This window comes from Strigops habroptila, chromosome 9 (genome assembly GCF_004027225.2).
Source record: "Strigops habroptila isolate Jane chromosome 9, bStrHab1.2.pri, whole genome shotgun sequence".
NCBI classification, from domain to species: Eukaryota; Metazoa; Chordata; class Aves; order Psittaciformes; family Psittacidae; genus Strigops; species Strigops habroptila.
Window position 1 is genome coordinate 23,786,144 of NC_044285.2, and position 70,005 is coordinate 23,856,148.

General features: G+C 50.1%; 2 protein-coding genes, 3 long non-coding RNA genes and 1 other non-coding gene across 9 annotated transcripts; 1 reads left to right on the plus strand and 5 right to left on the minus strand.

The window, feature by feature from the left end:
• Window positions 1–4,055: 4,055 nt before the first annotated feature.
• Window positions 4,056–10,607, minus strand: KLF8 (Kruppel like factor 8). 4 transcript variants are annotated; one of them, XM_030496796.1, is made up of 5 exons: window positions 10,518–10,607; window positions 7,181–7,733; window positions 6,302–6,428; window positions 6,061–6,194; window positions 4,056–5,071 (listed from the first exon to the last, which is right to left on the minus strand). In XM_030496796.1, exons 1-5 carry the CDS (start codon window positions 10,542–10,544, stop codon window positions 4,890–4,892), a joined length of 1,023 nt encoding a protein of 340 aa, XP_030352656.1. In that variant the 5' UTR covers window positions 10,545–10,607; the 3' UTR covers window positions 4,056–4,889. The 4 variants fall into 4 exon arrangements, with proteins under 4 accessions (XP_030352656.1, XP_030352657.1, XP_030352659.1 ...); XM_030496797.1 differs by having other exon boundaries at window positions 6,302–6,404; window positions 10,518–10,580; XM_030496799.1 differs by lacking the exon at window positions 10,518–10,607 and adding an exon at window positions 8,615–8,709 and having other exon boundaries at window positions 6,302–6,404.
• Window positions 10,608–13,067: 2,460 nt separating this feature from the next.
• LOC115612505 (ras-related GTP-binding protein A) lies at window positions 13,068–25,211 on the minus strand. Its single transcript, XM_030496800.2, has 10 exons — window positions 24,979–25,211; window positions 24,503–24,536; window positions 22,706–22,805; window positions 21,705–21,771; window positions 20,783–21,005; window positions 18,570–18,665; window positions 17,613–17,735; window positions 15,383–15,474; window positions 14,436–14,551; window positions 13,068–13,695 (listed from the first exon to the last, which is right to left on the minus strand). The coding sequence occupies exons 2-10, from the start codon at window positions 24,527–24,529 to the stop codon at window positions 13,598–13,600; spliced, it is 942 nt and encodes a 313-aa protein (XP_030352660.1). The 5' UTR covers window positions 24,530–24,536; window positions 24,979–25,211; the 3' UTR covers window positions 13,068–13,597.
• Window positions 25,212–25,466: 255 nt separating this feature from the next.
• TRNAE-UUC lies at window positions 25,467–25,538 on the plus strand. The gene has a single exon. It is a non-coding gene; the product is annotated as a tRNA-Glu (tRNA).
• A 2,029-nt stretch (window positions 25,539–27,567) lies between these two features.
• Window positions 27,568–35,012, minus strand: LOC115612507. Its single transcript, XR_003993044.1, has 4 exons — window positions 34,934–35,012; window positions 31,996–32,137; window positions 30,440–30,597; window positions 27,568–29,815 (listed from the first exon to the last, which is right to left on the minus strand). It is a non-coding gene; the product is annotated as an uncharacterized LOC115612507 (long non-coding RNA).
• Window positions 35,013–35,896: 884 nt separating this feature from the next.
• Window positions 35,897–41,767, minus strand: LOC115612506. Its single transcript, XR_003993043.1, has 4 exons — window positions 41,677–41,767; window positions 39,075–39,208; window positions 37,556–37,685; window positions 35,897–35,947 (listed from the first exon to the last, which is right to left on the minus strand). It is a non-coding gene; the product is annotated as an uncharacterized LOC115612506 (long non-coding RNA).
• Window positions 41,768–45,662: 3,895 nt separating this feature from the next.
• Window positions 45,663–48,511, minus strand: LOC115612508. Its single transcript, XR_003993045.1, has 3 exons — window positions 48,416–48,511; window positions 46,646–46,867; window positions 45,663–45,745 (listed from the first exon to the last, which is right to left on the minus strand). It is a non-coding gene; the product is annotated as an uncharacterized LOC115612508 (long non-coding RNA).
• Window positions 48,512–70,005: the final 21,494 nt, after the last annotated feature.

Consider the following 70,005-nt stretch of genomic DNA (forward strand, 5'->3'; position numbering starts at 1 on the left):
AAACCATCCCAGCAGCACCAGTGGAGCCCACAGGGCTCACACCCACCCTCAAACCTCACCAGCCACCACTGGGCTGGGCCTCAGGAGACCCTCAGGAGCCCCCCAGCACCACATCCCTGCTCCCATCCCTGCCCAGGGCCCACCAAGGAGGTGGCAGCAGGCACGTGAGGCAGGGGAAGGGTCGCTGAGCCTTTGCTGTCCCCCTGCAGCAGCTTCTCCTCCCCCTGCTGAGCCCCCAGACTCATCCATCCACCCCGATGCGGTGGTTGGAGCACCCACCTCTCGCTGTGCCACGATGGACATCCCCAAGTCTCCTCTGAATCTGCCTCTCCGGGGCCAGGCCACGCCAGATGTGTGCCAGGAGCTCCTGGCTCAGCCCTGGTGCTGGGCAGGGAAGGGGGACACCCGCTCCGCTTCCCTTTCACCACCACCTCCAGGAGACAAAGGTCTGCAAAGCTGCCGGAGCAGGCCTGCTCCCCCCTCCCGAAACCCAAAACCACCTATTTGTGTCTTTCCCTTTCTGCTCCTCGGGAGGTTTCCAGCCATCAAACCCTTCCTGGGAGCCCTTCAAAGGCAGAGCAGCCGCCCCATCCACTTGCTAAACCAGTCTGAGCAGTGCCGGGAGCAGGCGGGAGGCCCCAGGCACCCCCTGCCCGGCACAAGGGGAGCAGGGCAGGGACAAGAGACCATCCAGAGGGACCTCGGGTGACCCCGGAGCAAGGAGAGGGATGAGGCCGAGCTGAAATGGGCTGAGGGGTGTGGGGTGAGGGCCTGAACCTCCCGAGTGATGGTATCAGCCCCTGGGAGGGGTTAGCACCCCACTGCCCCTCTAGCAGTACCTCAGCTTCTTCTTCAGCCACAGAGCGATGCCCGTGCTGGAGAGAGGACTCATATCGCTCTGCCACATGTGTGACACAGGGCCCTGCGTGACCCCAACACACACGACCCCACAGCTCCTAAAACCTGGGGGCTTCATCCCTGCCTGCCACCTGTATGGCTGTGCCCTGCCAAGGGACCGGCGGATACTGGGGTCCAGCAGCCCTAAAGGTCTCCTAGAAGCAGGAGAAAGGATGAAGGGGATGAAATCGGAACCGGACAGAGCATGAGGGCCATGAAGGGGTGCAGCATGGGGCTGGTGGTCCAGGGGCTTCCCAAGCTCACCCATCAGCGGTGGCAAGGCCAAGTGCCGGCAGGAGGGATGGTTGCAGGGGGTTGGAACTGGATGAGCTTTAAGGTCCCTTCCACCCAGGCTGTGGTTCTATGCCAGTTGCTGATGCAGGTTTCCTGTCTGGGGTAAGACAAAGTGGTGGCTGGGAGAGGTGACACGGGGACACGCGGGTGCTGTGTGCCACCAGGAGGTGTTCCACCATCAGTGCAGCGAGTTCTCCCCTGCCAGGTCTCAGCACTGGTCACTGCCAGCATTCCCACAGGGGAAAACCCAACTTCCCTTGTTCCCTTTGTTAACTTGGGACAGAAAACCAGCACAGGACACTGTGGAGCCAAAGCTGAGCGCTGCCAGGACACCTTTGCCAGAAGGTTTTCACTCACAGGAAGGTGCTTTCCCTGTGGAAACAGCACCCCGGCACTCCAGCACCTGCGAGAGAGGATTCCTGGATCTCTGCTCCAGCCTCATCCCAGGGCTCTCATTCAGCTCAGGCACAAACAGCTCCGGGATGGATCTGCAAAGGCCAAAACCTCACCCAACAAACACCATCACCTTGGGTTGTTTGGGGGGGTTTTCTTTTTGCCTCTTCTTGTTGCTCCTCCAATGGCAAACCGAAGCAGCCGGCAGCAAAGCAGCTCATCCGCTCTAGCCACTTCCACAGCAGCTTTGGAGCAACGTGTCTCCCTGGAAAACCATCATCTCCTCCCAGATACTTGGGAAATACTCAGCCGAGCCACTTTAAAAGTAATTTTTGCCTTTAAGAAGCCATTTCTTGCCTTCAGAAATGCCATTTTTGCCTTCTAAAACACCATTTTAACAAGCCATTCAGCCAGTGGATCACAGCAGAAACCACAGCAGGATTTCAGGAGGTTTAGCATCTCTCCCTGCCTCTGTGTTGTGTGGGGCCATCAACCCCCTCACCACCACCTCAGAGGGGATTGTCATCCCCTTCCTCACCTCAGGGGGCTGGGAGGTGGTTTGGAATCTCACCTCAGGGGAGCCCCCTCCATCACACAGGTCACTGCTGAAGCCAAACACAGGCCATGGTGCTGGAGATGTTCAAAAGGAAGGAAAATCCATGTTTTTTGCCACAGCGCTGAAATCTCTTCAGTTTCTGGGAAAACCAGCCCAAGAAACCATCATTTTGGCCAGCTCAGCCCCTCTTCCTGGCACAGAGGAGGCAGGAGAGGACCCTGCTGTCCTCACCAAGCCCCGGTCCCTCTCCCTACCCCACGGCTGCGGCAAAGCAAGACACACACGGAGGAACTCGGCTACTTTCAGTGTTATTCCTGTGTAGAAAAAAACCTCAGTTTTGTATAAATATCACAGCTCAAGAGTTTAAAATCCCGGGTTTGGGGTTTAACAACCAAATAGAAAACAGAAACACACACACACACCTGCCCCAGGGCTCGGACAGTGGGGTGAGGGTGGAGCCCCCAGCTGCGGGGTCCTATGGGGCCACCAGCAGTGCTGACCCCAAATTCTAAGGGTTTTCCCTTGGGATTTCTCCAATCCCACGGTTTCTTGCTTTCCCAGGAGGATTTGGGGCTGCAGAAGGTGAAGGAAGAACACAGAGTGTAGCCTCAGGCAAAGCTGTGGTGAGCATGGCTTTGAGAGAGGGGACATGTGGTGGGACGGGATCACAGAGACCACAGAATCATTTAGATTGGAAAAGACCTTCAAGATCATCACGTCCAACATGGACCCAGCCCTGTCAAGGCCACCACTAAACCACATCACCAAGCGCCACGTCTACGCATCTGTTAAACACCTCCAGGGATGGCGACCCCGCCACGTCCCTGGGCAGCCTGTTCCAGCGCCAGACAACCCTTTCCATGAAGAAATGTTTCCCAATATCCAGCCTAAACCTCCAACCAGAGGCCGTTTCCTCTTGTCCTGTTGCTTGTTACTTCGAAGAAGATGCTGACTCCCCTCCTGGCTCCATCCTCCTGTTAGGCAGTTGTAGAGAGCAATAAGGTCCCCCCTGAGCCTTCTCTTCTCCAGACTAAACCCCCCCAGGTCCCTCAGCCGTTCCTCATCACACTTGTGCTCCAGGCCCTGCACCAGCTCCAGTGCCCTCCTCTGGCCCCGCTCCAGCACCTCAATGTCTCTCTTGCAGTGAGGGGCTCAGAACTGAACACAGGATTCAAGGTGCAGCCTCACCAGTGCCCAGCACAGGGTGACAGTCACTGCCCTGGCCCTGCTGCCGCACTGGTGTTGAGCCAGGCCAGGATGCTGGTGGCTTCTTGGCTGCCTGGGCACAGGCTCATGTTCAGCTCCATCAATCAGCACCCCCAGGTCCTTTTCCATGAGCAGCTTTCCAGCCACTCTTCCCTAAGTCTGGAGCGTTGTGTGGGATTGTTGTGACTCAAGTGAAGGACCTAACACTTGACTTTGTTTAACCTCAACTGGCCTTGGCCCATCGATCCAGCCTTGATAAACGTATTCCAGAACCAGCCCTGGGGACACTGCTTGTGACCAGCCACAGCTGGACTCACCCTCCAGCTGTGCTGAGCCCCAAAAGGCTTGGGGACACAAGACCAGGGACAAACTCTGCCCCATGGAACGTTCCTGGAAGGCGGAAAGCAGACACGTTTCCCAAGCATCCATCAGAGTCCTTTGCAGGGGCCACGGGTCTCTGCCCCTCCCTCCCAAGCAGCCCAGCACCCCCCAAGCCAAAGGCACAGGCTCAAAGAGAAGCTCCCCCCGCCCCAAGCAGCCCCAGACGTGCTTGGTTGACAGAGGGGGTTCATGGCCCCCCAGCACCCTTCCCACCACCCAGATGTCCCAAGGCGCCAACCCTGAATGCTGACACCCTCCCAGACTGGGCGGGGATGAAACTGGGGAAGGGGCACCCCACAGAAATAAGAATTACAATTAAAAAGCAAAGTGTGTGGCCACAGTCTGCCTTTTTAACTTAGAAATGGTTCAAGTGTCCCATAGTCTTCCAAAAAAACCCAAGTGCTGCAGCTGCAGCTCCCCCCATCCCACCCCCTTTAAAACTCCACAAAATCACAGTTCCACGTTCCGCAAAGTTTCCCTTTGTGTTTGGTGGTGGTGGTCTCATTTGGGGGGTGATGTTGGGTTGTTGTGGTGGATTTTCCTCCCCACTTCGTGCTCTTTCTGTTCCTATGCGTCCCTGGGCACTCCAGTGAAGCCCAGCACATGCCAAGGGATGCAGAGAGGTGACGTGCCAGGTCCCTTCTCCCGCTGAGACAGGGACACACAGCGGCTGGGAATGGAAACGCAGCAACTTCCAGGAAAGAGGCTACTGCATAAGGGCGATGGCAGAGCCCTCATCTCTGTCCTTGCCATGGCTTCCAGGTTTTCCCCAAAGGGATAGGGGGAAGGGCAGGGAACAGTGAGAACATGAGGTGGAAGTGGGCAAGAAGCTTGAAGAGGCCAATGTGCAGGTCTGGAGGCAGCTGCTGGGTGAATCCTGGGTGAGGAGCTGAAGAGGAGCCTCTGGACATCGTGTGGGGGGAGGAGAAGCCCAGGAAAAAGAAACGGGAGCACGGGAGGAAGAGGAGGATCAGTGTGGAAGCCACCATCGTGCATCTCGTGCCAGTGGGGCTCCTGGAGCGGCCACGGTTCGCTCTCCACCAGGCAGAGCTTGGCCTCTCTGCTCCCGCAGTCATTCCACCGCACACAGAGGAGCAGGGGGGGATGTACCCCCATTTTCCACCACTGTTCCCCCAGTCCCAGCCCCAGGGACGAGGGCTCCTCACATCATGATGTGCCGCCGGCGATGCAGGGCGAGGTGGTCGGAGCGGGAGAAGCTGCGGTCGCAGTCCGAGCAGCGGAAGGGTTTGATGCCCGTGTGCTTGCGGAAGTGCCGGGTCAGCTCGTCGGAGCGGGCGAACTTCCAGGTGCATCCTTCCCAGGTACATTTGTAGGGCTTCTCGCCTGCGCCGGGGAAGCAGAGACAAGCTCAGCGCGGCAGGAATGACCCCCGGGGCCAGGCAAACCCCTCGGCATCCCCGCCGCGGCCTCGCTGCTGGCCCAGCGCGGTTCACTGGCGCCACCGGCTGTGCGAGTGCTGCTTTCGGTGTAACCGCGCCGCGCCCGCGCCGCCAGCGACAGCAGGGGCGGTGCTATGGGGTGCACACCCCATACACCCCCCTGCGGCATCACCTCATCGCACCACGGGGCTGATGGTGGCACCCCCACGCGACTGTAGCAGCAGCACCCTGCCGTCCTCGCAGGCACCAGCCACAGTGGCACCCCATGGCAGAGCCTGGGGTCCTAGGGGGTGCTGAACACACGTTGGGGGCACTGGGAGCAACCCCCAGGCAGAGAGACCCCAGGGTGCTGGGGAATGGTGGCAAGGAGGGGGGAGTCCCAGCAGTGTCACCCAAGGGAGAGCCCCATAACCAGACCAGGGGGTGGGGGGGCAAGACAGTCCCCGAGGCATGGCCTTGGGTCCCAGCACCCCGAAAGGGTCAGCACAGAGCCCAAGTGCCCCCCAAGACCTGCTGTGGTCCCAGAGTGCCCCCAAAGGGCTTCCACAAACCCCCTGGCAGGGGGTGCCAGCAGCCCCAAAGTGCCCTCCTCAGTCACTGTGAGAGGGTGCCAGTACCCAAAAAGGGCCCCCTTGAGCCCCCAAAGGGCCTTGCGAGTCCCTGGCAAAATGTGCCCGCATCCACAAAGGGCCTCCTCAAGCCCACAGAGGACCCCCCCCAGCCACTGGCAGAAGGTACCAGCATCCCTAAAAACTCCTGAGCCTGCAAGCTGCCCCCCAAGCCCTTGGCAGCACCCCTAAAGATCCCCCCTAACCCCAGAGATGGACCACAATTGCCCTCCCAACCCCTCCCTGGATACCCCCAGCTCACAGGGAGCCAGGGGCACTGATCCTGACCCTGCCAGGCAGGCGTGTGTATGGTGCTGTCCCCTACCTGTGTGTATCCGCCGGTGAGCTTTGAGGTGGGAGCTTTTGGTGTAGACCTTATTGCAGCCCTCGAAGTCACACTGGTGGATGCGTCGCTTCTTCAGGTCAGGGGACTCTGCTCGCTGCGCCCGCGCTGCTGGCCTGCGGGAGGAGGGAGGGATGGAGGCACAGCCCCAGCACCCATGGACCCCTTGGGGTGCCTGGGAAGGGGGGGAACAGTGTGGGGAGCACACAGACAGGGGACTCACTCTCTCTGGAGGTCCTGGAAAGGGGCTGGGCCGCTCTCGGAGGCGCTGTCCTCACTGTCGCTATTCACGTCCATGGGATACATGGAGCCCGGGTCAATTTTCACTGGTGGGGGGTGGGAAAGAAAAGCTATTGAGAAACAAGGAGGGAGGGGGTGAGGCTGTGAGCAGACAATAAAAACACCCCCCTGCACCACAATAACCTCCCCTCCCCTCCCGCAGCACCCCACATGCTGTTCCCCCACAAAAAACAAGCTAGGGAGATGGAGAAGCCACCCGTGCCATGGGGCACAGAGATACTGGGGGGCACCTCTTTTGGCTGCCTGCTCCTGCGCTTGGGAGGGGAAAGCCAGGTGTGTCCCCCCCCAACCCCAGATAAGGTGGGAAGCTGGGAATGTGCTGTGGAAGGGAATAGGGGGTGCATGGGGAAGCAGCTGAACTGAAACCAGAGCCGCTGGCAGCGGGCAGGCAGTGGGAAGGGCAGGCAGGCTGCCAGCAGCGGGACGGGTGGCAGGCAGTGCCATGCCCTGTGTGTCCCCTGCCCTCCCCTTGATCCTTTCGGGGTACAGGGTGGGGGCTGAGGGCCCTGGGGGGGCTCTGGGTGGAGGTGACAGATACGGGTGAGGGAAAAATCAGACCCCCTTCAGGGGTGCTGCTCCAGGAGGTGGGACACCCCCTCCCTCACCCCAGAGAAGCTGTGGCTGCCCCATCCCTGGCAGTGTTCAAGGCCAGGTTGGACACAGGGGCTTGGAGCAACCTGCTCTAGTGGAAGGTGTCCCTGCCCAGGGCAGGGGGTTGGAGCTGGATGGGCTTTAAGCTCCCTTCCAACACAAACCAATCCATGATTCCCAAAGGTTTAGGCTTCCCCCCACACGTGCTTACCAGACCCAGCGTTCTTGCCATCCCCCCCGATGAGGGGCACGGTAATGGCAGTGACCCCATCGGTGGGCATGGTGGTGTAGACAACGGGGAGGGACTGCACCACCACAGGGATGGTCTGCAGGTTGCCCATCTTGCTGGGCAGGTTGACAGAGGGGATAGTGTGGATGACGTGCAGGATCTGCTGCCCACCGCTGCCCTGCGTGGAGGCCAGGATGGAGCCAGGCGATAGGACCGCCGGGATGGCCGAGGTGGAGCTGAGGCCGGAGGGGGAGATGGAGACGGTGGCAGGAGTGGGGAGCGGAGGAGCCACCAGCAACGGGGACGACTGCACCGAGACGGGAGGTGGCGGCGGGGGGGCCGCGGTGGCCGCTGCCGCCACCTTGGACTTGTTGAGGGAGAGATCCACAGGCTCCGCCTGGGGCTGGCCGCAGTCGCTGGCCAGCAGCTCCTCAGGGGGCTCCGTCTTGATGTCGGCCAGCAGCACCGGCGGGTCGAGGGGGCCCTCGGCCAGCAGCGCCGACGAACTCATGGCGGACGTCGTCCTCCCTCGGCCCTGTGGGAAGAGAACCACGCAGCGGGTGAGTTGCCAGGAAAACCGAGGCACGGCGGGCGAGGGAACAGCGGCCGCCTCGGAGGGCTCCCACCCGGCTCAGAGGAGCCGCGGGCGGCGGCGGGGCCGGCCATGGCGGTGGCGGTAACGGCGGCGGGGGACAGCAATGGCGGCGCCCGCTCCCCTCACGACGGCCGCGGCGCGAGCCGAAGGCGGGAAAACGCAAGCTCCGCCTCCCCCACCCCCCCGCGCGAGCCTTTGTGGTGCCGCCACCGCGCGCGGCCCCGCCCCTCCCGCCCCGCGCGCGCGCGCCCCCGCCCCTCCCCTCCCCTCCCCTCCCCTCCGGGCCGGGCGGGGCGGGGCAGGGAGGGAGGGGGCGTGTCCCCCGCGGGGCGGCGGCGGCCCCACCACGCTCCCCTCCCTCCCCCGCGCCTTAAAGGGGCCGCGACACCCATTACACACCACCCCCCCCCCGCTTCACCCGGTGTATAGACGGGGAGAGCACCCACCGCGCGGGGGGGGGCCCGGTGCTCACCCTTCCCCCCCCCCCCCATCCCGGGGCAGGACCATGCTCCCGGTCCGAGAGGTGTGAAGGGCCCCGCGGCCCCACCCTGGCTCGGCCCGGGGTGGAGCTCCTTAAAGGGGCCCTGCCGCGCAGCGTGGCGGGGGGCCCCCCCTGCGGGACGCACCGGGGGCACCCCGCACCCCAACCCCTGCACGGCCCCGCACACACCCCCCCCCCCGCGGTGCCGCCGCTCCATGGGGTGCCCCCGGGTCAGACACCCCCCCCCCGCACCGCCTCGTTCCCGCACCCCCGAAATAACGCTGCCCCCCCCTCCACCCCCCGAAGGTCCCGTCCCCCCCTCTCCCCTCCCGGCCCGTACCTGCGCCCGCACCGAGCGAACCCCGACCGGCCCCGCGGAGCCCCCCGCGCTCAGTGTCGGCGGCACCGCGCGGCCCGCCCGGCCCCTCCCCGGGCACACCCAGCGCACACGCCCTGCACACACGGACACCCGCCCTGCGCGGGGGGAGCCCCACCCCGCACCGCACCGGGACAGGGAGCACCGCGCACACACACCACCCCCCTCCCAGACAGCGGCACCCCCAAAACCCGCGTGTTCAAATGGGGACCCCCCAAATACACGGAGTAAAGGGCACCCCCCGACAGCGCCGGTCTCAGACAAGAGACCCCCCCAGTGCCCATGCACAAAGGCAGGTACCCCCCCAAGAGGCAGATAGCGCCCAACCCAGTACACGCATATTCAAATGGGGACCCCCCAAATACATGGAGCAATGGGGAGCCCCCAAACAGCCCTGCTCTCAAAGAGAACTCCCAATACCTCCTCATAAAGCTAACAGCTCCAAAAACGCGCCCCCCCACACTCATAAATCACCAGGACCCCCAAAATGCCCCCTTTACAAATAGGGACCCCCCAAACACCCCCACTGTTAGACAGGGGTCCCCAAGACCCCCACACGCAACCAGAGACCCTCCAAACACACCCCACACATACGTATCACGAGGGACACCCCCCGGTACCCACATATTCAAATGGGGACCCCCCAAAACGCACTGAGCAAAGGACACACCCCCCAAACAGCCCCGATCCCAGCCAAGAGCCCCCCCAGTGCCCCCGCACAAAGCCAAGGACCCCCAAAACGCACCCCCCCACACTCAAAAATCACCAGGACCCCCCAAAACATCCCTCTTACAAATAGAGACCCCCCCCAACACCCCACTCTCAGCCAGGGCCCCCCAAACACACCCCACACTGAGGTACCCCCGCGGGGACACCCCCTGATGGGCACACAACAGCCCCCCCCAGGACCCCGCACTCCAACCAGGCCCATTTTGGGGCGGGGGGGGGAGCCCCCCAAAAGGGCGATTTACCCCCCCTCAACCACCACTTTGGGGGGATCCCGGCACCCCAAAGCCCTATAGGGCTGAGGGTGTGTGAGATGTGTCAGTGGTGGGGGGGGGCCAGTGGCCTCGCAGCCCCCCCAAATCCAGCCTCGCCCCCCTCCGCACCCTGTGGGGCTTTCGTCAGTGACATGAATTCCCCCGTGCTCAGCCCGGACGCACCCAAACCCCACCCAGGCGGGGGGGGGGGCTGAGAGGCCGCTACACCCCCTTTATACTACACACCCCCCCGGGGATATAAATAACGACGCCCCCTTTCGCACCCTATAACACCTCATGGGGGCACCCCCAAACCATGGCGTGACCTTGACGATGGGGGGGTCAAGCCGTGGGAAAACCTCCTGCATGGTCCTTGTGCCCCCCCCCGGGGGGCTCATTGCCCCCACCCCTGGGTGTGTGTGGTGGGTTGGGGGGGGGGGGTTTACACCCCACCGGTATCCCGCGCTCCCGGAGGGATTTCCTCCCCGCGTGTGAATGAACCGGGAATAGGGGGGGGTGGATTTAGGGATGGGGGGGGTCTGGCCCTTTAAGAGCAAAGGGCGTGGGAAGTGGAGCGGGGGGGAGGGAAGGGCGGGGCGGGGCGCGCCGCGACGTCGCCCCCCCCCCCCCGCCCTCCCCCCTTGTGACCTCCCAAGAGCGCGGTGGGGCCCACCCCGGAAGCGACCATTGCGCGGGGGGGGGAACACACATAGTCCCGGTGCGGGGGGGGGGGGGGTGAGGAGGCGGTTCCCACCCCCTCCTCGCCTCCCCCGCCCCGGGCTTTACGCTTCCCCACCCCCCCCGCGGGCATTGCCCTTTTAAGAACCCACGCACCGTGGGAGCGCCCCCCCCCCCCCCCGCGGTGTGTGCCCCCCCCCGGCACTCACCGTCCCCCGCGCCTCCTCCGGGTGCATCCCGCAGCCGCCGCTGCCCCGCGCCAGGGCGGTGCCGGGCGGGGCCCCCCCACTGAACGGGCGGGGACCAGGAAGGGGCGGGGCCACGCAGGGCGGAGCTCCCCTCCCCCACCCCAAAAATGGGTGGGGTCACCCCACCCCCACCCCAAAAATAGGGTGACATCATCAGCAGCCAATGGGCGGCTCCTCACACCCAGCCCCCCCCTCACCCCCCCACCCGCAGACGGGTGTTGCCATGGAAACAGATACAGGGGTTGAAGGGGGTTGGTACCCAGATTGATACCGTCGCGCACACCCCCCCCCCCCAAATTGGGGATGGGGGGGATGTGGGGCACACTGCTGAGACCTGGAGAACTCATGACAGTAATAAAGGGGGGGAGAAGGGGCTGAACCCCCCCACTGTGGTCATGCACCCCCCTCCACGGGTGATGGGAAGGGGGGGACACATCTCAGCCCCCCCTCTTCATCCCCAGAGGCACACAGCACCCCCAACCCCTCCCCCACAGAGCACCCATAGGTGCAGGAGGTGGACGTGGTCCATGGTAGTGGGGGATGTTTTCATGGGGTGGGCCTGAGCCCCCTCCTACCCATGTAACCCCCCCCCAAAAACACCTGGGCTCTCCAGAGCCCCCTCTCCCAGAACACCCATTGGGGGTCCCTCCTGTGGGGGGAACAGGGCCCCGGCAAGCCTCAAGAGCTCCCCAATACCCCCACACAAAGCCAGGGATCCCCCAAACAGCCCCACACACACTCATAAATCACCAGGATCCCCCAAAATACACCCCCCCGCAAACAGAGACCCCCCCAAATATGAGGAGGGGGGGTCCTTGGGGTGCTGCTGTGCAGGGTGCAGGTCATGGGGCTCCCCCATTACCTCCATGGGCAGAACACTGCCAGGGATGGGGCAGCCACAGCTCCTCTGGGCACCCTGTGCCAGCGCCTCAGCACCCTCACAGGGAAGAGCTTCCCCCCTGGCCCTGCTCCCCTCAGAGCTCCCCGGGGCCAGGGGGTTGCAGGTCCTGCTCGCCGTGGCCATGTCAGCCCCACACCTCTCTCTGCTCATGGATTCTCCAGCCATTTCCTTCCTGCTCCCTGCACCGGGCCAAGTGTGGACGCAGGAAGGGTCACTGTGAGGGTGAATGAACAGCAGTGCTCAAGGCCAGGTTGGACACAGGGGCTTGGAGCAACCTGCTCTAGTGGAAGGTGTCCCTGCCCGTGGCAGGGGTTGGAGCTGGATGAGCTTTAAGGTCCCTTCAACCCAAACCAGGCTGTGGTTCTATAAATTGGTTCAGTATCTTAATGACAGGTGACATGGAGTTTCTGCTAGTTCCAAGGTCAAGTCCTGATGGGAAAGGATGGACTCCTGCCCTCTCCTCAAGATTGTGCAGTTCAGTTAAGGCCAGATGTGTGCAAGTCTGTTTGTAAGAGCAACACCTGGAGCAGGCATCAACTTTAGTCCCCCCCCCCTTTTGTCATTATCCCACTTTCACACGGTAAAGTTCATGCACTGAGGAAACCCAGCATCAGCTCTTGGTATCCATGGGAATGGGGCAGCATTTCCCACTGTTCTCTGTTAGGAACAGCTGCCTCCTGTGGGAACATTCTCTCAGCAGAAGGTGCTTCAACCTGTGCTGGAACTGTGGCCATAAACCATGTTCTGCTGTTCTTAAGCCACAAAAACTGTCCCTCTCCTGCAGGTAGAGCCCTTCCTGGTAATCCTTTGGGGGTGATGATCCCGAGGCTCCAACAACATGGATCAGAAGCAACACATCCTCTTGGTCCACTCAGCAACACCAGGGCAGGGTTTGGGTGCAGAAAGCAACGAAGTTTCTCCATCAAGTCACTGACCTTGTCCAAGTGCTGGGGCAGCAGCCACAAGAGGAAACCATGGCCACATTTGGGCTTGTTCCACCCCAGCATCAGACAGAAGTGACTGTGGATGAGATTTGCTGCTCCCACAACAGGACCAGCACTGTATTCCATGTGCAAACGCTGAAGACAAAGGGAAACCCTCTGCTGTAGCTCCAACCCATTCACCAGCCCTCCAGCAGCTCAAACAGCTGATTCATTGATAGAGATCCCAGACTGGTTTGTGTTGAAAGGACCTTAAAGCTCATCCAGTCCCAATCCCCTGCCCCGGGCAGGGACACCTTCCACTAGAGCAGGTTGCTCCAAGCTCCTGTGTCCAACCTGGCCTTGAACACTGCCAGGGATGGGGCATCACTCCCCAGGTCCAACAGAGCGCCAGCACATCTACTGATTCCCCCTCCCAGCACGTCTGTGTGCAGGGATCGAGGGGGAAAGCACCATTTGGAGAACACAGAGAGGAGCCAGGCTCAGAGCCACCCCTCCCTTTTACATAGTTGTTTGATGCAGGAACAGAGGAGAAAAATCAGGAAGAGAGATGCTGACAGCATCAGCTCCCCCCCTGCAAGCCACAGGTTCCCCTAACACACAGCGCCTGTGCTCAGTGGTAATGCACGCAACAAAACCATGAATAAAATAAGACAGGAATGTCAAGAATTGATGTGCCAAACATGTTATCTTAAATGAAACTCAGGACTGGCCTTGAGTCTGACAATGGGAAACGCAGTTACTGCACATCAGCCTGCCAGGGTTTCAGAAGGAAGAAATCCCACTTTCCAAAGCTCTCGGATCCGAAATCCCTGGTAGCAAAAATTTATTCTCATGACTTGAAGACAAGGAGAAATTTATAAACGTTTTCTAGACCCACCGAATAGAACAGGGATTGTTCCATTCCTGTCACTTACACCCAGGAGCCAAACAGCTGAACCAGCTCTGCCATGAGCACGGTGCCAACCAGGAGCACGTCCCCTGTCCCTCCTGCTTCCCAACCCCACACATGCCAGGGAAGTCTCTTTGGAAGGTCCGCAGTGTTTCCAGCCTAGTGTCCACCATCAGAAGGAGCAAGAACAAAGCAGCACAACTCATCTCAAACCCGACACACACCCACGTTGTTAGATTCTCCTAGAAAATAAGTAGTTCCAATTCATCTCTTCTCCCCCCAGGAGCCCGTGTGCCAGGGCCCGGGCTCAGCGCATGAGCAGGCTGTGCTTTGGTCCGTCCACTCTCTCCAGCTTCTCAAAGTGTTTTCTGGCATTGCGGATGTTGATGAGCGTGGCCGCAGAGGCTAGGGCGGAAAAGGGACAGGGGAGATAGGAACAAGTTAGAAGGGATGTGAGTAAGCAACATCCCCATCCCCGAACTCTCTTGTTTTAACCCCACTCCTCAAAGCCTGCGGGGCTTGGAGCATCCTGGTCTAGTGGAAGGTGTCCCTGCCCATGACAGGGGGCTGGAGCACAGTGTCAGCCACACAGTGTCCACCACACAGTGTCTCTTAAGCACCCCAAACCCTCCCAGGAGCAGTTTCAGCTGGAGCTGTGTGAGCAGTTAAACAGTCCCTTCATGCCCCCAAGGGCTGGCGCTGCCGCCCGCAGCTTCTTCCTTAAGATAAATAGATGCTGCTATAATTAGAGGCATTGGCCCACCAAGACCATCCAGGCAGCGAGAGCAAGAGCTCCAACACGATCCAGCTCTGCTTCCTCTCCAAACATCACCGGGGCTGCCAGAGGAGAACAGCCCAAAATAGGTTATTAGACACGAGCTACTAAATCAGGTCACATCTGTTCGAGCGGTTCCCTCCGCTCGCAGTAACACACAGCTCGGCTCTCCAGGCACACGTCTCTTGCCTTCTGCGGTCACTTTTTAGCCACCCCCTGCTCGGATCCCTCCCTATCTTTTCATTCCAATCAGGTTCTCTGCCCAGTGTTTGCTGTTTTCCAAGGGAAACACAGTTTAAACCAGACTCATTTAGCTTTTAGTCCCTGCAAACACTCACAGGCCAAGGGCTGGATCTTTGCTTCAACTTACGTATGGAAGGGTCTGACATAACCACCATCACGTATGTATTTGATGTAAAGATGTCAATGAAAGCAGCAAAGTTAGAGTTCCTGACCTCCATGCTCTGGAAAGAAGCTGCCAGCTTACTAAGAGGGGAGGCAAAAGAGACAGAAAGGGAAAACCAGAGTAAGTGACCATAGCATTGCTCCAACAGCTTTGGTGCCCACACAACAAACATGCCTTTATTTGAGCTGCTGGTAACAAAGAAGTATTTGAGTCCCACTTGGCAGGAGACACCAGGTGTGACCACGAGTTTTGTTGTTGGGTTTTATTCTCTTAACAAAAATACTCTCTACTTTAGGCTGAGAAATCAATCTCAAGTGGTTTGCACATGGAACGGTGAAGGTAGCTCAAGATACACAACCCCACAGAGGCTGCTGTGTCCCCAGAGTCAATGTCACTTGCCCCATGCATGTGACAGCTCAGCCATGCACAAGGGCAGCTGAACACTGAAACATCTGCAGACAGCTCCGATAGCCACAGGGGCACTCCTCCATCCCACTCAGGCTCCAAGCGCTTGCAGACACTACCAAGAGCCTGTGGGACCTGGAAGAGGTTCAAAAGCCAAGAGACTTCCCACTTGTCCAGTCAAAACATCAATAAACAGCGTCTGCAAAACTCCTCCTCCCAAACCAGCACCACAAAAGCTCTCAACCTGACTATCACCAGTTTATCACTTCAGTCCTGGAACCTCCCTCCCTTGCCTGGAAGAAAACGGGTTTCCAACCAAACCTCTTTCAACTATCAGCACAGGAGGAAGTCACAAAAGACAACAACTAACTCGGTGCTGAAGCACGGTGCAATTTAACTGCAGCATCTCACAGAGCTTGTCTCAGTGTGGAGAGCCTCTGCTTGCCCGGAGAATGCTGCAGTACCTGCTGAGGCATCTCCCCCACCCGATGCCTCACCCCGCTCACCTGCAGCTCAGCTTGAATTGCTTTATTATGTTGCTGATTTTCTCAAACCTGTGGACATCCCGTTGCTCTTTGCATTGATAGTGAGAGATGACCTGGAAGGCAGAAGGAGAGAGCACGGAATTAGTGAGGGATTCCTTTCAGTTCCTCAGGCTTTTATGGGAAGCGGGTGCTGACCGGGACAGAGATTCCCTTTGCCTTTGGCTGATTCAATCTTGGAACCTGTTTGCAGCAAGGCTGATGGTGCTTTCATGGTGAAACAAGCTCAGTAACACAATCATCAGGAAGCCTTTCACAGGCAGATGCAAGTATGTAAGATATGCAAGAGACACGATTGCCCATTTGGGGTCTGAGTACTCCAACCCAGCAGCAGTTTAAATCTTGATTCAAAGAAAAGGTGCAAGGAGAGAGGAGGAAATGCCAGACCATCACCTCAAGTAGGAGAATCAGACACTTCACCAATGCTGGAATAGCTTTTCCTTCCCAAGTCTATTGTGCTGCAGATTCCCAAGGAGTGAACCTGAGAAATTCCCATTCTGCAACAGGCAGGATGCTCACACGCTGCTCCTCCCCAAGAGAAGCAGAATGAAGACAGCTGGTTTCCTCAGGAGCTCCCTTTCATCAGTTCAGACCCAGACCAAGCCTGCGCTAAGCTGCCTGCATCCACATCAGTTCCCTCCTCTTCCTCACACACAGCAATCCAGCAGCAACACACAGACCTTGGGGCCTGGCTGCCAGGATCCAGAGGATCTCAACTGTTTTGGAATCCTTGCAGATGATCCATAGCTGCATCTCCAGGGCCACTTCCACCAAGCTGGTACCCTACAACTCCTCATCCTCATCAGCTAATGGGCTGAGATCTGCATTACTGCACAAGGGCAATGGCACACAGTGCCAGTTCCACCATCTTCATTCCCACAGCGAACCAAAAAGGAGTATTTTAAAAGCTTATGCTGTGTGCTTTACGCTCTTAAGAATCATGAAACAAACAGCTGCTGTAAGTGTCAGACGCCCTCACACAAGGATGTTAAACTCTTACTCTTCTTCCTATGGAGTCACGTTTAACAGCCTTGTGAGAACCAAGTTTTGGGGTTGTTATTTTCCCTTAGAACACCCTTCAATGATGATGTACTCCCTATTGTTTTAAACCTGCTCAGTTATTCATACTGGTACAGGCTTAGTTCAAGGGCTGCAGTTAAACCAAAGCCTTCCCTGGATGCAGGTTTGTTCCTGATCTTCCCAGATGGGGTTTTCTGTTACTGTGATTTGAATACAATTTCAGAGGAAGATTTCATTTCAGGAGAAGAGAGTCCTGAGGGAAGCTTAAATATATGAAAGAAACACTGAAAAGAAGAGTATTTTAAAAGTCACCACGACACTGAAATCAGCACCGAGTTTTTGTAGCAAAGATTATTCCTTTCCAGTAAAAAAGGTACTTTAAGTACTGCTACATACTCCAGGGTGGAACCACTTATTATCTGCAAAAGGCCAAAAAGCAGAACTTGCCACAAATGGTGGGGGTTTACTTCTGGTAGTTTAAGAAGTGAGCAAAACAATGGATCCTTCTCCACAGTCCCTCCATTACTTCAAAACCAGACATTTGGTCAGCAGGAAAGCACTCGAAAATCAACACATCAAACCCATTCCTTCAGGTCAGCAAGAGGTTTGTGTGAGTCTGAAGAGACCCATCCAGAAACCAAGAGTATGGACAGACACGCAGCAACGGTGGGTTTAACCAACACGTTTTACCTTGCAGATACAACAGGTTGGAAGCAGTTACCGTGCACTGGTAACTTTGAAAGCTGTTGTAAAGCCATCGCTTGTGATCAACCATCCATACTCTGGGTTTGTAGAGATCAGACAAAGAAGAAAAGAAGAAAAAAGCAATCAAGACCAGTTTAAAAGCCTGACAAGGCTTTTTTGAAGGTAAAGAAGGTTCTTGCCCTGTGCAGAAAGGAATTCTCAAGGAAGTCCCACAGCCAGCAACAGAATGGGGATATGAAACCCTCTCATGGCCTGAGAGAGGGAAATGCTGATCAAGCCCTCAGCAAAACTGCCACAAGTTTTGGAAGGTCCCTGGAGCCATGAAGCCACGTCAGCTACTTTCAATGTCACGAGGTGTGGATTGAGGCCTCCTGCCACCCGGTGCTGCCTCCTCTCTGTGGGCTATTGCCACCACAGCACCATCCACCCGGGACCCCTGTCCCAGGCTGGGCAGAGCTGTTGTATTCACCAGGAACGTGGCTCTCTCAAACAGAAGCACTTCGTCTGCCTCGATGATCTGAGCAAAGTTCCTCAGGTTCATTTCCAGCTGCTGGACATTGGGAATCAGCTGATAGACTATACTGGACCAAGCCTGTCAATGAAGAAAGACACAACATAAGGGCTGAGTTAGCATTTCTCTGCTCCAAACCAGTTCTGGGTGCTGATACCTAGGCAAGGCTGAGGAGCTTCTCCCATCTCCATATCTATGTGTCTCTACCACAGTGGAAACCACCAGGGGTATCCCAGACCTGAGTAAACTCTTCTCTAGGCCAAGTTCTTCTCCACATCAGCCACAGAGAAACTAGAATACTATTAAACAGGCTTCAATCCTTCTAATTTTAAGCTGTCAATGTTTCCTTCTACTGCTCCAGATCAACCTGCTCAGGTTGCCAGAGTTTCTGTTGATCTTGAGCAAGGTCAGCATGCAGAGGGATCCTTGGCAGCTCCAAACAGAAAGCTCTCATCTCACCCAGTGAGTCAGGAACAAGCCAGATGGGACAGGGGATGCTGTAACAGGCATCTGTCCTCATTCAGACTCAGAGCCTCTATGCTCAGCTCACCTCACTGCCACCTCCTGACCCAGGTCTGTGCCAGTGCCTGGCCACACGCTTCCCCCCAGGAGCCAGGCTGGATAAACATGACTAAAAGATGCAGAAGTTCGTTCTAAAGTAGCCAGGCAAAGTGTTTAAGCAGTATTAACATACTGACACCATGACTCCAACAGGTGGTGGCGTTTTACTTGTCCTAATTAAAGCCAGGAAGCTCTGATGCCATTTACAACAGCTAACCTCCACCAGCAGCGGTGGCAGAACTAAAAGGGATGGTCATTAACAAACCAGTAGCAACTAACCACTCGCCTTCCTCATGCTCTTTGCTTTCAAGTGGGAGAGGGGGCAGCCAGATGTGGAGAGGAAGCTGTACAAACCTTGTAAAGTGTTTCATCCCAGATGGAAGTTCTAAAACAAACACATTCCAAGGGACGGGAAAGGCGTTTCAAGTCCTCCTCACGCTCTTTGAAAATCTGGGAACAGAAAAGAGATTGGCAGTTGAGTGTCGGTATTCCTGCCTTTGGTGTGGTTGCTGTATTGCGTTTGCAGCATGCACTTCAAACATCTCAAGTACCTACAGCACTGGAGAGAGGACAAGAGCAGAGCTGGCCAGGCCAGGCTGGAGAAACCCCTCCAGAGCAGCAGGGACAGGCAGAGCGTGGCTGTCCTGCCATAGGTCTGAGTGGGACTCAAAGCTGAAATAACCATGGGTGTTGTGGAGTGGGAACAGGAGCAGACACACGAGTACCTCCAAGGACCTAAGTTTTGACAAGTCCCTGGTCACAGGCAAAAAGCTTCATCACTGAGAACAGGATAGGAAGAGAACATCAATAGGGAGAGGGGCTTTGGACAAGGGCCTGTAGGGACAGGACAAGGGGAATGGCTTTAACCTGCCAGAGGGGAGATTGAGATGAGCTCTGAGGCAGAAGCTCCTCCCTGTGAGGGTGCTGAGGCGCTGGCACAGGGTGCCCAGAGAAGCTGTGGCTGCCCCATCCCTGGCAGTGTTCAAGGCCAGGTTGGACACAGGGGCTTGGAGCAACCTGCTCCAGTGGAAGGTGTCCCTGCCCGTGGCAGGGGTTGGAACTGGATGAGCTTTAAGCTCCCTTCAACCCAAACCACTCTGGGACTCTATGAATACAAGCACCTCCAAGGTATGTACTCGTACAGCCTCCTCCCCTCACCCCATACTCTCCCCTTAGAGGTTATGGCTGCAAAAAAGGGGAGCAGGGGAACAGCAAAGACCAGAGAACCTTGTGCCAGCTCCTCCAGGACTGCTAATAGAGCAGCAGGGCAGCCAGCAACGGGCCTCTGCAGGGGAAGGCACAACACCACCTGCACCTCACTGTGTTTAGGAACATGAATGAACATTAACCAATCCCCAGGGAATGCTGTGTAAGCCAACACCTGCCAGGCAGGTCCTGGGATATCAAAGGCTTCAGTAAGATTCACAGTGATTTGGCCCACTATTTGCATGTTCTTCGGAGTAGCAGGTGCCTTAAACCAGACCTTGATGTGTGTGCAATGTGTATAATGTGTGCATTAAAAGCGTATCTGAAGCAAGGCCCCTCTTCTGTCTACCTCCTGCTTCAAGGCCTCGGTGGAGTCTGTACAACTGTGTAAAACCAGCATTTGCCCATTAGTCCCAAAACAAACCTGGATAGGGCAGAAGATTTTAGGCTCATCCTTCAGCCTGGAGAGAAGTGAGGAAAAGCTCCTTGAATCAACCCCACAAACAAGCTCTGAGCTATTTCTGCACTGAGCTGGAGGCAGAACTAAAACTGGAAGTGGAGGATCAGCCCTCTCAGGCAGTGTGAGTGATCCGAAACCAGCCTGCATGTGGAAGAGTGTCTGTGAGGGAGGGCAGGCTGTGGTTGCACCTACAGGGCTCCTTTGAGCCACCCAGGCACACACTCACCAGCAATCACAGGACTTCTTGCTTCAGACAAAAGCCTAAAGGGGTCTCCAAACCTGCTGCACGCCAGGCAGTGGCCCAGCAGCCAGGGATGTGCTTGTCTAACCCACAGAGCTGTGCTTGCTTTCAGCAGAGAACAGACCCCACTGACAGAAACCACCTTCCAGTTAACTGGGAGAGCTTCAACTCTTTTGCAGGGTTTTGGGTGGGTTTTTTTGGTTATGCTTTAGAACAGAGCCCATGCAGGGCTGAAAACAACAGCTAAAGAGAAGCCAACCATCACTGTCACTACCATCTGCAAAGCCATCCAAACAGTGAACAGTGAGTTCAAGGTTGCTGGATCTCTTTTAGTTCTACCTTCCTTTCAGTTCTACTGCCCTTGTGGAGCCAAGGTCTGGTGGAAGGACCAGAATCAGTGCTATAAAGGAAAAGGCCTAGGGTAGTTGTCACTAAAAGTCATTAGTTGTGTTCTCCACCACACTATACACAAGAGATAGCGATGACATAAATTCACGAGAGGCAGAAAAAGCTTAGAGGGCTTTGATGCTTCTTAACATCTGAGAAACCCTTCCAAGACCAGCACTGGTGGGGCTGGATTTGAAGTATCAAATCACAACGTGCATTAGCACAAAGATGCTCTATTGGGAAGCATTTCTATGGCAACTACCAGCTTCTCACCAAGTCCCGCTGATCCTCCTGCACCAAGTCCATCTTGTGCACTAGACAAAAGATCTTTGCATCGGGAGAGTTCTGAAGGATTGCCTCCAAGCATGACTGGTAGTAGTGCATGTCCTTCTCCAGCTCACGGCTCTCCACATCAAAGACATAGATGAGGACTTCCACGTTGCGGAAGATGTTGTCCCGTTGGCTGGTGAAGTAGTTCTCCATGAAGGTGTCCTGTCTGAGAAGGAGCAGAGCAACAAGGCAGAATGCCATTAGAGCAACCAGGCCTAGCTTAGCATTGCCAGGAATCATCGTATCCCAGACTGGTTTGGGTTGGAAAGGACCCTAAAGCTCATCCAGTTCCATCTCCCTGCCACAGGCAGGGACACCTTCCACTAGAGCAGGTTGCTCCAAGCCCCTGTGTCCAACCTGGCCTTGAACACTGCCAGGGATGGGGCAGCCACAGCTTCTCTGGGCACCCTGTGCCAGCGCCTCAGCACCCTCACAGGGAGGAGCTTCTGCCTCAGAGCTCATCTCAATCTCCCCTCTGGCAGGTTAAGTTTTAGTTCTGAGCATGCACCCATTTGGATCAAGCTGGTGATGAGGAAATTCTGAACCCAGCTTCACCTCCCACCACCTCAGGAGAAGCCCAGGCGAAGGGCTCAGGCTTGTTGCCAGCAGAAGGAGCAGGCAGCGAGGGAAGGATGGACCTACACACTGCACCTTTTAATCAGGAATAGCTCAAGAGGCAGCGTGACCTTCAAACACAACCTGAGATGTGGCATCCATCCTTCCAGAGCTGCCACACCGGTTCTACAGTGCACAAATGAAGCTGTTCTATTCCCTCCACACAAGCAGCACACACATCCCTCTGGTTTGTCCCATCCCCAGAGCTAACCCCAGTGGTTTCAAAGGCAGAAGATTAAACAGTACCTACCCTCCGCAGTCCCAGAGGTTTAACACCAGGTTTCCTAGGAATCTAACATGGGAGTGCTCCACGTCAACTGGAAAGAGACAGCAGGAGTTTACCAAGTGAACCACAAACCCAGCTCAGAGCTACCTCCTTGGGCAGCCCAAATGCTGTTCCTCACTGCCCACAGCTTGTAAAATCCCATCCAAACACCACTGCTGGATGTAAACCTGTAGCTGAAGGCACTGGAGTAAGTCAAGCCTTTCTATTTCCTACTCCAGACACTGCTCTTCGGAGAAGCACAGCAGGAGGTTCCCCTTTAGCAACATGTGCTCTGATCTTTGGGATGTTTTAATAATGACATGAGTTCCAGCACACTCTGCAAGGCCTTAAAGGAGCCTTAAAACCAGTAAATCAGCAACACAGAGGATGTGAACTTTATGAACAGGCCAGATCTATGGCAAAGAGGGACTGCAGGTCACCTCACCGGTGCTTCCCAGCGAGGAGCATCAGATCCTGCCAACTCCTACCCCTGTCTCAGAGGAATCACTTCGTGCTTTTTCACATCAGTAGTTCTGCAGGTAAAAAAGGGCACAAGACACTAAATAAGCCAAGTGCCTCATCCTGCCACAAGCTCAGGTACGTAGAGACACCACCGTGCTCCAGCTACACTGGGATCAGCTGGATCAACAACAGGGAAGCTTCTGCAACACACATGATGCTCTGAACACTCCTTCTCAATAGGTGTAGCTGCAGCAAAGGCTGCCTCCTGGTCAAAAAAGAGAGTTAAGGATAAAAGTTCACCCAAAAAGCAGCACAACTGAACCCAGAGCTGCGTTCCCTTTCACTCCAGCTCCCTACCCACCCTCAGCTTAACTCAGGGCGAAGCTCCTGTGAGGTGTGCAGGATGAGCACCCACCTACTCCAGCGCAGAGGAGAGGTGGGACTGCTGCAGGGAACAGCCTCTCCCCTTTAACAAAGGGGGTCTGCACCCTGAGAACTTGCTGTTCACACAAGAGAACTCTTACTTGTGGCACCCAGGCGCCGCGTGTCCCTGGCGATGTAGTTTGCAAAGATAATGGACCTCATGCTGGTCTTCCCAGACCCACTTTTACCCATCAGCAGCACCTGGGAAGGCGAAAATACAGAGGAATTAGCTACTACAGAGCAGCAAGTCCTCCCTGGCTCCCTCGGGGTGAACATCTTGCTGCTGAAGCCACCAAAACACATTTCAGATGTGAACACATCAGAAGAAAGAAGCAAGAAGAGTAGCTGGGAAAGCAAGAGACAGACACCCTTACACCCTTGCTCTCCATGGCCACCGAATCATGGTCAGACCATAAACCCTTCCACCCCGTTTGCATTCCTGATCTCACCCTCTCAGGAATCTCTGCCCTTCCAGGCTCCACATTCCTGGTCCCAACCACCCAGAGGTGCAGCCCCTTTTCCCACGGCACCCTGGCAGAGGACTGGGAACCAGCACTGGGTGAGAGCAGGAGCTGTTCCAGCCTCCCCCATCCCATCCCCTCGCACCCACACGCCTCCCAAGTGCACCAGCACCACCGGGGAAGGCTTGATGGTTCTGATGGCAGCAAAGGTCTTTGCCACGATGAGAGAACACCTTTATTTCAAGCCTGTAAGACGAGGCTGGAAGCAATCCCATGCCCACCCAGCACAGGTATTCTCCACCCATTACTCCCCTCCTTATCATGCTCTTTTCCTTATCACAACATAACTTGTTTTCTCGTCCCTGACAGAAGTAAAATACATGTTATATTTCAAGTTTTAGGTGTCAGAAGATGAGCAAAAAGTTAACAGCAGATGGGACAGCCCCATTAAATTGCACCAGGCTGTCATCCAGGGGAGCGCTTGACTCCACAGCCATGGAATCATAGACTGGTTTGGGTTGGAGGGACCTTAAAGCTCATCCAGTTCCAACCCCCTGCCACGGGCAGGGACACCTTCCACTAGAGCAGGTTGCTCCAAGCAACGTCCTGGGCCTTGATCTGTTTGTAGATCATTGGGCCAGAGGCAAGGTAGCACCTTTGGCAGCCAAAGGGGGTGACTGGAGGGGGAAGAGGGGAGACAGTCACACACGGAAAGACTCCACAGTGTGATCTAAAAATACAACCTGACCCCCCAGCAGCGGCAGCAGCACAGACACAGCTGTTAAACAAGTTCCAGTTACAAAGGCGAACCTAGCCTTTGGTAGCTCTGCGTCTACCATCAAGGATCGCTTTAGCAGAGCACAACCAGCCCATGGCCTGCCCAGCCCACAGCAGCGCCAGAGGCCAGCTGGGGAGGCACCAGCTCCACTTCCCCACTGGACATCAGCAGCGGCCACAGCCTCAGGGCCGCAGGGGCAGAATCAGCCCATCCTGTTGCACAGGTTATCCCTGTGCCGCTGCGCACACGCCCAATGCAGTGACAAGGGCTGTCCTGGGGGAGCCAGGCTGGTCCGGACACACCTGCCAGCCTCTGGGAGCAAACCCCCAGAGATACACCGAGCTACGGGCCCCCACACAAGTGCTTCAGGAGGGTCTCCCTGTTTGAGGGTCTCCTCTCCCCTCACGCTGCAGGAGGCACAAGAGAGGGTTCTGTCACAGGAGCCACGAACACTCACACAGCAGCTACTACTGTGAGCTGCGCCAGCGAACAAACTCCAACCTGGTTTCAGTGGCTTCAAGCACAGGATGCATCTGTGACTCTGGGGGTCTTAACAGGCACCAAAGCACACCCCAGGATATGGTGCAAGCACACAGTGACATTAGCAAATACAGGGAAGGAAAAACCCAACTGCAGAGGATCCTCCTTTCGGCTCTTACCTTTTTCTTCATGGCTGTGCTTGGCATCACCCACCTGCAAGAGAACACACCTGAGACCGCTGCTGCCCCCAGGCTCCCCTTCAACCTCCGCATCCCACCCGGGAGGGCAGAGGGCGCAAAAGGGGAAGCGCTCCCGCACCGGCACCCCCCCGGCCTCCGCCCCACCGGGCACTCGGCAGCTCCGGCCGCAGCTGCCGGGAGAAGCGCTGGCACCGGCCTCCCTCCGGCGGAGATCCCTCCAGCAGGCCCCTGCCGAGCGGCGCCCCCGTCCCTGCGCGGCCGAGCAGGCCTCGGCGGGACCCCGCGCGGCCGCCGCCCGCCCCGGCTCTCCCCGCACGCAGCGGCCGGGCCCGCAGCCCCCCGGAGCCCGCAACGAGCGACCCGCGACCGCGGCGGCACCGGCCCCGACAGCGGCTTCACCCCCCGCCCCCGGGCTCCGCCAGGCCCCGCCGCCGCCGCCGCCACCCCCCCGCTACCTCTATCCGCGACAGGCGCCTCCCGGTGCGGCTCGGCGGTGCCCGCGGGCGGTGGCGGGGGTGCCCGCCGGAGCTCCGGGGTAGGCCGCAAAGCCTCGGCCTCGCGTGGAGCCGCCGCCCCGCCGGGGCCTCGCCCGCTGCCGCCCGCGGCGCTGCGGGACCCCCCGGCGCCGCTCACGAGACACCAGCGCTCGGCGGCCGCCGCCAGTCACGTGAGCACTCAGCCCCGCCCTCTCCCGCGCACCCCCCCGTCACGTGATGCAGCTCCGAGGTTGGGCGGGGCCAAGCAGGAAGGCGGGAAAGGGGCGGCAGCGAAGCGGCCGCCGCCATCTTGTGTGCGGGCAGCGCCGCTCTGGCGCGGCGCGGCGGGGCCGGGCCGGGGCTCCCGGCGGAGCGACAGAGGCCGCCGAGCGGGCCGAGCCCCGCCCCGGGCGCTGCAGGGGCCGCGAAGGGCTGTGGGGAGGGCGGAGGAAAGAGCATCCAGCGCCTCCCATATGGTCTAGCGGTTAGGATTCCTGGTTTTCACCCAGGCGGCCCGGGTTCGACTCCCGGTATGGGAAGCACCGAACGTTTTTGTTGCTGCCCCTTTTTCCTGCAGGGTCTTCCTTGCACCGCGTTTTAACACCTCTTCTCGACCCCAGGAGTCTCCTGAAGCTGTTCCAAGCCACTGCAAAGCCCGTCTCCCACCATGGTTTAAAGTGTTCAAGTTAATTAGACATGAGAGCCCTTAATTAAATAGCCTGAAGTTAACGCATTCTCCTCTAATAAAAGCGAGAAAATCGCTGCTTGTGTCCCACAGTGTGTTTTGAACCACCCCATTGTCCGAGGAAAATACTAAAGTACTGCAACTCCAGCAGCAAAAATCTGCTGCTAGAATATACATACATGAAAATACCTATGTATATAAATTATATATATTATACGTACATATACACATATATATACACATATATATAAAAATGAGTGTGTAGGGCTAGTCATTTATCAAGGGAAATCCACTAGCAAAGCCAGGTGTCTAACAGCTTTCCATGTACACAGCCCAACAGAAGGCACGCAGGGTGGGCAATGGCACAAGGCTTCCCCACCGCACGCAAGTGGGTTCCCACAGCGAGGGCCCTCCAGGGAGCTCCCGAGGGGCTCTCACCGCCCCTGCTGTGGCTGCCGGGGGTGCCGGAGCTCTCGGCTTCATCAGCTCTTGGGGCACCCCCGAGCTGCCGGCAAAGCCAGAGCCCTGACACCTCCTGTACCCCCCGAGCCCCGCCACGCTGCGGGAAACGATCGCTAAATACTTAGAACCAGCCTGGTTTGGGTTGAAGGGACCTTAAAGCTCCTCCAGTTCCACGGGCAGGGACACCTTCCACTAGAGCAGGTTGCTCCAAGCCCCTGTGTCCAACCTGGCCTTGAACACTGCCAGGGATGGGGCAGCCACAGCTTCTCTGGGCACCCTGTGCCAGCGCCTCAGCACCCTCACGGGGAAGCACAGAACCGGCCGCAGGAGCCGCTCTGGGCCGCGTCCCGCACCCCGGCCCCGCCGCATGTCGGATGTCGGCCGCTCCGGTCTCCGCGCCCGCCGCTCCCGGTGCTGCCGGTGCTCCGGGGCGGGCAGCGCGGCCGGGGTGTGCAGAGCCGCGCTGCCCTCTGCCGCCCCCTGCCGGCCGCGGGGCAGATTCCAGGCGTGAGGAATGGTCTGAGGCGGGGGAACGCACCGGGAGAAGGACGCGGAGCGCTGCTGTGAGGGACACCCGGCGTCCAGGCGGTGGAACCGCGCTCCTCCTGCCCTGGGTGCTCTTAATTGCCACCGTAATTAGCAGAACTGGTAATTAAAGTCTCGATGGGACTGGAGGTGTCCACCTACAGCACAGCACAGCACGCTGTGCGTGCAGGGAAAGCTAAAAACCCCACAGTGACAATGAAAATAACCCACTGAATGACAATAAAAAGCCCCAGGAATGGACATAAAGGACACCGGGGTTCACAGGGGTGATGTGGCTCTGAGCACCATGAAGTGGCTTCATCAGCCCCAGCCGAGGTTTGGAAACCTGCTGTATTCAGCACTTGAACACCCAGCGCAGGGCTCGGCAGCACTGGCACAAGGCACTGCAAATCAGCATGTTGGAGATGAGAATTTACTTCGTTCAGGTCAAATCATGCTTCCTGCAAGGCAGAGCAGCCCAAGAGCCAGAGCCTCGGCACCTGCCCATCCCTTGGGTACATCCATCTGCGATGATTAGAACAGATCAGCCTCGATGGAAGGGAAAAGCAATGCTGAGATCTACCCTGTGCTACGCTGCCGTCCCAGGTTACCGGGCTCCCTCCAAGCAAAGAACTGGAGGAGACCCAGCAGCTCATGCCAGCTGATGGGAATCCAGGATGCGGATTCCAGCCGAGCAGCAGAGGGAAGCAGTGTGAGAGTGGGGATGCTGAAAGCACTCAGGATATAAACCAGCATGTTCTGTTAGAGGGCAGCAGCACCACGCTCGCCCATACAACACAGCTTCTCCATGACATCCTTGGGTGTCACCGAGGCAAACCCCTCAACACAGGCTTGCTGGCATTAGTTGTGTTGTTTCATAGGAAAAGTAGATCAAATCTGCTCTTGTGAGCCACATTTATTACTAAAATTTATACATTTCTAAAATATACAGTTATCAAGGGTTCAAGTTCCCCCTTTTTCATTGAGGAACAAAAGACTCAGACAAACCCATGAGGTTTTACTGCTGAGAAATGCAAGCTCTCACTCACGTAAGCACTAGTACTGTGCTGTGGTAAAATGTGACATAAATGCTGAGCAAAGGTCTGTAAAATACTCCCTGACACACCGTGTCCTGGTAGCACAAATCACCCAAAACGGGTCTTCAGGCCATGGTTCTACTGTCCCATTGCCAGTGTGAGGATGGCTTTGCCCAAGCAAAGAGCTAAAAACCCCTCTGGTGTTTCCCCTCCCATCCAAAAACAAGAATAAAGTACAGATAGGATTAGTTGCATAAGGCAGGATTACTCTTAGCACACCACATTCAGAGCATCTGTGTCTCAACAAGCCTGGGTGAAATCAGAACTGGTGAGTTCAGGAGGTCTGCTACTGGTGTCCCCCTCAAATTCCCCTGCAGGAAAAGCGCTGTACCCAAAATGGGTTCTGCAGAGAGACAGCGCTGTAGGGAGGTCCCTGTGCTCCCCCAGATGTCACTCCTCTCTTTATACATGTATTAGAGCCAAAAGGGGCAACCGATGCTGCACAAAGAGAACGCTGCTCTGGCTTTGTCTTCTCCTCACCAACACCCGCGCCTGCAGAAAGCACTTGGAGCGTTTCTGGGCTCCTGCTCGTTACAACAAGGATTAAAAAAGAGACAAAAACCCCCCAACCCCAAACTGTCAGACACAAGAAGTATCTGCCTTGGCCCAGGCTCAGCGCTCCGGCAGGACAGGATGGGATTAATGGCTGCTGGCAGGCGGCACGGCTCAGCGGAGGCAAGCGCCCCGGGAAGACGGAGAGCGCCAGCAGGCTCAGAGACATCACTCACACCAGATGCCTTTGCTCTGGGTTCTCTTTCTCTCCCCTGGTGTGATGATGATCCTGATTTACGAGTGGAGATGCAGCAGCACCCTCTTCCCAAGCACTGTGCTGTCTTCACAGCCTGCCTGCCTCCTTATTAATACTCTTTATCCCTCTCTTTTCAGGGAGAGCGATGGTACAAGGCGAGGAGAAGCTGTTGCCTGGAGATCCGACCGTGACGTTGATCCTCAGGCCATGCTGTTTGCCAAGCATTAGTAACCAAACCTGTGTGATTTCTGCATGGGTTTTTGGTTGTTAACAGGTTTATAGGGCGGTGGCAGTATTCAAACAGGCAGGAAGGACACAGGGTGTTGGTTTTCCTTCACACGCAGTTCAGGTTTGCAATCTCCACGCTTTACGGTGTGGCTATTTTCAAGTGCCTGAGCTCATCATAAAGGTGGGAAATGCCTTCCAGAATCAGATTTGGATTTTAAATAGCACTCTTGTCTGTGTTCTTCCATGAATCCCGTCCAGCCATGGTCTGCTGCCTGGAACTTGAGTGTCAAACCCTGCTCCTCCTCGCTCAGCGTGTGCCCCAACAGCACCCGGCTTCTAAACCGCGCTATTTGCATCCAGCATTTCACACATACAGGATGAGCCTGTGACATAAACAACACCTCCCCATCTCCCACTCCTTTATGTAATCTCTGCCTCCACACAAACACATGGTTCATGAGGCTCCGAAGGAAAGCCCCAGTCGCTCAGGACTTGTGTCTTTGCTCTCTGGCCCATCAGCTAAACCAAATCCCGAGGCACAGGACACTTGTCAGGTCGTGCAGACTGGCTCCCTCTTCTCTGGTGCAAAGCTCACTGTGTTCATTTGCTGGGCAGGATCCCTGGGACCCCTCTGGTCTATCACTGATCATCATGCCCAGGCGAGTAACAAGTCAAGCTTTGAGCATCGCGAAGCTGTAAGAAAGCTGGAGAGGGGCTCACCGAGCCACGTGTTACCATGAGAAACCACCACACGACTGCTCTGCGCCCTGCATTCGCTGCCGGAGGCTCCAGGTGGAACTCAAGATGTTTGGTTTCCATCCATCCGGCAGCGAGTTCTTCAGCAGCAGCGGGTGCCCTTTCCCTGTGCCAACATCTTGCAGCTGAGACCAGAGAGAGGAATGAGTCTGGGGTATTGTTCATGTGAGGAGGAGTGAAGTGATGGCACAAAACTCCCTGTGGAGCTGCCACAGCCCTCAGATTCTTAGCTAAGTTGGCTAAAGCCAAAAGTTAATAGTCTCTTCATGTGCTAAAATAAGCATCAGTATTTCAGCAGTTGTAGGGAAGTGTGGTCTAAGGGAAAACAAAAAGCATTTGAACATCAGCAGCTCTGTGGTGTATTTGAACGTATGGCACAGGCCTCCCAACACATCCATAACTGACACTGCACCCATTAAATCACAGCTATGTGTGCGTTGTTGTGAAAGTCGGGCCAGAACTCTACCTCTGAGCCTTAAATTGTCTCACATCCAAACTGCTCAGGGTGTAAACACACTCTAGAGCATTCCCAGCCTCATGATTCCCAGCGCTGAACAGACCCTGTAGTGGCTGACACATTGGGAATCTGCCTAGATGCAGTGTGAGCAGGTACATAATGATGTTCCTTAGCTCCAAATGTCTATTTAAAGGCTCCTGTCCCTGTCCTAGAGCTTTTTGGCTCTTTTGTACTTTCTCCTCCTCCACCCATCTCTCCCTGTATAAACATCCCCTATCTCTGAAGGCAAGACATTTCCTCTGCTGTCAGAGTCCCTTTTGTCTTTGTGCTAAACCTTCATTATCACATTATTCTCTGCCAACGCCCTTGTCTCCAGACCCACACTGGTCCCACTGGGCTCTGGGCACCCATCACAAGCAGCATGGTGTCCCACTGGCCCCCGAGCAGGCTGAGCTCTCACTGTGCAGTGTTTCAGTCCCCACCTCTCAGGCCAGGCGTGAGCTGTTTCTGGTGCAGGGCTGGCGCAGGCATCCGATGGGCTCGGAGGATGGGAAACGTTGGGAAGGTCTGGAGCACACCCAGGTCTAGCAGCTCTCCCAGTGTCACTGTCCCAGCCGGCAGGAGGGGAAGCAGGAGGCACCTGGGATTTGGGGGGATGGAAGGGAAGGAAGAACAGGGCAGTGAAACAGTGAGAACTGAACCCAGTGAAAGGCAGAAGCTTCCCTGTTCTCTCAGCATCAGCTATTAAAACAAAAGGGGGAGTCACTACATTACCCAATGCCCAGACTCCTCCTCAAGCAGCAAGACACCTTCTTCAGGGGGGGACCACCCTGGGACTAGTCCTACAGTAGCTGTGGTCAAAAGGGTATTTTTAAACAAATTGCAGGAAACTGCTTTTAATTCACAGCTTTATTCTGTTGGCATGAACAGGCAGGAGACAGCAACAGGTCATCTGGCTGAGGAGAGGCAAAGCTGGTAATACACTGTGCCCTTCAAACAAATGACCCATCTCCTTGCCAAAGCTGGCAGCTCAGCAGTGTTCACTGTCCTGTCTGCCCATGCTTGCCTTGGTATTTAATTCCAACAGAGAGAGGGATGACAATCTCATTACACCGAATCTGGGCTTTCAATAGCACATCCCATATATGACCCAGGAGATACTGAGGGAAGAAAGAGTCTCCAGATGGAAAGAGACAGCTACTTCCATTTATTAATGGTTTTTCAAACAAGGGATGTCTTGGAACCTGTTGAAGAGAGGCCCCAGCAGAGAGATCCATAACCTGAAGGTCTCAGGCAGTTCAACATGGTTGTGTGGAGGAGACAGAAAGACATGATGTCTCTAAACTACCTTGTCACTGAGAAAAGGTGCCTCTTTCTCTCCACTCTCATCATCCACCAATGCCTCAAAACCACTAAAAGCTTAAACAAAATGTTTAGTCAAAATAACATCCTGTTGTTAATGAAATGGGGGCAGCCACAGAGCACTGACCCATCAGGGGTACAGCACCGATCCTATATCTCCCCCTTCTTCCTTTCCACATTCAGAGCATGGTGTGAGGAGCACAGGAACAGCGACAGTCTGCAGGGAGCCTTCTGCACAATCCAGCTCAATGCAGGTGCTCCAGAACACCAGCCCCTTGTACAGCAGCAGTGTCAGCCTCCCTGCCTCACAGCAGAGAGCAGCATGGAGACGGTCTCCTCCCTCCCAGCCCTCAGCTGGGCACGGCTCATCCCTCCTGTCCGGTCCTTGTTGTCCCACTCCTCAATTTGAGCTCCACACAGGGTTTATTCCATGATCAATTCCAGGTTAATTCAGGGATGGAGCTACTTTACCAAGTGCTGGTGCTGCCGAGAGCTGAAGAGAACGAATATATGCACTCCAGGACTGAAGTGAAATGAACACAGCTAAGTCTGAGGATGCTGCAAATTATGCCTAAAAATAAGAAATAAAAGCAAAGCCTTTCCTGTCAGCTTCAGGACAACCAGCATTTCCTTGGGCAACAGGAAATGAACAGCTATTCCTTACAGCAGTACTCACATGTCAGCATGAGACAACCTGTAACCAGCTCCTGGTTTTATCTTTGGGGATGTCAAGGACTGAGGGGGTTGAACAGCTTAAAAGTCACTTCCTGATCCTTTTGCACCACAGATTTCTCTCCACCTCAGGGCTGAAGAAGACACTAAGAAGAGATCATAGAAAAATATTTGATTCCCTGAAGCTATTGGTGAACCTGATTAATGGAGTTGCAATATCCCAAACTGCAAAGCTGGGGCAGCTTTCCAGTGTTAAATTCCCCCTTTTCTTCAAAAACAAGGAAAAAACTAAGCTGAACACTAACCCAGCACCATTTCAAGCTCGTCCATCCCACACTGACAATCCTCTCAGCAGCTACTGTCACCCCAGGAACACGATTTGACACATTCTATACAGGCAACGTCTTTCCCTGGCCGGGTAATGAGCTGATGGCTGTTTGTCCCCTCGAAGAGCCAGGCAAGCACTCGTGGCTCTGAGAAACCTGCTTCTGGATGCCAGGCACAGGCCTGTCAGACTGGAGGAGCCTCACACGGAATGGAAACACTATTTTCATCTCCACTGAAATGTGTTTTCAGCTTCTGATGGAGTTGGAAAGGTTCTGGGTCAGATTCAGCTGGAGGTATGAGGAAGGAGCTGCTCTGGGCAAGCAGCTACACAAGGGGAGGGGAGGAAGGGCTGGAACCAAATTGATCTTTCCAAGGAATATTAGCTCAGCATCTTCTAATCAAACCTGGGTTTAGATCTTTGGGTTGGGAGAGGATCGCACCAACACATTTAGGGTGGAGGAAGAGACCAAGGACTGAGTTTCAAACAAATGAGTGATGCAAAAGGAGTTCTGCTATTCCAAGATTGTCCTGGGAGCATTCCCAATGATCTTCAACCTTTTCTGACCAATGGATTTACATCTGCTTACAGCAGCATTACATTTTGTTCTTGGTCTCCTGCTTGGCAAATGAAATCAAAACTAGAATGAATAACAAAATGTTTGCTGATCCAGTTTGCTCTTACAGCCTCACCACTTAAACCAGGGGAGCCTCAGTGCTCTGTGTAAACCATCTTCCACAGTAGAGTAAAAGTGAATTAAAGGGAGGCAGTTTCCAGCTCAGCTGAGGAGAGAGAATGACCAAAATGCCTGTTCCTAGTGCATAAAAGCCACAATTACAAGCTCATCGTTTAAGCAGTGTATTTCTGATGCTTCATCTTCCTGGATTCTTTCAGGCTCCTGGAAATCTGTCTGAAAGGATCCTCAAAACCTCAGCACCTCTGAGATATTTGGAATATGTTATTCTACATTCCTCAGGACAGATTTCAATGAATTACATTAGAACCTCTGTATTTTAATAACTGTAAAGCCCGCAGGGAAAGAAGTAAAACCACTTGCCACGAGTTTACCAACATCATCCACAATGGTTAAAAACCCCCAACAAACCAACCACACAAAGACTTGATTTTAAGAACAATTTACATCTTATAGCACTTTTTGTTTTCTGATGGTGCAGAGATGGAATTAGCCAAAGCACTACAGCAACAACACAATTTGCTGTGCCTTTTATGAGCTAATGGCTTGAGGCTCTCAAACAGTTTTCATGTTGGGGAAGATGAAGCCTGGCTTCCAACAGATCACAGCACAATGTCTTGGAGCAGATTATGCAGCTCGTACCTGCTGGTGATACATTAAACTCCTTATTTATTGTTCTCCCAGGAACTCTGTTTCATTGTACTGTAGTTAGTACTCCTGTGGTCAGTGAAATCTGCCATACTTAACCCTCCTGCTACGCTCTTTCTTCCCTCCATTACCCTGCCAAGCAATTCAGTTCTTTCTTAGTCAATAAATTGCTACAGAATTAAGTTAGTATGGCTGTAGGAATTAGTCATAGCGCACAGGCAATATTATATGGAGCCTGGTTAAAATATTCTGAACAGAGCACGGCAGTTATACTCAACTACATAAAAGTGATATATCAGTTCTTTTCAGTCTCTTTGGGCCAAAGTCCATTACCTGAGCATAAAACTAGAATGGGTCTGCTGATGACACTGAAATCCCTCTGGTTTACTCTAATGAAGCAGAGAGCAGAATCTGGCTGTTAGCCTCCATCAAAGGATTCTCATTTACATTATTCTCCTGTTGTTAATCCTGAGAGCCAGTGGGACTTGTCCAACCCTTGCTACCTGGCTTTCCAAATGTCTCAGGAACATAACAAAAGAAACTGGCCATGTCATCGAATCATAGAATCCCAGCCTGGTTTGGGTTGAAGGGACCTTGAAGCTCATCCAGCTCCAACCCCCTGCCACGGGCAGGGACACCTTCCACTAACGCAGGTTGCTCCAAGCCCCGTCCCACTTTGCTGCCATTTCTATGCAATAACCCAATGTCGTTTCTAAAAACTGCTACTCTTTTTCTTCTTTACTCACAGAACAGCCCTGACGTGATGGCCAGTGCTTCGGAGTTTTATCTTTAGCACCCCTGAGCCTGAAAGGTGGCTAACAGTGGCTGAAGGTGTGTTATTAAGCAACCAGCAGCAACAAAATGAACACATCTGGCTCTTCTAAGGCCCTTCCTGGAAGATGCTGGGTGTGAAATAAAGGTGGTGGGAGAGGAAGGGGCACAAGAAGCCGTCCCTCTGATCACCCTCTGTAGTGCAGCGGGGCTGCTGCCCCTCCTAGCAAATACAGTGACATCTAACTTGTGCTGTAACATGAAGGTCTCTTCTGTTCCCTAACACTGCACCCAAATAGATTCACCACTCTTCTGCATTCTTCTAGGACTCTTTTATCACCAGGGGTGAACTCTGAAGGTTTGCAATTATTAGTGGGGCTCAAAGGCCTGGCCAAGAGGAATTGCTGCAATTTTGCTGTTTCCATGGCACTGTAACAGAGGGAACATAGAGTTAAGACCTAACCAGGTGAGAACAGGCCTCTTGTATCTCAGTGCTTTACTCACCTCAGGGTCACCATGCTGGAACTTGCCCTAAGGCCACCCTGCACCAGGATCTCAAACCCAGCAGCTCCTGGGCAGTCCTGAAATGGAGATTCACTTGTTTAGCATGCATAAATCATGATAAATCTATATAAGTGTGTTCACTTTGTTCACCAGGAAAGCAAAACCTCAAACTGTTTCATAGGGCAATGAAAATCATCCCTGAATGAGACACAAATGAGGAATTGAGGAATGTAATATAACTGCAAATGCAATTGTCCAGGGAACTGCTTGAAGGGTAATGGGAAGTGCATTCCCAGGAAAGTGTGAGGGAAGAAAGAAACAGGAGGCTGTGATGTATTCCCCCATTTTTCCTAAGAGAGGATGGCTGTGTGTGTTCTCAACCCTTGCAAGCAACCCTAAAATACATTTAAGCAGAAGCAAGTTTATAGAAAGCTATAAACAGCTTCAGTTTCAAACATATGAAATGATAAAATGGAAAAAATAATGATTTGCCGAAAGATAGTTAAGAAATAAAACCTTCTGTCAGAAAAAAAGGCAGATGAGCAGGATGTAGGAAAAAATGAGATGGTTCCAGTACAGTAGTGCAGTATTCTGGCTGTTCTCTCCTAATATGGGGACAAAGACTCCTTGAGAGACATCAGCACTGTATTCAAATTAAAAACAGCTGCCACCTTCTATATGTAGCCAATAAATGAATAACTCTTCAGAGGGCCTCAGCACACACTGGGATTGGACTTGCTAACTTGTTCTAGCGGGAAATAGTAAAGCTGAGTTAGATGTTAAATGGATCTGCACAACCAACAAAGGACAGCAAAGAGCCTGGTGACAAACCATGCTGTGCTTCTTCCTGCTTGTGCTGCTCAGCATGCAAGGGCTTGTCAAGGGCTCCAAAGAACAGCCTTTGGGGATCCTTGACAAGGAAAGATCACTGTGTATCACTGATGGCTTTAATAAGGGTACATACCTAGAATGTGCTGAGGCGTGTTTCTGCTTCTTCACGGCCTTGCTGCTCAACTGTAAAACATGAGTTCATATCAAATCAAGCTGACCTGCATAAAACCTGAGGTGGGGGGGAAATAAATCAGGAATCTGATTCTTCTCCCTATTGCTAATAGTGGTTAATCCGCATTTTCTGGTCATTCATCACCTTCAAGTACAGGCAGACAGCTGAAAATGAACACGTTACTGCCAACTGCCACCTGCCTCTACCTTGTGTAATGAAGTGCCTGTTCGCTCTTAGCCTACTGCACATGTGGAATGGATGGGATGGAATTTTGCTCCCATCCACCATGTTCCCTGGCCACCCAATGGCAAAACCCCAATGCTAATCCAGGCAACATTTGCTGCAGTGACAGCAATGACCCACCCTACCAACACTGCTGGGAAAAGTCATAGATTTTCACCCCAAAAACTACACAGAGTAGCTGGCTCTCTAAAACACTGATGCTCTCTCTGATATGCTAAATGTGTTCTAAATAATACTGGTGTGTTTGTAAGTCATCCTTAATTGTTCCTGCTTTTGATTCCCTTAACAAATGGTACTTAATCCCTCTGCCATGTGTCCCTGTTCTTGCTGCTAACTTTCAGAGCTGCTGAACCGTACTGATGTTTAGCTTACATTTTTGCTGCTTTAGCTTCAGGTCATCATTCTCTGTCCTATCACCATATGAAATGGATTATACTATCCCACAGGAAAGGAATTAACGAAGTAAGGGATATATACTGGGTTACCTTGAAGACAGTTAGAGGCTCTGGTTATGTCTCCTCAGAGAAATCTCTTTCCTATATTATATAAATGGAGTTGTCTCTGTCTTTCTGCTGCCAAAGCCTTTATTCCAACGCCCTCAAAGACAGAATCTGTCCAACAAGTAGCAGGGTTTATTATTGATCACCTTTGATTAAGTTACTCTGAATAGTACAAAAGAGTGCTAATTTTCTCTCCAGAGTTTCACATTCTCTAACTGAAACTGTCACATCTTTGGCTTCAAAAGAAAGTTTGGGCTGCTTATACTGTTCAAGAGAAAATTCTCCTAAGGATTGAAGCTAAGACTCCCATAGCCACCTCTGTGAACACCACCGTGCATGCAGCATGCTCAGAGCAGCAAGAAAGAGAAGGGGATGTGTTTTACAAGACAGATGATCCAATCAGGAAAAGCTAATCTGGGCCTGATGCTACAAGTCCTTGTATAAAGGACAGAGAGCAACTAATCTGAGCAGAGAGGCTGCAAAGAAGGCAGCTGATTTATTTGTCTCAGAGCTCATACTGTGGAGATATGAACTTCAGAGCTGTAACTTCCAGAGAAGAAGTAGTATGAAAGACTGAGCTCATCACATTGGCAGTGAGAGCAAATGCAGAGTAAACAACCTCACAGAATATATGAGGCCTCTGAGAAGAGTCACAAATTAAGTGGCCTCATTGCTGTTCTCCATCAAACCAATTGGGTTTAGTGGAGAGACGGCAAGAAGGCGGCAGCCTAAAGGAAGCCCTAACCCTGAGAAAATGAATCAAGTTGCAACCCAAACAGAGAAACTGGCTGAAAAGGAGCAAAAAGTTACAGACTCTTTACTTCTATCAGATGATAAGGGAATTTTATCCACCTTCTTACCCTAAGAATTACTCACCTCGTTTGAGCGTATCAACAAAGTTGTCTGTTACGGCTCCGTGCTGTTTTCTTAGGTGAATTACTCTCTGTACTTCAGCCCTTTTGCAGCAGCTCTGAAAGAGGTATCACACGCTGGGATTTCTCAGCTCCTAAGGAAAGCACAAACAGTCACAGAGATGCTCATAGCAGTAGGCCTCCAAAAACCAACAGGCATGAAGAACAACCTGAAATTTGGCTCTAGACAGACATATGCTAAAACAAGGACTGGTGAGATGAAAGGATGAAACAATGAGTGAAACAGGATCTCCAGGGCCTTGTCCTCCTTCTATTTATGCCATCCCAAGACACACCAGACAACAAAGTTACACTGACACAAAACAGCCAAGTTTTTGTTGTCTTTGTGATTAGAAGTGTCAAGCAGAGGGATTAGTTGTATACAAGAGATGTACAATTCTGTTTGAAATCCCCCATTTTCTTGCCTTTGAAGCAGACTGGAAGGTATTAAGGGGGGGGGGAAAAGAAGTGTCATTCAAAATTGCCAACTTCTGTTTATTAAAACAAAAGATGTTCAGCATCTTGGGACGATAATGAGAACAACAGCTTTATTAGCAAGTCTGTTTTCTACTCAACACTCTAACTAGTTTCCTGCTGTGCTGTTTCCCTAATAGGCCTGTGGATTAAATGTAAAGCTTCCTCTACTAAATGAGGCTTCAGACTAATGCTGGCAAAGACCGTGGATTTTGATGAAGTTGGGGGTGCGGGGAAAGAAGTTGTTTAAGCCCTTTGCTGCCCTCTGGTTCCCCAAGAGAATTCAGAACCAGAAGCAAAGACACAGAGAAACAGACTAAATCACTGGAGGCTGAGCTGGCATTTTCTCCATGTATTTTGAAGACTGGCTTGGCCAAAGCAGTGGTACGAGCAGCACAGAAAGGCCAAGAGCAGAATCAGTGCTGCAGCAAGTGCTGTTAACTCCTTCTTCCTCCTGTTCCTGATCTAGCTCTGCCAGGCTTTGCCAGCTTTTATCATACCCAGTATTGCATTTGCTTCCACAGACACTTGGTTTCTGCTTTTCTTCCACCTCTCTTCTCTTGCCTCTACAAATCCCCTGTTCCCTCTCAGTCCCTCGTCCTGCTGTTCTGCTCTGCCACCTTCCTTCTGTTCTCCCTTCATGCAGAATCATGTTTTGCCCAAACCTGCCTGGAAAAGTCTTGCACACTTGATTTCTGTCTTGTACACCCATATTGTATCCTGCCTTAGTTTCTCTGTTGGCAATGCCAAACCTCAGATCCACAGATAGCTCCTGGTCTCATAATACCCATCGATAGAAAGATTCATGCCACAAAACTATGATGCTTTTTCATGACATCTGAATCCATAACTCCTGGCTGCTACCTGCAGGAATTCTATGGATAAGATGGATGGAATATTCAGGTAAGTTTCAAAGCAAATCTGTTGTGAAATACATAGGCTGCAGTTTTCTACCTGGTGTCACAGCTAAAGGGAGTTCCTCTCCCATTTCTCCCTTTTTGCTTTCTTACTTGCACATGGTGCTGCTTGGCCAGGGAGGGGGACACCAATATGAAACTCAGCTGTCTCCAAAGGGGCAGAACATGTGCCGTTAACTCTGGAGGTCCACAGACCGTTCCACACACTCCTCCTCTCTGAAGAGCCACTGCAGGGAAAACAAACAGCTTAGGTCAGCAAACCTTGGAGAATATTTGGCTTGATTACTGCTAGTATTAGCAAGGAATTAACTCAGGCTAACCTCCCAGAATGAAGCCCACAGCTTCACCTTCTTCTCTGTGCTTTGTATGCCCTCATCATATATATCATCCTCAAAACTGGTCTTGTGACTGTGCACCAAGAACAGATATTAAACTTGCTTTCTGTGATGGGCTTTAAATCCATCTCTGAAACACTGCTGCCCAAAGCAAACTCTCCCATCCTGCAAGCACAACTCAGGTCTAGCTAGATACTTTGCTGTGTGAAATACAGCTGCATTCTGAACCCCCACCAATGCTACATACATCAGCACCAAACTCAGTCATCAAATTAGGGAATAAAGGGTATTCTTCCCCTTCACCTACTACAGCAATCTCTGGACAGCCAGTATAATTTAACACCCAACATTCATACCATAACAAAGATGAAGCTTTGGCCTACAGCCAGGAGACAAGATCTGCGTTTTTATCCTCTTGCTTCTGAGATGTGTTTTTAATCTGGGTAAAGCGTCTTCTTAATGCAATATACTGCAAGCCATGCAATGAAAATTGTATTAAGCCAAATGCCATGGAGAAACCCTAAACCAGCCTGTGAACTAGTGGTGGCCTGCATCAGAAGCATAGCAAAAGGACCATTAGAAACATGTTTATTACTATTTCAAACACATTTGTGGAATACCGTTGTTGCATTTGAAGCTCCTGGAAGACTTAGCACTGCTCTCAGTGATCCCAGTTTCAGCCCAGCAAGAGCTGATCTAAATCTAGAGTTAAGGTGTAGGGAAGGAAACAGATTAAGAGCTTAATCTCAGCTCCATCACTGATTTTCTTCACTTTTATTACTTCAACTTCCCATTCTCAATCTGTGAGATAAGCATCAGCTCTTTGTCACAGGGCACTGCAAGGCTCTCTTTTTTAATGTAAAATACAATGACACCTTCTGAGGGAAGATGGACACACCATGGAATGTATCTTCTGAGAAGAAAGCAGCTTTGACAAACCAGAAAAATCCCTCTTTATCCTCACATGAAAAACAAAGTTCCCTTTACCTGAAAACCCCACCAGGCTTTAGAACAGGCTGCAGCATGTGCTCAGATCTGCCAGGAAAGTCCTGGACAAACGAGAGGTTCAGATTCTTGCTTTTAAAGACAAAGTCCATATTCACGTTTTGTTGCTGCTGTTAATCTGGTCTTGAAAGGTTGGGAGCTCCGATGTCCTGCTGGCTAATCCCACTTGTTACACAGCCCCTTCTTTACCTCCATTAAGAATAACAGAGAGAAAGGCTGAAAGAGTAATTTCAAGATGGTTTTTGGGGTTGTTTTTTCTAAAATCTTACTCAAAACTTAAAAGGGGAAAAATACTTCAGTGAATCCATTCCTCCTGAGAGGTCTGAATCCAGTGGCAAGGAGAGCAAGGGTTCATCTGAACCTGTTATTACCACAGGGAAAGCAGTACAGATTGCATATGTTTCACAGAAAGGAAAGGAACTCCAGGTAATTTTCCTCAGTTACGAATTCTGATGTGGGAATAGGAGCTGGTTTCCATGCAGTTATTTTAGCTGGTCTCTGTCGAACTATTCATCCGCTTAGAAAAGTTGATGAATCAATGTAGAGGCTGTTGAGAGGATACTTAAGAAGTTCTTACAAATTATTTACCAGCAAAGTTAGTGCTAGTGGAAGAGCTGGCAGGTATTTCTCCTTACACAGGTCTGGCAGTAGTTTATCTTTTCATGCTATCATACTCAGTAGAGGAACTACCAATCCTTGCTTCAGAGACTGTGGCCTCCTGGATCCACCCTTCAAAGAAGTCCCTGCACTCAAGGAGGTTGTTGCTCCCATCCTGCACAACATATTGCACTGAACTCCCTCTGGAGTGCTGGATTCCAGCACCGGTGGCCCTTCAGTGTTACATCTAAGCCGGGAGAGCTCATTTTCCATCTTGTTATTCCAGGGTGGAGCGCTGCCAGCTCATCTCCGATGGTTCAGCAGCATGAGCTCCCCTGGGGTGCACTTTGTTTTCCAATGTCTCTCTCCAGCCTTACACAACACAAAGCTCTGTCATAAAGCCTGCACAGAGAGCAAGATTTCTGCACCTGCAGACGCAGGGCTGGGTCTGAACGTCTCTGCCACTGTTGGTCTGCCTGCTCCTGCAAGCATCTCTGCTTGGGGTGTCAGTCCCGTACCTTGGCACGCTGCACAAATCAGGAAATAGCCTTCCTATAGAGGGAAAATCCTCTGTGGACATTCAGACTTCCATTTTCACTCCCCTGTGCTGAACAGTAAGTAAATATGCAGTATGTCACATCAGCTGGAGTTGGTTTAAAATGTGTTTTCCCTCTCCCTTCCACCCCCTAGACCTTCCTTCTAGTATCTTTCCTTCTATCCCATATTAATAGTAGTGAAGTGTGTAAGAAATATTGTACCTGTTACCTGTTGTTCCTTCCCCACCCTCTGCTCACCTCCTGCATAAACAGGCAGACATGTCATGTTGTATATATCAGCAGACAACAAGCAGCTTTAGGTACCTTAAAAAGGAAAGGAGACAGAGTTTAGGGAAGTCGAGTCTGGAAGCACATTGTGTCCCCTTAAACCAGTCCACAGAATACAATGATTCATAAGACGTGTACACAGGGAACATTGCCTGAAGTTGGAAAGTAAAGTAATAAGTTTCCAAACTCCCAAAGAGATGAAAAGACACCAAAAAATGAAGATACATACAGTGTTTTCTTGCCTTGTTAGAAGCTTGTGGAAGATGCCTGTAAATGACACGTTAGCGTTCCACCCTTGATAAGAAACATGCTCTTTTCTTGAAAGGCAGTAGAAAGACCCACTTTCCGTGAGTATCTGAGATGCAAAAGGCTTGAGAATGCTGAAGAAGCAGTTACTTGTCTCACTAGCAGAGATTTGGGCTTCATTACAGACTGAATTCAAATGTAAAATATGCAATGTAGAATTGAAAAGGAAATCTCTTTAAGATTATAGGATCCCTCCTGGATCAGATCCTTTGCTGTGCTTCAGGTCTTGAACGGTCACAGTGTGGTGCATCTTTACATGGGTTTGATGTCACTTTGATGATTTAAATACCAAATCTGAGACTAGACATTCAGTTTTCTAGATTCAGAGTTGAAAAACTTGTCCTGGATTTTCTGCAGAGCACCTCAGAAGGGCTCTTACTCTGACAAATCAAGATAAGAGAGATCAAAAGGATGACCAGCAGCTAAGACTCCTAATTACAGTCCTGTAATTGACTGTATCCATAGCCTTAGGCCAGCTGCTTCAGCACTTTGCAGAGTCTGACAGATACGGAGGAGCAAGGAGCAATGACAGAGGCTTTTTGATGTGCATTGTGACTTGCTATTTCATGTGGACTGAATAGATACCAAGCACTGATGGATTGGTTGAGTTTAAAGTACGACAGAAATCTCAATACCCACTCTGAATCCCCTGCTGTCCATTGTCTTCCTGATCCATATCCTCAGGCAGCTTGCTCAAGAGTAGAGTTTCTTCTGTGGTTGCTGTTGCCCTCTTCATTTTCATTAAACAAGAAAAAGCCAAATGAACAGGGATACAAACCCCACCACCAAAACCACCCAAAAGCACATTAGCAGCATTGCTAAGCCCAGCTGAATTGCCAGACCTTTCAGAAATGTTCAAAACTCAATCTATGCTTGGAAACAAGAACAAAATTCCTTGTTTAAGCACTTATTGATCCAGTGTCTTTAAATTAATGACTTGAACTCTTCACCCTGATCCCGGCACCCATAGGGAGAAAAGAAATCGTGTGTAGATTAAATGGCAACAGACATTGTTAAACTTACTCCTCCCCTTCCAATCACAGAATCACAGGGTGGTTTGGGTTGGAAGGGACTTTAAAGGTCATTTAGTTCCACCCCCCTACCACAGGCAGGGACACATTGCATGCATTTTCCTCTTCTCTCCCTTCCTTTCTGAGGGAGCCCCATCCCATTTCCTTAGCTCTAGCCACAGAACCACCGAGCACCACACCGACCTCAGTGTGTGCATTTATTCCCTTTGTAGCAAACTACATTTGTTGCATAATTTATGTCTTAAACATCTTTAAAAGCTGACAAGTGGTGACGAGGAGCCTAGCTTCACTCGGAGAGATTCTGTAACAGTTTTACTGGGACAAGACATTTGAGAGGCATGCAAATAACTCTGACAAGCTTCCTTCCACTGCGGGTTACTGCCAGCAGAACGGCATCAAGGCATTGCACTGTCAGATTTAGATATTCCTGAGAACACATTTGTCCCCAACACAGTAACACCCTCAGCCCTGGGATTTATGTCAGCACCACAGCAAGGTGCTGAAAGCCTCTGGGCTCAGCCCGGCTGCTGATCCAGCAGACACTGCAGGGTAAGTTTCAAAAGCAGGAAAGATCCCTGAGCTTCTGAATACAAATACCTCTAAAGTACCTCAATACTTCACTCACCATTTGCATAGACAGCACTGAGGTGTCTGGAGCATAAAGAACAACCTTAAAGCTGTAGAAAAAGCAAGCTCTACTGAAAACTTTACATACTCATCTACTTTTCTATGGTGTGAATACACTTTTAAGGACATTTGTCCTGAAATCGGCATGTCATCTTCTCTCCCAAAAACTAGTTTGTAGTGAGATTGCCTTGAACAGGATGAATGTGGTCATTTGAAGAACTGGGAACAAAGAAAATCCTGCAGCTCCAAGACAGGCTTAGGTTTTCAGGTGGAAACGTGGATAGCATCACCTATCTGCTGTTTATACAGACACACACATCTGCAGCCTGCCAGAGAACACTTAACTGCTTGGCATGGTGAGGCTGCAAATGAAACCCTGGGGTGAACATACTGTCCAGATGTGAGTCCAGCTGCTCATTGAGAATGTTAATCCCAAGATACTGACTTTTAAAGCAGGGACCTTGGAGAGATCATTCTTGGAGTGTGCAAAGCATCTCGGGAACTACTGAACCACTGAAAGACTCGCCTTGATCGCTTCCACCTAAGCATGACTTCAGTCTCCTGTTCTGCGACTCACAGATGATGAATTATTATCAGCAATGCCCCTGATGCATTGGTACACACGCTACAAAACACACTGATGCACCAGACCCTGGGGTAGAAGTCAGCTGGCTCCGCAGTGCTGGCATTCGAGTTACAGGATAATATTCTTCTGGATTGGTTTTGGGAACTACAGTTTTGAACCCCATCTAAGTATGAAATAATGAAATATTTACTATTTTGACACACCTGTGACCACCTGTGACTACTCTGTCTACTAACTGGGAAGATCTTTTATCTGCCTGCTGCAAAACATACCACCTACTGCTGCTGAGCCTGCTGCAGAATCTCTCCTAGCATCTTGCTGTCCCCATTTAAGACACCTCAGACGACACGTCAATCCCACAGAGGCTTGCTGTAAACATGGTCCTTCACCAGTTCTGTACTTGGCCATCTAAGACAAGCCAGCTGATGGAGGGAAGAGTATTACATGACTTTCCTGCTGTTTACTTTATCCACTGACCCTTGAGGCTCCTCCACAGCTCCCACCACCAACCTGTCTTCATATCCTTGTCTTCATATCTTTCCAATTTCCTTGCCATATCCTCCCAGCTTGCCCTCAAGGCACATGATGCATGATGAACAATTTTAACCTCCTGAGCAATTGTAACTCTCCAAGTCAATCCTTCAACTTCCTTAACCATTTTTATTCTCTTTAACTTACCACCCTGGCACTGAGGCAGCAGAACTGGATGGAAATACTGACTCCCGAGTTTTCTGCAATTTGGAGTGATGGAGATTTGGAGGCATCCTATCACCCACTCAGTGCACACAGCCCCAGGCAGGAAGAGGCTGTCTTCCCCCAGTGATCTCTCCTCATGCTGGCAGCATCTTCCCTCTGTCTTGACACAGCTCCCATATAACCCAGATCACCAACTCTTAGTTTCTGCCTAGTTTTGTACACTACTGCAGTAACAAGTAACCCCAAATCAAAGTCAAAACCTCCCATATTAAGTATAAGGCAGTGGTGGAGATCAGTGTGATTTCTAGCAGCTCTGTTGATGAATTAAAAATTAATTCATCTCAATGTATCAGCGAAGCTTGCCACAGAAACTGAGGAATTCATTCTGCTCTGTTCCGTATGAGCTTTGGTTCATACTTGAGAATGGAGCTGACCTACAGCAGACAATTCAAATTCTCTTTCTGTATGGACTCGTTTTTGTTGGCTGTCAACTACAAGCCAGTCCAGCTTCAGATCCCTGTTCACAGATGCTTTATTATGGCAGCAGGGAGGAAATCAGCAAGAAGTGTACAAAATACCTCAGCTAGAAGCTGCTCTTGGCTGTCGGTCTCATGATAAGAGCAGACCCGGGAAGTTCAAATGCAAACAAACTGGCTTCAGAGACTCACCAGCTTGCTGTGTCCTGCAATATATCCAGAGGCAACAAAGCATGTCAAGCACGCGAGATAAGTTCAAAGAGTGCAAGAGCTGAAGTGATCTGCAGAAGAAAATCAGTACAGACAAACTTGTGTTAAGCAGCCACATGAGAGATTAGCAAAGATCAGTACATGAATGAAGAGAATCTTCTGAGAAACTGGACAATGAATCCTATTTATTATGCTGCATACTGCCTTTTGAGGCAGAGCCTTGCAGTATGCCTTCCCCTCCGTTCCCTCTTTGTAAGATGAAACATTGACACTTTGCCATAGGACATAATCCCTCCTGAAACCCTGCAAGGATTCTGACAGACATTAAGCCTCAGAGGAGTTTCCACAGGGGCTACATCCAAACATTACAACACTGAAGAAGCCAGCGAATGTTGTAAGAATGTGACACGCCGGTGCCAGGCACTCGCCCACAAGAGCCCTGCGTGGAGGTAAGTGCGAGACATCGCTCTGACATATGTGAGTGGAGAAGGACAAATGTTTACACCAGTTTTGTGACCACAAAGATCAAACTATGACTGAATTCCTGACAGATGGATGTTCAGAGGAGCCCAGCTTCAGTGAACGGCCGAGACTAAAGCATTTCCCATCACCAGCTTCCTCCTGCTCTATCCACCTCCCTTCATTGGCAAACTGTGCAGCTCAGCTCTGTGCTGCTGCAGCCACCCCACCACCAGCACCCATGCTAGTGAACTCAAAGCAAATTCAGATACAGCTACATCTTGGTCTTCCCTGCAGATACACCTTGTTGCTTGAGGCAAAATCATCTCAGCTCACATCTCTTTCACCACCCAGCAGCAACAGCCCAAGACGAATGATCATCTCTGGGTTGGTGTCCTTTGTCACCTTGATGTGTACTCGCAGGAGAGAGCCACCCTGGGTGCATGGGGGGCTACTCAGGGTGCAGGCTCTCTGCTGTAGCTCACCCTGAGCTGGAACAAGCCACCACTTACCCAGCCCCCTCATACATTTGTTTTCCTGCCAGCATTAACGTTGTCAGATTGGCATTTTCAGCATGACTTTGCCAAGATGAACTTGAACTACACACGCATCTGTCTTCCTCACATCAGCGTGAATCTTCTCTCACTGCTTCCAGGGTTGTTAATCCTTCTCCTCTGGGACTGCATCAGGACGGTCCTCTCTTCTTGAGGATAATCGGACTGTCAAACAGGATTCTAGAAAGGACAGAACAGTTCCTTTAGTTTTCCAAACTTCTTTATAATTAGATATTCATTCCCATCGGAGCAGAAAAACGACAGATGATCTTTCAAGGACAATTCTGGCATTTTTTAATGGCATTCATAAGTGATGGTTAATCAGAAGCCTGTTTCAGAACTTGCTGTTAAGAGGAATCCTAAAGATAAAGCTAGCAAACATTAAAGGCAGGTACCAGAGGGGGTAGAAGAGAGACAGAAGTATTCACTCACAGTGAACCACTAACACAGACCTATTCAGACAACTGAAAAGAAGGACCCATAATGCACAATGCAGAACCACAGGTCAGACTTCAGAGCGCCAGAGGCTTACAGAAGGAATGGTTCCCCTCAGTGTGCCATCACCCATAAGGCTTGTATCTCACTAGCAGCAAAGATCCCAGAAGAACTAGGCTGGGGTATATAAAATCACAAGTATAGCACAATACTCAGCCCATCAGTAGCTCACATGTTGCCTTTGGAACAAGAAGAGAAGAAAGCAGGTATCTCCTGCTATGCCAACCTCTCTTTTCACATCTACACTGCATACAGCAATTCTAACGAAATGCAACCACTTCTGCAAGCCACAGGACACAAAATGCCTGGGTTTTTAACACGAGGGAGGAAAGCATAAGAGACTTCCAGTTTGGCTGCCTGAGACACCAAAATCAGCTCCATCAAACAGCTCTGACTGCAGAAAGTGAAAGACCATAATTTACCATCCCACCTGAAAAACAATTTTCAGCACGATAAGGCTGCCAGCAGCAAAGTGTCTCACTGGTTTATTGGTAAATCACAAGAGAGAAACTTCAGCTGAAGCATCAACGCCAGGCAATGATTTCTACACAAGCCTGTGCTCACGGCTTTGGAAAATTGCCTGGGTGTCCCAGCAGAATTAAACAAGATAAAGAGGGAGTGATTCAAGTAATGACTAAGAACAAGGCCTGGAAAAGACTGCCTGCTTACAGATCAACGTGATGTTTGCAGTAATTAATACATGTGACAAAGCAGAAAGGAGCACGAACAGGTTACAGCTCACATCAAATACAGTTTAAAGTTTCCACTCCCCATTTGAAAGCTCTGATGCACATCACCCAGCTCATGCTCTTCAGCATCACTCAGTGAAACTACGCACACCCTGAAATAAATGTCATCCTGACTGTGTCAAGGCACTGCAGCAAGGATGGAAGATCATAGAATCACAGAATCCCAGCCTGGTTTGGGGTGAAGGGACCTTAAAGCTCATCCAGCTCCAACCCCTGCCATGGGCAGGGACACCTTCCACTAGAGCAGGTTGCTCCAAGCCCCTGTGTCCAACCTGGCCTTGAACACTGCCAGGGATGGGGCAGCCACAGCTTCTCTGGGCACCCTGTGCCAGCGCCTCAGCACCCTCACAGGGAAGAGCTTCTGCCTCAGAGCTCAGCTCAATCTCCCCTCTGGCAGGTTAAAGCCATTCCCTCTTGCCCTATCAATAAGATGCACTCAACACACTGGTTTCTTGATAGGCAGCTGTGCTGAAGAACAACCCACCTGGGGATGTGAGGCCACCCAAAGCCGGCACCATGCGCATCACCACGGCTCTGGCAGATGTGAGGAGGGCACCGGGGTCTCTCCCATCCTCCTGGTGTAACTACACCATCAGGCCACGATTCCCACCCTGCTTCTACCCCAGTGAAAGCTTGCTATTCCCAGGCACATTTATTTATTGCTTTATCCTGGTCTCCATGGAAACAAGTGATGACATTCCCAGCTGCTGCAGGGAGGCCGGAGCCAGCAGCACGGAGCACGGCAAAGGCTACAGCCAGAAAAGCACAATTCCTCTGCAAAGAGCAAGGAAATAAGTGGCATGAGAGTTGAAAAGCACTAAATGCGAGAGGCCTGAACTTCAAACCACTTCAATTATTTAACAGGATTGTCTGTTCTGTGTATTTGGATGAGTAGGATCAAACCTCAGGACTGCTGAGGTCGTCTCATCACCACTTGCAGACAGCGCTGGCATTTTGTATCGCTGCACCCACTGGGCACCTCTGAATTGCTTTTTATCAGCCTTCACTAGAAATGATGAACAAGGCAAAGAAAAAACCAAAGCCAGATGCTCAGAGCTGAGCTTGATCCTGCAGAAATCACAACATCAAGTGAGTCCAGGCTTGCTCTGAGCGAATAAACACAGATGACCGTAATAACACCGAAATACAGGCAGTAAACACAGGCCATGCAAGCCTGCATCTGAGTCAGGGATTGCTTTGCTAGGGACCAAGGCCTCATCAAGTGATTAGTTCAGCACCATCAAACTCTCCTGAGCTATTTAGATGTCTAAGCTGTGAAGAATGTGAAATATCTTCCCTTACACATTTCATAAGACCAAGTGATTGCTCCAAGCCCCTGTGTCCAACCTGGCCTTGAACACTGCCAGGGATGGGGCAGCCACAGCTTCTCTGGGCACCCTGTGCCAGCGCCTCAGCACCCTCACAGGGAAGAACTTCTTCCTAATGTCTAATCTAAATGATGCTTTAGCAAGTATTTATCTGACAGAGGACATTTTACCATGTGATCAAATGTACATTCAAAAGACATCATCCCTACAGAAAAGTCCTGCAGAGCTTAGTAAGAAATCCAGACCTACTGATGGATTTACATGATGCTCAAGAGCCCTGTGCAGATGAGATTTACACCAGCTTTGTACCCCATCCATCTCACACCAAAGTGTGCTACATGCTCTCGGTGGAGGCAAGGCACTGAGGTTGTAACATAAAAGCACCCAGAGCTAGCACATCCATATTGCCCTACTGAACAGAAAGAACAAAGAAATCAGAACTAATTAGTTCTATAACATGTCTGAGATGGATTTAGAGTCGCTCAACGACCACAATCAGCAGAGGAATGAAGAAAAATGGAGGCAATTTGTGGCTCAGTATTTATTAGCATTCAGATAATATGCCCCATCCATCATACCCAAGGCATGTTTTGGGAGTACCAGTGCTCCAGAACCCCTGTAAATCCCCTTCCTCAGATCCTGCCAGGAATAAAACACATTCATCTGGAAGCAACCACTGGGTGAAAACATCTTTAACTTGTGATGGAAATAAAGACTGATGATATGAAGCAGCCATAAAAGTAAGAGGCTGCAGATGAAGACAGAAGGAATCCACTCCTTCCTACAGACATAGATCTGTGAGTTACAAGCTGCCAGGCACAGCCATGGGATTATGGGAATAAAATCCCAGCTGACATTGACAGAGACCATTTGAAAGCATCTAAAAATCTTCAAACAAGTTGGTTGTTCCATTTCACAGCTGCTATTTGCAGGGCAGAGAAAGGGAACAGAAAAGGGCCTACAGGGGTTCCAGACAGGAAAACATTAAACACGATAGCATAAAAGGTTGATTCCTGTCTTTATCCAGAAGTAACAGTGGACAGCATTAGATTTAGCCAGGTCTGAACAACAAACACATCTGTTTCCAGATGTTGCAGCCCCCCACTTCTGCAAGCACTCCAGATAAGCAGCCTGGAATAACTCTTGCATGTGCCATTTAAAGCACAGTTTAATTTCTATAGGGCCACCAAAGAATGGGTCCTTTCCATCATTCACTGCTTAGTGGAGAGAAGGAGACAGCAGCAGAGGTTCACAGCCTCACTGCAGACTTGGGAAGCATGTTGTTTTTCAAGCGTATTCCCCAGGCACTCCAAGACCAGACTCTCTGAAATCTCATCAATGTTCGACTCAATAATCCCCTAAGTGGCTGAAATTAAAGATATGGAAAATTAAACATACGTTTAGGCACTTGGATAAATCAAGGCCTATAAAAATTAAGCACCAAATAAATCTTTTCATGTCGATTTCTGCTTTGCTGAAGTTTTAATGAATTTTGACCTTTCATCCCACTTCAGCATTGAAAAATCTTACATCATTTCCAGGAGAAAGAACTTGTTGCCTACGTTTATCTAAGAAAATGAATTGTTCTGGGTCCTACATAGTTGTCAGCTTGAAAACAGCCGGGCTGTTCAGCAGCTGAGCAGCTGTTAACTGAAAACAAACAGGAGAAAACAAAGCACCCCCCATTTCCTAATGAGCATCTATTTATAACAATTATAAATCATTCATGTTGCTTAATTTATTAACATAACAGTGACATCAGACTCGATATTTCTAGCACAGGCACATGATGTCTCAAGTTATTTGTTTATTGATTCATGTAATCTTTGACAGCACAGTCAGGTGAGATGATGAATTGATGGACTAAAATGGCAATTCCTGGGCTGTCACCAGTGGATACAGAGACCCAACAAGGGTGATAGAGGAATTAACTCACAAAACATATTTGACAAATAGATGAGTTTCAAGCTCTCCAGTGGTTTGGGACCATAATGGGACTGTAATGAGGGAGGAGGTTAGTAAATAGGAGTATTTGAATTCAGGAACAATGACATGCAATTAATATCAGTGCCCTACCACCACATATCCCCAGAACAATTAGGATGTGCTGAAGGAGTTTTTGTTGAGATTTCTGTGCTAGAAAATACTGGGGAGAGAGTATGCTTAAGGCTGCACAAGCCCTACAATTTAGGAAGGTCTCACCTCTGGGGTGGAATATGCCAGATGCTTAACAGTGCATGTAACAGCTCAGGAGAGGGAGCGACAGGAGAACCATCTACTCCAAATGGATCTGAGTTCTAGGATGGTGCAATGTAGTAACTCACCCTGGAATACAGCCAAGGCCCTGGACTGGAAACACCCTTGCAAAATGTGCCACTTCAGCTTTTAAAAAGTACAAGTGATCACTGTCTCGATTGCCAGCATTATCTGGGGGACACCAGTTCCTCCCAGTACAGCTGCATGTGAGGAAGAAATGTTTTACAATGAGGGTGGTAAAATGCTGGCACAGGTTGCCCAGAGAGGTGGTGGATGCTCCATCCTTGGAGACATTCAAGGCCAGGCTGGATGTGGTTCTGAGCAACCTGATCTAGTTGAAGATGTCCCTGCTCATTGCAGGGGGCTGGACTAGATGAGCTTTGAAGGTTCCTTCCAACCCAACCCATTCTATGATTCTATGAACGAAGGTTGCTACCACATCTACCACCAACCCTACTCCTTGCAGTCCACACTCAGTGGTCTGGTACGAACTGGTACAACCCAGTGTGTTTTTCTAAGCTCATCATCAATAATGCACTACCTGCAATGGTGTGGCAGTGATCCTCTTTCTCTGGCCACCACCCTGTACAGTTCTGTTCTTGCCTGTTGGATTATCCGAAAAAAACTCAGCCAAACTCATGGCTGAACTTTTATATCCTAAACTTGGCTCCTGGATAAAGTATTGTTTGACACCTGACAGCCCTGGATCCTGCAGCTTCTTGAGTTTAGTATGTGAGCATAAGCCTCCTGCTAGAACAAAACCAGCCTGACAGTAAAGGGCTTTCTCGGGGGATAAACAACTCCCTGGTTGCTCAGCAGCTGCACCTCATGTCAGTTGACTGTAATAAAACCAGGACAGGGATGGGACAGGGAGGAGAAGGCTGGCTGACTCCTTCAGTCTAGTCCACAAACAGCTGCAGATGCAGTCACATCAGAAATAGGAAGGATACTCAAAGAAATATGACGAATTAAACACACACAGGTATAGGGAGTGTTTGGGAACAGGGAAGGGTATGCAAGTAACGGTACAGACATACCTAAAGCTACAGGATGACCCTCTTCTCCAACCTTAACCACCCCACATCATGGCACCTCACAGGACTAAAGAAGCTATGGGTAGATGGCATTTCATGTGCTGTACATGAAGCCCACCTCTGCACTGTCATCAAACCAATAGCTGGAGGTTCTTTAAAGCCACAAAGCCTGGATTAAATCCAAGTAGCAGGCAGCCCAAAGTTCACCAAAAGCTGTGCTCAAGCATGGGTCTGAGTGCAAACAGTGTGATACAAGGGGACTTTGGACTCAAGCACTGATGCAAGCTCATACCCAAAATACTGTCTGTGTTTACGTGTTGTCTCTGATGTGAACCCAAGCCTAAATACACGAAAATCTTCTTTTCCCTTCATGATGAATACACATAAATTTGTGTCTTCCTGTGCAAAAAGTCACATCAGAGACATGTAATCATGAAAAACACCATGTAACGGTACTATAGTTCATAATACGCATCCTCCTTCTGTTTCCATTTCTATTCAATGGGACTTACACATTATTACTTCAAGGAAGGTTCATGGTTCTTCCTGAATTGTTGTACTTCTATTGGCGCACAAGCAGAAGTGCTCCTCATAGGAATGAGGCTGTGAAAAGAAAAGAGCATGAAAGGCTCCCTTAGGGAATGCAGGAGCCATTCAAGGTCTTCTCAAGATTAACAGCATTTTTATGGAGATTTACTTGCCCGCCTTTCTGCCGATGCTTTCAATAGGAAGCTGTGGTAACTTGACTTAGAATTAAACGAAGCTACTTATGTGCATAAAGTTAACCAACCACTTAATTAGTTTCCTAGTCAGCCTCTTTCTGTAAAATGAAAGAAGGGGATTCATATTTGCTTCTCTCACAATTAAAACCTTTCTTTTCTTAAAGAAGCATTGATACTCTGCTGTCTATTCACAGGGCAGAGATGTGGTGTCTCTATGGAAGCACGCTGTCCTCTGAAAGAGATGTAATGTTCATCAGAATCACAGTGTATTTTAAAGCACCTCTCTGAGCATCTCATTTCTTTGCTATCAGCTGCTTGCACCGTGAGTAGATGGAGCATGTTCTTGCACCTCAGCACACTCCTTCCAGTGATGAAGTGACAAGAAGAGGGACATCAAGAGGAAAATGGAGGAAGACAACCCCTGTGCAGGGTCTTGCCCAAGTGGAAATCAGTAGTCTCATATGCTTTGATAAGACATGGAACCCCTACCATTTATCAGCTCTTCCTTTCCTGAGGTCCCTTATAATACACTTCACAACTAAAGCCATGCTTCCCTGCTCACCCAGATCATCAATATATGCTTACATCCCTCAGACCTGTAAAACCTCTCAGGCTGGATTCACTCTTTGCTTTTTCCCTAGCCTGTATCATCTTGAGCAATAACAATACCTGGGAGTTGTTTGGGCCTGGGTTTGGCTTTTGGGGGGGGGGGGCGCACAATCCTGAAAAGCAAAGTTGGCCAAGGAGCCAACCCAATGGGAGCACAGCTGGATTTGGGCTGCTTAACAGGTGAGGTTCAGACCCAACTTTGTGCAGTGTTTTCCTTTCTGTACCAGGATACAACATGGCTAATCATGCCACAATCTTCTCTCATGAAAGCAAACCAAACCTTTAATGCAGATAAAATCAAAAGCTGCCTCTCCTCTCTCTACATTTTCACAGCAGCGTTTAAGTCCCACAAGAAATACGTATGGGAAAAATTTAACACCTCTTTTGTGTCATGGTTTGGGCTAGCTGAGGATACTGGACAGGGATGGCACATCCTCCTGCTGCCACATCTCCATGCAGACAGCAGCTGCAGACAGCTGTGTCACTGTCCTGATGAGATGTGGCAGAACTAATGAGATCCAGGAGCCACTCCTCATGGGGAATGATCAGAAATGGCTTCGTTTTACCCTTGAATCCTGACAGAAAACAATTGTGGGTGTAGTGAGAGTGGCATATCAGGATGAGAGGGGGAAAGAGGAGGGAAAAGCTCATCACAATCTGCAGCCTATTTGAAACACTCCTCTGGGATGGACTCGTTATCAGCCCTGCAACCAGGCATTTCACCTATCATGTAGTGCCTGATAAACACTCATATTTTGCTAATAACTAACTGCCATCTGCTATCTATTAATGCTTGTTAAGGCTGCATTAGAGGCCAGCAGAACCCTCCCTGTGCTAGTATTTCCCCCTCTATCTGCATCTTCTTTTCCTCCCTTTTTTTTGCTTCTGTGGTCAGACGGGAATCAAAGAGTGCTAACTCCTTCCGACATCTCTGATAAGGTTATCTGGGATCCTAATGGTACATCCTAAACTTAGATTCAAAAGCAGAACATCACTAATGGGCTCCTGTGAGCAGTGGAGATTCTGCTCTTTTTAAAAGGCTTTAAAGCTCCCTGCCGTGGATTGAGCCAGTTTGGTCTTCTGACATGGAAAAGCTGTCAATCATCTCAGCCAGTGCCCTCACTAAGCCAGGCATTTCATAAGCCACACGACCCAACCAGCCAAGACACTGAGCAGGGAAAGGCAACAAGTGGCTTAGATCTGTGGGTGTTATTAGGGATAGATTCAGAAGCCTACACGCTCTCAGACATTGGCTGGTTTTGATCCCTTCTCTTCACCTTTGCCTGAAAGGGAATATATCAACAAAGGGAAACTTCAGCAAGAGTTTAATCAAAGCTGCAGACAAAGAGGCTGGAAGTCTGTCCCTTTCTGTTAAAAGCTAACTTTAAGGTCTGTTGTGTGACAGTGGTAGCACTCATTATACTGCATTCTGGACTCATTATTAGGCTAAAGCAAAGGGCCCATTTCTATTTACAAAGTGCAGAGCAGGGAAGAGATTGAGTCCCAGTGACTCTTCTATAAATCAGATGTCCTCCTGGCTTTGTTAGTCCACACATGGCCTTCCCTTGCACATACATGTTGCTCTATTTGCGTTTGGCTCTTTGCACAGCAGACAATCCATTGCTTTTTTGGCTGCAGAGATGGTCATCAAATGAAAGGCAAAGCTGCTTCTGACAGACCATCAGGATCAAAGGATCGTTGGTTTTCTCAAGCTAGTGTTGAAGTAGAGGAAAAGACGACAATCCTTGGAAGCAAAGTTGCTTTGACTTCTATTCCTACCCTTCAGCTGGGTACTGTCACCACCACTGAGGAACGATGAGATCAGGATCCCATTGCTACAGAGGCTGGCAGCAGTGAGCAGTGGCTGGTTTCCAGTCTGACTCAGGACCTATGACACAAGAAGCACCACAGAACTGCAGCTATTCTGAAGGATTTAGTGGACCTACTTAGTATCAAAAGGAAGTATGTGACCAGTCTCAGAGCGAACAAAGCTCCCACTCACCTCTCATACCATGCAGGTCATGCTTGGGACTGTCCTGTTCACATACTCATCAGAGCAACAGGTACAGTGGATATGGAGTGATGTCTGACCAGGAGGATTTTACACAGGATATTTTTAGAAGCCTCTTGTTCTTGTTAGTCCTAATGGGGAGAGGAGCAAGAGAGGAAGGGGGAAAACGAAGAGGCAGCTAACTTGAGAAATACTAAAGTTACAAGCAAATAACTGTGAGGAAATAAAAGCTGTAACAACAACAACAAATCTTTCAGGGTTTGATGCATTCCTGCCTGTAAATCTGACTGAATCTATGTAAAGGATCAAACTTCATCCCAGTATATGGATTTCCAAAGTTTGTTGAAGCTACTGCAGCTTACACCTCTGTACATGCAGCTCACTGCATCGGAGAGACTGGAAATGCCCAGCACCAAAGTAACTGCACAGCACATTCCCTTATGATGAGCAGAGTGGGTGAGTGAGGAGACTGGTGTCTCTGAGCTCACCTACATGATGCAACCTGCTAGTAAATAAGATAAGGTCATACCTCTGCTGCTGGACATGTGGAAATCTGTAGGATAGGTTGCACCCTATGTGTTATGCACTCAGCTGTTCTCTGCACCATCACAGGAAAGCAATTGCCACGTTTGGTTTGGGTTCTCTGTTAAGAAAGTAAATTAATGGTGCAGGAAGCTGGCACCACTCTCTAAGCTCAAGACAGCAGTCCTCTGGAAGAAGATGTGATCATGTAATTAAGGAGTGTAGCACACTGTAAACAGGCAAAGGGGCTAATTAAATCCATAAACTCAGCCTCCATTCTGCTGTTTTCTGGTGGTGGTGTTCTTCACTTTGCAGCCTTTGTAATATGAGTTTAATGTAACTTTCTGTGCACAACAGCCTCTCGCTTGCATGCTGCCTGCATTGAGTCACAGCACAATGAGTCTCTTGCCTCCTGAAGTCATGTAATTATCTCAGGATCTTAAATTAAGAAAAAAAAGAGGGCTTTTGTAAACCTCTCTGTTCTGAAGAAAGTGTGAGTAGGCGAGTCCAGTGTTTGTGTCTGTCTGCGGAGAGCCTGAAACAATAGTTTGCAGCGAGACGAAATGTCATGTGTATCCTAACAGAAAACTAATGATTCCAGCAACTCTTTCAACAGCATCCCCTCAGGGAACTCTGTCACCCCATGGATATTTATGGGAATAAGTACAGGGAGAAATCTTGCTGATGACCCTAGCTGTTATCACTTCTGTTTCTTCTAAAGATAAAGCTCCTTGATCTTTCTGGAAGAATCTACTGGGAGAAGAAAGGACCCCAATGCTCAGAAGCATCTGGATTTCCCAATGCCATCTGCTGATCCATGCCCTGTCTTTGCCTCATGCTCTGGGGATATGAAGGGGATGAGGAGTCCTGCATTTGAAGTGTGCCTATTTGCACATGAGGGCACAACTAATGGCAGTGTGCTTTGGTAGCTCCCACCTCCAGGATAGCCCTCGGGAGCGTCGGAGCACACAGCAGCACCAAGAGCAACGCGCTGCAGGGAGACAGGCTGCACTGCAGAGACAGGCAGTTATTTTTAAGCCATCTCTCACATATAGGCAGTTCATGTTTATGGAATATGGCACAGGAGGTATCTTAAAACCAAAGCATCTCTCCAGCTATGCATATCCAGGACAAACCTGAGGTGAATGATACCCTCTAACTTCCTTCCAGAGCCACTTTAGTGGCAATCAGAGGAAACATTTCCTAGAGAAACAGTTCATATCAAATTTATAAGCCTTCCCTTGGGGAGGAGACATCTATTTCCCCTTCTACCTGTCATTCTTCTTCGTTTATTGAATCAATAAGGCATTAAATTTGGCAGGCTTTAAGTAAAAAATGAGCTCTTCATATTAAAGAGAGCCTGGATGGGTAAAAAAAACCCTGTTAGAATCGAGATGCAGTTAATAGGAATAAAAATAAATAGAAACAGAATCTAAATGTAAATGAACATTACATCACCACTGGCATTTAAGCTCATTTTCAAATACAGAATTAGAAACAGTTTTAACTTGCTGAAGCTTGCTGTGTTCATACAGATATAGCTGCTTTGGGGGACACAGGTTCTGTCTGTACCTTCTGCTCCCCAAACAAGCCACAGATGAGACTCTTACTGGACAAGAAAGGAGCAAGAGGGATCATGCAGAGGGGTCAAATCTCTAATTTTAGCTCAAAAGAAGAGCTAAGAGGTTAGGGGGAATATGATGATGTTCCTGCTTCCCTGTCCTTTGTAAACTGATGCAATTCCTGGATCCTCTGAATTGACCTTCTGAGTTGGAGCTTCTACGCTTCTGGTCTTTAATACAGCTCCTCCATCAGCTCAGCTGAGAGACCCATGGCCACCACGCACTTACATCATGAAGTCCCATCTGTCCATGGAACTGCGGAGCGTTAATTTCCCTGCAAGTGTTGCCAGGAGGGTGAGACACACTCCTGTCTGAGGAGGCAGCTGAGGATCACACCGCCGTGCCCTGCCTTCGGGGCTCACAGATGATTTCCCACTTGGCTGCCCCTCCACAGCCCAAAAGTTCTGCCTTTCTTACCTCTGGAGATCACTGCCCACACGCCAATGTTCTCCTCTTTACATAAGGAAAGAAATTGCTGGCAGTTCCTCTAAGCTGATATTATCAGTAGGTCACAGCAGCTTTCTGAGTGTCTTCAAGCTTCAGGGGCATTTTTCAAAGCTGCCCGTCCCCATTCTGTGCTCTAACTTCCACCCTGACGGGTATAATTTCCCTCTGCTCAGAGGCGAGGTGAGCTGTTCTGTTCAGCTACGAGCATGGGGTCCATCATTTAGGTGGAGATGCAGTGATTACATGTGAGGCTGGTTCTTTTGAGCGTGACTGTGTCCCACAGTGCCTATTACAGAGCAAAGTTTAACACTACTCTCACTCCCACTAATCCCTTTGTGTAATGTCACATTACGCATTTGCTTCTACAACTATTTTTGTAGCTTAAAGTCTTAACTTGCATCTTCCAGCTTCAACTGCCTTTGAAACCGCATTACGCTCAACAGGGAAGATCTGTTCTTTCCTGACACACACATATACAGGCACAGAATTACCTTTTTCTCCCACTTACACATTCCTTCTCTTAGGAACACACCTTGGCTTGAGGCTTTAGGCAGACATGGCATGACAAGGGGGAGAATAAGCCTGCAGACCAACCCCACACAAATCCTACAACTCTGCCAAACCCTTTTACTAGCCTTTATCCTGCCTGGATGGTTTTAGTAGCATCAGCACAGAGCCATGCTGTGATCAGCAGGAAGGGCTTGTTTATTGCTGGCTTGTTTGAAGACAAGCAGAGCAGATAGTCCCAGTGAGGTAGGAGCTAATTATTGAGGGTTTAATGAAAAAATATGATGATGAGATGTTGTTTAAGATATGGAAACCACATGAGAAACTGAAACCTCACTGGCTGCACTCTTATTCATACAGAATCAACTTATTGTGTTGAAATACAAGATTAATTTTAATCAATCTCATATTCTGATCTATGATCTTTGGAATTGCACAGCTCACTGTGGTGAGTGGCAAATACCTATGTATAAGTTGTTGATCTCCACTGATACAGAGACTTCTTCCTAGCACCCCCCAGCCAGCAATACATCTTCAAGCTCATTCTTGAAGAGTAGGAGACATATTCCATTGGAGGGTTCACCTCAGATGGCAGATACACATCAAGAGCTTTCCTACATTTACTGTGCTAAATAGATCTGTTTCCTCTGGAGCAGGAATCTGGTTTGTGTTTGGGAGCTTCAGCTCAATTCACTCAACACCAAGCAGATTAAAGGTGAAAGCACGTAGTTTAATTCTAGCACAGGAAAAGGTTTGGCTCTTAGTAATGAAGTGAGGAAAAAGATTACAAAAGGAGGAAAATAAACCAAAATGTAATTTTGGCATCAAACTCCTTTCCCAGCTGTCATCTCAAAACCTGGAGGTACACAGGAGCCATACAAACTCAAAGCACCATTTACAAACTGAAGATACACCTTGAGTACTATCTCTTAGAGTAAGACCTTAAAGCTGGTGCAGCTGGGTACCTCCATCCACTACAGCTACACACAGCAGCAACCTGCTCGATTTCTTCTCTTTCATTCAAAATGGCATCACCACTCATTTATAGTGTTAATCTCACTCATCTTTCCATCTATTGGGGCAGATCATCAGTGGATTTCTTCTGCCTTTTGGCAAACAACAACACTTTGAGCACTGTCATGATATATATCATAAAAAGCACAACTCTGACAATGTTATTCAACAACTCCACTAACCTCGTATGACAATTCTGGCGATGTGGTAGCCCAGCAGGACCTAAGGCTTCCAGGGAGACTGAGGTTAAAACATTGTTAAGACAGATGACAAAGCAGGCTGTTAGAGATGCTTTGTCCAAGCCTTTTCTCCCTCCCTTGGTCACATTTAGGAGCTCATCACATTAATCTTTCATAGACTTGGGTCCTGTGGGTCAACACACTTTTCATATGAAATGCTTCTACCTGGAGAACATCTTCTTCACCTTAGGGAAAGTGAAGGAACAGAAGGAAGAGTTATAGGAAGTGATTCACTAGATGAGCTCACAGCTCACCTCCAGCGTCTTGCCCGGATGCTTGCCTCAAGCAGCCTGTCTCCAGCAATGGACCAGTGACAAACGCTTCAAAGGCAAAACCAGTTTTAATAACCTGCTTATTAAGACAAGTATTATCTAAGCCCTAACCATGATTTACCCTCAGGAGCAGGCTGTTCTGCTGGGATGCTGAGTGTCTCCTTTGTGATCACCACTGCCCTTTGCCACACCCTTTGGTTTTGCTGCCTGACTTCAGTTATGTCTCTTTCTCTCTCAATTCAATGCTAGGGACGTTGAATTTTTCTGACTTATGGATACTGGGTATCACAGAGAGGAGCAAAACAATCACTGCATGTCCCTGAATTCAGACCAGCCTCTCTGGATACTGAGTTACACCCTGACTGCAGATCAGCAGCAGGAATAGTTCAGAGGCTGGATTTATGGGCAGCTAAGAGCCAAGTACCCTAACAGTTAGTGAGGCAAGGACTCAGTGGTAATACGTCATGGAACTAATACATTACTTTCATAAAGGCAAGCAATAAAATTGATTACCATATAGATTTTTTTCTTACTTTGATATTCCTAAAGTCACTATTCTGAATCCCTCTGAGCTGGAGAGTCCAATTTTACAGGTGTGGAAATATCCACAGAACCATTTGTGATGACATGAAGGGAATCACTATCTGCTTAAAGTTCCTTCAGCATGTTTGGGTATCATTTAGCTGGTAACAAATGATATTACACAAAACTACTGAATCCTTAAGGATCTTAAAGGAAAACTACTTCTTCCCAAATCCTACTGAGGAGAGAGGAATAAACCATCTCATTTCAAAAGGACTCCTGACAGACGAAGAAAGGCAATTCAAGCAAAGCAGACTTCAGAATCATTTGAAAAAAGCCAATCATGCTTCTTTCTTTTTGATGAAGAAAATTTGGAGCAACTTTATTTAGATTTGTAACCAGAAAGAAACATCCTGTTTTCTGACAAAGAACTGTGTCCATGAAGACTTACCCTGGGTCTAATGTAAGACAGGGTCAGGCTGTTATTGGTTGTGTCTAATCTCCTCTCTGAATAGATGTTTTCTGGCCAAGGATTCTATTAAAAGATCAGTTGAATGCTGCTTTCAGCCTGAAATCATTATCTTGTTGCAAAGGATCCGAGACCTCAAACCTGAAGATGTTTCCCTTCTTACACACATGCATGCACACACAGATGTGGAAGTTCTGGTATTGCAGGAAGCTTTTATCACTGGTGGGCTTCTCACTTCATCTGAGATCATTCAGTTTTTCCTTCCCTTTGTTTCCCTAAGAATTGTCATTTCAGTGTCATCTTTGCATACGAGGCACGAGCTGGGAGCAGGGGAAAAGGGAAACCTCATTATGGTAAACAGCAACATCTGCACTCAGATTGAAGTGAGCTGCGACATGAAGCAGTTTAAATCTCAACTGTTGAGCCTGCACGACGGGTATTTGGCAACACAACAGGCACAGACCACCCTGGACACTGCTGCAAACAGCCAATGTCAGATGGGAGTGCAAATTTCTGCAGGCAGTTCGGCTGACAGAATAAAGGCAGAACCAGCGATCTGGGGAGCAGAAGCAGGCAAAAGCACTCGGGACCTCTGCAAACACAAGTCATCATTTCACACAGACACTTCAGAAAGGCTTTGCCAGCTCCTGCAGACACTGAATCTTGGTGTTTGTCTCCTTTGCTTCTATATTAAGGCACAAAGAATCGTTGTTTTTCCATTCCCCGCTGTAAATCCAGTTGGTTACTCAGTGGGTTCATCTGGCAGTTGGGGTGTTGGGATCTGTGCTGCAGGCCAGCTCCACAGAGAGCCCTGCAGCACGTTTATAATGACATGCCTAGTGAAGAGAGCCCTGTGCCTCCTGAGGGCTACATCCCTGTTTGCTTTTCATGATGAATAATTTGGGCAGGGAAGAAAGAGAAAGTTGAGAAGCCTCATTGTGTAAGAGCACTTGGTAACCTCTGAAATGCCTTGGGTTTGGGACCAGGCTTCGGCAAGCACAGGAGGTGATCCGTCAGACACAGTTATCCCTTTGCAAGATGCCCGACGTGCTCAGGACCTGGGGGGCTCCAGGGAAGACAGGAAGAATTATGTAGCCTTAAACATTGTGCTTCTTATACTCCAGGTATTTTGTCATTTTAGGTAGTAAAGAGTTAAAGTTCAGTGAATACAGAGACTCCAGGGAGAGCTGAAGAAGATTTTGAGATGATTGTCCCTTATTCTTACACACTTTAGACATCCAAATTGTTTGCCAGGACTGGGAAGCTACCAGGGGTTGAAACAGAACCCTTAAATGTGGGAAGAAGAGGGCAGAGGGGCCATTGCCTCTCTTTTGCAAGAAGCAGGAATGCCAGAGGAAGAGGATGTTAATCTGAAGAAGGATGGCACACACTGAAATTTAACCTCATATGGCAGAGAGAATTTATTGTGGTTTTTTTAACAGGAGAAGTTTAAACATTTCACCAGATATGCGTTCTCTATGATTATTTGTAAAGCACCATAGATGTGCTTGGCACTTCACTGTCAGAAACACTGGCAGGTCTCTGCTTCGAGGAAGCTATAATTAGAGTATAGCAAGGGAAGATGATGGGTACGAGTGTATGGGAGGACAGGGACACAACAGTGAAAGATCATGAAGAGCTTTAGCTGTTCTTTTCTACATTTCTTTTTTTGTTCATTTCAATGTAATATATTTTAACTGTAGAACTAAGAACTGACTGAACTTCAGGTTTTTTACCCCACAAACTTCCTTCTGTCCCAAACTGGAACAGAAAACTGAAGCTTTGAAATTCCTCATGAAATAAATACATGCAGGAAGGGTAAGCTGGAAACAGCCTCACTGAGCCACCTGCCTTTCCTAGGTGAAGCATTTCTTCCCAGCTTCACCATTGCACTCTGACACAAACAAGTGAAGAAACAGTCTAACGGTGCCAGTGTGAAAGACTCATGCCCACAGCACAAGGAGGTCTCGAGTGTTTGAATGTTTGCTGAAGTCTTGTGTCAGTAGATGTTCCTGTGATGGGTTTTGCTGTGGTGAACACCTTCTAATGGAAAACAGCTTTAGCAGAAATCTGTCAACCAAATCCAATGCTAAGACCATGGGAGAATGAAAGAGAGAAAATACTGGGCATAGGGGAGTGGTTTTCATTAGAGTAAAGAATGAAGGAAAAAAGATGACTCCAGAGCAAGTACCCCTTGAAGAGATCAAGGGAACCAGGAGAGCTCTGCTTTTACCCAGCGCTGGAAGAAATCTGTCATAACCAAAGCAACTTCCTTAGCAGATGAGAAGGCAAGGACCCGGCATGTGGGATATGAGATCCCAAAGGCAGTTCCATGAGGATGTCAGTCAGTCCTGAAAGGGAATTGAAAAATGAGCAGGGAGACATAATTCTGTACAATTATAGCTCTTTTTTAGGTGTAAAGAGAACAGTTGTGATCAATCCACTCCTCCTCTGGGAGCTGAATAGAAACCAGTGACTGACTTCCTAGAGGATGCCACTGGCCTGGAGACATTAACAGCTTCTCATTCCCAGCAGCATGCAGGAAAAGTGAGCAGGCAACAGATTTCCAGATCATTTCAAGCGCATTAATACAGTTCCAAAGCACACAGCTTTCCCTCAAACCCCTCATTGTGATTTGGAAGTCTCTGGCTGTGTCTTGCACAACACTGAGTCACTCGGTATTTTCCTCCTGCCTAAGGAGCAATCTGACCATGCAGGAATGAGAATGGAAAACAATTTTTGATCTTACACCTAGATGCTGAGAGGAAAATAACCTGCGTTAAGCACTTACTTGCTTTGCACTCACAGGAATAAGCCCTTGGGTGGTTCAGTGTCACTGCTGGGGAAGGGGAAAGGTGCCTGGTTCCACGCAGTGAAGACAAACACAGTCACGCGAACACATGAGGTCCATCAGTAAATGTATCCTGCTACAGAGAAATTAAACCCTTCCCAAATGAGATGAAAAGAACCTCCCCTTGGAGAATAAATACAAAATGGTTGTGAGGTTGTGCAGTTGTACAGAAATGAGAAAATACATGGAGAAAGCTGAAGCAAGGTGCGGATAAAGGGAAGGAGTATTTGGGCAATCAGCCCGGTCCTTTTACAGACCTGCATTCATTCTCTTTGCTCCGTGTGCTAAATCCCTTAAATCTCCGTTTTTCTCCTCCCATCCCCTTGCCCTGTGGTCAGCACAGTGGAAGTTCTGGCTGCAACAGGAAAAGGGTGTTAACATGAGGACAGGAGCAGGACTTGGGAAAATATTTAGTTCCCTGGCTCTGGATAAAGCTAATGAAGATCTAATGCACAGAGGGAAACCAATAAATCTCTGAATAGAATATGTATTTGGCTACCTTTCATCTAATGATCTCAAACCGCTTTTTATATACACATCAATACATTCAGCCTCCTGACATCTCTGTAAATGCAGGCAAGCCAAGCTAGGAACAAAGCAGCAGACAGCAGTCACGAGCCCTGATGCTCGCCCTGTGCTGTAAGGGAGAGTGCCCCTTTTCCCGGCCTCAGGAACACTAATGGAGTATCTGGAATCCTGGAAAGTGGCGATGAATTACTCTCAGCAGGGTAAACTGCATGTCTGCGGAGAAAGAATTGTGTTCTGTGCCATTCATAACACAAAGAGCACCGAGCCAAAGGGTGGCAGGAGGCTGCTTCCCTTGGAGCTGTAATTAGTATTATCTGAGCAGTGCAGAGCCCACAGTGCAGGTGTCTCCTCTTGGCAACCAGCTGTGAACAGGCAGGATATTGGTGCTGATACTGGAGCCTTTCCCACGAAGCAGGAAACAGCAAAGTTAAGAGGAAGAGGAAAGCAGATAATGTTAAGGAGCAGCAGTTAAGAGTGTGATGCTACAGAGTGTTTCTGGGTGTGGAAGGTGCCGGTAACAGTGACCAACAATCAAATTTGACCTTTCAGCATCTGCTACCATTTAACATTCTTTCTGTAGCTGCTGTTTGTAAGGCTGAGAGGATGTGGTGAATGGTCCTCATGCCACCAAAGAAATATAATCAGCAGGTCTCCCACCAGGAGGATGGGGTGTGCCACCACGGGCAGCACTGCCGGTAGGATCTCTCATCAGGCCAAGGGCTCTTCCTCCACTGCTCCTGCAGCTGCAGAGGAAGCCACCTGTTCATAGCATCATAGCATGGACTGCTTTGAGTTGGAAGCTCATCCAGTTCCACCCCCTGCCATGGAACACCTTCTGCTAGGCCAGGTTGCTCCAAGCCCCATCCAACCTCTCCTGCCCTAAACACACCAGAGCACCCTTTCCTACCTGGCCCACCAAAGATCCTGTCTCCTGGAAGTGCTCCGTCTCTGCCAAGTTTTACTGCCATTAAGCTGAACTCAAACCACCTCTTGCACACCTCACTGGTGCCTACATTAAAGAGAACAAATGAGCTTCAGGCTACACAACAAAGGAGAGAAGTAGGAGAGCTTTTCAGGTTGCTGATATCTGCCTTCCCCGGTGAGCATTCTGCCCTTCTCTGTTGAGGGAGAGGAGAAGGTCTGGTTCTATAGGACAACTGGAGATCTGCACCCATCAGTGCAGCAGTGGGGCTTCTCTGCACCACCAGAAACCCTCTTTAACACAGTGACTGCAAAACGGCTTTGCAGAGGCAGGAAGAACCAGCAAATACCATGTTAGTGTCTCAGATAAAAGCGAACAGATCAAACATGACAATGTTCTGCACATCTTATACTGCCAAGCTGGGTTCCTGGTTTGTGCTGCTGGAGTAAACAAGCTCAGTATAAAAGGCCTATTCTGATACCATGCTGGTTTTCCCTACAACAAAGTGCTTGAAGATGAACCAAAAAGCTTTTAACTAACCTCTCAATGTGTCTGCGGTGTTTGTGTCTTGCTGCTGCTAACATCTAAAGCAGCTCAGGGAGTGATTCTCCTTCCTCTGAAACCATTGCTGTCAGTTGCCCTTAGTTGCTCTGTGGATTTAAAGCTGTAATCCTGCTAATGGCCAGTTTGCAATGAGACTCACTGCATTTAGTTACTTTCCTTAGGACCTTTGGAACACCTTTCACAAGCTTAAACTTCTACATCTTCCCACTGAGCAATAACTTGCTAATACATGACTAAAAAAAAATGCTTTTCATATGGGGTCAGACTTCAAGGCCCTGGAGAGCAGAAATCTCCATCTTGTGAACTATCCACATTCAGAATTCCCACCAACTACAGCAAGCAGGACTCCAAGACCAGACTCCAGGATTAACTGGCATCAGCAACAACAAAACTCTTTACAGCAATGAGAATATTGTACTCGGTTACCCTGGGGATGGAAAACAAGCTCTGCAGATTCCATTCTCGGACCCTGAATACAAGTAACCTATTCCCCTCCCTTCCCTGGCTTTTCCCCTTCCCTTAAGCCTTCTGAGCCACAACTCATCGAGCTTAGGCCCAAACTCCATATCAATAAAGCATCTTTCTCTGTGCTCTAGTAAAGTTCAGATGTAGCAAAATGAAGTCAAACTCCCAGGACTGTTTAAAGAAGAAAAACATTATCTTAAACATGTCTGATTTCCCTCTCTCTGGCCAGAGCTGGGAATTGGCAGGACCTGTGATATGAGGCAGCACTAAGTGAACACAGAATTTCACCCCATACAGCTTCCCATCCCCTTTATTCTAGGTTATTTCCGTTCATCAGAAGCAAGTGGAAAACGTAGATGTTGGTTTAGGTACTGTTTCTACACTTTCCTGCAACCTCCTAGAGGGTTTCCAGAGTGCAAGCTGTGCATCAGAAAACTTGACCTGCTTATTCCAGATATGATCCTAAACATTTCCCAGAGCTTCAGACCATTCACCTCCATGAGCAATGACAATACTGTTCAAGGAATCAGTGAGTAAAGGGACACAGTAAATGTCCTCTTTACTAGATGGGACTGAATAGCTGATGGATCCACTGGTTGCCATCATGCTGATTCACTCACAGCTTCCAGTTAAGAGTTCCAGTTATACTGGTTCAGGCTTATTCTTTCCATGTGCTCCTAGCATCCTTTAGGCGCAATAAGGGAGCCAGGATACACCTTTCCTCACAGGCAGCATCGCAAAGACAGCAAGTACCAACTATGAGCCCAACTAGAGATGCATCACAACACTAACTTCAACTCCCTGGCCCACACCATCCTCTCTGAGATGGGTGAGCATGTCCTGCTGTGCCCAAGCTGCAATGCCCTCAAGCCAGTTGTTGGAGTAGGTCTGATGCCATTAAGATCTTCTTTATGAAGGTGGCTGATCCCATTAAGTGGTCGAGCTTGCGTTGTTTAGTGTTCACGCTGCGCTGTACATGGGTTATAACAGATGGGTCTTATTAGCCAGCCAGAAGCTCTGTAGCTCACATTCCCAATATCTCTGCCTTGATACTTGTTAAAATCAATAATTCTAACTTTATGCAACCACGAATTCTGTAGGACAGCTGTGCTGTCAGCACAGTTGTTTCTGTCAACCCCCTATGGTCACACTGGAAAAAGAGATCTAGGAATGCATATGCTGAAAGAAAGACAGTGATTTTTGACTGGCATGTTTTAATGAAGGTATCATTAACGTGGCCAGTGACTGGTATCATTTGAGCGGAACAAAAGGAGCAGCTCTTCTGCTGCCTTTCATTCCTGCTGCCAGGATTCTGCAATCATCTCTCAATAATGTCAGTTTGCTGGCAGCATTAACGCCGTTGAAAATGGCCCCTCTGAACCCTTACGGCACCCTGTATTTAGCTGAGTTCTTCAAGGGTGCAGCAATGAGAGGAAAATATGTATCCCTGCTGATCAGAGAAGGTGACATGCCTGGATTATGACTGTCATTCCATGCTTCAGGCTTCAGTAGGTGCCATTTCACCATGTGCTGCTCTTTGTAAGCCAGCTCTTGGGAAGCAGAGAGGTCACCAGCTATTATCGGCTTGTTTCACTTCAAGCCCAAACCTTCACATGCTGCACCATCAGGCCTGAATAGACACTGTACTCAGCGCAACCTGGACTGTCTGCTTTCCCAGAACAGGCTCCCAAAATATCACACATCCACACTCGATGGGTAAAAGAGTTTCACTGAAAAGGGAAATGGTGTCTTCAGTGATGTCGTGCAATTTACACAGGCTTCAGAACCTGAATGCAACTAATGATCTCAGATATAGAATCCCAGACTGGTTTGGCTTGGAAGGGACCTTAAAGCTCATCACACATTTGCTGACATTGAAGACATTCACAGCAGCTTGTGCCCAGCTGCCCTCCTTCCTCAGCTCCCCAGGCATGAATGTGGAAAGGGCTGTGGATCAGTGCTACTGTTCCAGGATGCTGTGATGGGAGAAGGTTTCTAGCACCTTCTGGCCTGCAGCACTGTGCAGACACCTCCAAACCCCAGGGTCACCAGGAGAGAGCTGCATTATCTGCCATGGGTGATTAGGAATCAAGACTCTCTATGGATCACCATATCCCATCCTCTTACTCACAGGATGCTCACACAATACAGTCTTTAAGGAGTTAACAGAGTATCTGCTTTCTTCTTCACAGATGACAGGGCATAAAACACTTGCTTTGCCATGCAGCAACTCCATTCCTACACTAAAAATCCCCAAGCAACACCTTCAGCATACCACAGGAAGACAGACAGAAGTGGATGTTGCAAGTTTACTCGTATCTTGGGTACCATATGCTATCCAGTAATATTTTGGGCTTCTCAAGAAAGCGTTGGTTTTCTACTTGTTTAATGTGTGTGAGGAACTGTCTACCACCACCAAGAAATGTTACTCCATTGAGCTGGAAGCAACAGGTCCAAGTATTCCTGGAGCATAAACATTTTGGTCTAGATGGGGTATTATATCACTTGTTCTATTCCCCTGTGATGCAAGAGGCACCCAACACCCAGCTCTGCAGCTGCCTGATGACACAAAGATACACTGCAAGAAAACCTGATGAGTTAAATTCCATGATAACGCCATCATTTTCCATTAGGTTGGGTCCAATTCCAGCCATCATCACATGTAAGACAAAGTGACAAGTGCTGCAGCCTAGTGCAGGGTGACAAAAACACAAACCTCCCTGCTCCACATTTCAGGAAGCTGCTTGTTGCAAGGGTGAGTGGAGGAGGGTGGCAGATAGAGAGTGAACACACTCACCATGGGCTCCGTGTTCAGCTGTCAGGGGGTTCGAACTGTATGAGCTTTAAGGTCACTTCCAACCCAAAGCAGTCTGTGATGCTGTGATTCCTCAAACTAAAGCAGGAAGCCCAGTGTTTGCTCTTATTTAGCTGTAGTCATCTTTCCCAACATAAAAAGTGCCAGTTCATCTTCAGTGACTATGGGAAACAGCGTTGTTTAGAAGAGGGCTCTTTGAAACCTTCCAAACTGATTTGTTAAACACCAACAAGTAATCCCCGCACATGAAAGACTGGTGCCTACAGTCTAGGTGTGGATTCCTAGTTAAAAAGGGAGGCTTCAAAGTATTTTCTCATCTTTGAAATACCCATGGGCACACACAAATACGCAGCTA

Bases quoted from the DNA above. Each gene is read 5' to 3' on its own strand.
- KLF8 (XM_030496796.1), bottom strand. From the start codon at position 10,544: ATGCACCCGGAGGAGGCGCGGGGGACG. The intron at 7,734-10,517 runs GTGAGTGCCGGG...CTCTTCCCACAG, and splicing joins CGGAGGAGGCGCGGGGGACG to GGCCGAGGGAGGACGACGTC. The intron at 5,072-6,060 runs GTAGGGGACAGC...TCCCCGGCGCAG, and splicing joins TCACCGGCGGATACACACAG to GCGAGAAGCCCTACAAATGT.
- LOC115612505 (XM_030496800.2), bottom strand. From the start codon at position 24,529: ATGCCAAGCACAGCCATGAAGAAAAAG. The intron at 18,666-20,782 runs GTGAGAAGCTGG...TTCTGTTCCCAG, and splicing joins AGGAGGATCAGCGGGACTTG to ATTTTCAAAGAGCGTGAGGA. The intron at 13,696-14,435 runs GTAAGTTGAAGC...TTTCCGCCCTAG, and splicing joins TATGTCAGACCCTTCCATAC to CCTCTGCGGCCACGCTCATC.